The sequence below is a fragment of the Bubalus bubalis genome, chromosome 24 (genome assembly GCF_019923935.1).
Source record: "Bubalus bubalis isolate 160015118507 breed Murrah chromosome 24, NDDB_SH_1, whole genome shotgun sequence".
Classification (NCBI taxonomy): domain Eukaryota; kingdom Metazoa; phylum Chordata; class Mammalia; order Artiodactyla; family Bovidae; genus Bubalus; species Bubalus bubalis.
In genome coordinates this window covers 33,121,397-33,193,485 of record NC_059180.1, presented here as the reverse complement: position 1 = coordinate 33,193,485, position 72,089 = coordinate 33,121,397, and the positions used below count along the sequence as shown (strand labels likewise).

The 72,089-nt window shown below is 43.6% G+C and overlaps 1 non-coding gene across 1 annotated transcript; it reads right to left on the bottom strand.

The window, feature by feature from the left end:
• Positions 1–50,320: 50,320 nt before the first annotated feature.
• On the bottom strand, positions 50,321–50,427 carry LOC123465356. The gene has a single exon (XR_006640587.1). It is a non-coding gene; the product is annotated as a U6 spliceosomal RNA (small nuclear RNA).
• Positions 50,428–72,089: the final 21,662 nt, after the last annotated feature.

Below are 72,089 nucleotides of genomic sequence, written 5' to 3'. Positions count from 1 at the left end.
AGGTTCATCATTTCTTCATCTGACAAGTATGTGTTCAGTGTCCGTCTTTGTGCTGGGGGAACAAAACAGGCTTATTCCTGACCTCACCGAGCTTACAGTCTGGTGCTGGGGATGAGGAGGTGACCCCAATTTGGGGTCAGAGACCACTTGGAGAATCTAATGAACTCCTCAAAAAAATTAAATTAAATCATTGTATATGCACATGTGTGCTCACTCACTCAGTCATGTCTGACTGCGACCCCATGGACTGCAGCCCACCAGGTTCCTCTGTCTGTGGAACTTTTCAGGCAAGAATACTAGAGTGGGTTGTCATTTCCTACTCCAGGGGATCTTCCTGATCCAGGGGTCAGACCCATGTCTCTTATGTCTCCTGCATTGGCAGACAGACTGGTTACCACTAGTGCCACCTGGGAAGCCCCTGTAATTTACAGGCTGAATTGTGTTTATAGACTATGTGCGGCTATGTGCTATGTGTGGCTATGTGAATATGAACACAATCCACCCTATAATTCTGGCAGATTCGCTGACTCCTAGCAGCCCATGTATGGATCTCCGAATTTAAAAATTGTTCATTAATACAAAGCATACTGTTATTGCATTAATCCATTGTAATTTTGAATCCTTATACCAGAGCATGAAACAGAAATTAACGGTCTCATTTTATGGAGGAAGAAACCAATATGCCAGAGGTAACAAACATGCTCAGATCACACTGCACACCTGTTACATTAGATGGGTTCCTTGGGTACAAGTAAAAGAAACTTCCTCTGGCAAATTCATAAAGAAAAGGAGTAAGTGGAGAGCATATCAAGTAACTTGAAGAATCAAAAAGAAGGCTATAAAATTGGGCTTAAAACAGTGGGAATCTGGGCAGCTCTGCAGCTTTACTTCCCCCCAATCCATCTCTGTATTACTGTTGTTTAAAAAACAAGACAACAGAGAATTCCCTGGCAGTCCAGTCATTAGGACTTGGCTCTTCCACTGCCGGGACCTGGGTTCAATCCCTGGTCAAGGAACTGAGATCCCACAAGAAGTCACACGGTGCAGTTCTCCGAAAAGAAAGACAACAGGCCAAAATGGAGTCACTTATACTAAGCCCCACATCACCAAGACAGAACTTAATCACAGTTTCTGCTCTCCCAGAAATGCAGCCTTAAACCGGTCACTCAGGAATCGCCTGGTCAGCACTAGTTCTGTCAGCGGCAGAGCCCATTAACAGTTTCTGGTAAATAAAAGTAGAATCGGGTAATAAAAAAAAGTCTAAACTGCAGATGGTGACTGCAGCCATGAAATTAAAAGACACTTACTCCTTGGAAGGAAAGTTATGACCAACCTAAATAGCATATTCAAAAGCAGAGACATTACTTTGCCAACAAAGTTTCGTCTAGTCAAGGCTATGATTTTTCCTGTGGTCATGTATGGATGTGAGAGTTGGACTGTGAAGAAGGCTGAGTGCCGAAGAATTGATGCTTTTGAACTGTGGTGTTGGAGAAGTCTCTTGAGAGTCCCTTGGACTGCAAGGAGATCTAACCAGTCCATTCTGAAGGAGATCAGCCCTGGGATTTCTTTGGAAGGAATGATGCTAAAACTGAAACTCCAGTACTTTGGCCACCTCATGCGAAGAGTTGACTCATTGGAAAAGACTCTGATGCTGGGAGGGATTGGGGGCAGGAGGAGAAGGGGACGACAGAGGATGAGATGTCTGGATGGCATCACCGACTCGATGGACATGAGTCTGGGTGAACTCCGGGAGTTGGTGATGGACAGGGAGGCCTGGCATGCTGCGATTCATGGGGTCGCAAAGAGTCGGACACGACCGAGCGACTGAACTGAACTGAACTTACTAAAACTTAAAAAAAAAAAATTCCTTTGTGCTTAGTCTAGGGTCACTTGCTTCCAGGGCGCTGCATGCAGAGGCCTCACAACCAGGCACCTCAGACCAGAGTTCCTCACGGAAAATGGCTGCCCCGCCCCTCAGTCCAGTGGGGCGTGTGAAGCAGCACTGCATGGGGCACCGTGGTTCACAGTGGCCCCCAGGAGGGTGTGCACACAGCACTGGTACCTGGAGCCGTGCGCCTGCGCCAACCCAGGAGCGCCCACCCCCAACCCCGCCCCCTCCCAGGGAACAGAACCCTGGAAAGCAGCCCCGCCCACAGCCTTAGGGGAGAGTTTGGACTCTAGAATTCCTGTCTCTCCATTATTTGCTCCAAAACTTTCCTCTGCTTCTGAACTGAACTTGGTCTCATTCTATTGGCTGGAGGGACACTGGACAGAAGAACACTTGAGGGGGACCAATTTAGGAGGGTTGGTAATAGTTACGTCATCCGCCTGAACTGAACTTGGTCTCATTCTATTGGCTGGAGGGACACTGGACAGAACACTTGTGGGGGATCAATTCAGGAGGGTTGGTAACAGTCAGGTCATCAGTCTGACAGATCCTTGCCCTCCCCTAAAGGAAAGTGACTTTGTGAGAATCAACCATTCTAAAACCATTATATTTTTGCCTCGTATAACTTCCTTGTTCCTGCTCCCTTCTGTCTATAATAGTATCTCATTTTCTACAGCTCTTGGGAGCTCCTTAAGTAAGTGTTAGTCGCTCAGTCGTGCCCAACTTTTTGCGACCCCAGGGACTGCAGCCCACCAGGTTCCTCTGTCCATGAGATTTTCCAGGCAAGGATACTGGAGTGGGTTGCCATTTCCTTCTCCAAGGGATCTTCCCAATCCAGGGATCGAACCTGGGTCTCCTGCATTGCAGGCAGATTCTTTACTGACTGAGCTACAAGGGGAGTGCCTTTCTACCTGCTAAACTGGATGCTACCTGATTCTAACTGGGTTTTGTTCAAATTAACTCTTTAAAATTTTAATATGCCCTGGATTATCTTTCAACATTGTCCTCAAAATTTAGAGCCCTGAACAACTGATAAAGACTCTTAAAAAAAAAAAAATTATTGACATAGACCTGATTTACAATGTTGTGTCAATTTCTCCTGTACAACAAAGTGATTAAGTTATACGTATATATATGGAAATCAATCCTGAATATTCATTGGAAGGACTGATGCTGAAGCTGAAGCTCCAATACTTCGGCCACCTGATGCGAAGAGCTGACTCACTGGAAAAGACCCTGATGCTGGAAAAGATTGAGAGCAAAAGGAGAAGAGAGTGGCAGAGGATGAGATGGTTGGATAGCATCACCAACTCAATGTATGTGAATTTGAGCAAACTCCAGGAGATAGTTGGAGAAGGCAATGGCACCCCACTCCAGTACTCCTGCCTGGAAAATCCCCTGGATGGAGGAGCCTGGAAGGCTGCAGTCCATGGGGTCGCTGAGGGTCGGACATGACTGAGCGACTTCACTTTCACTTTTCACTTTCATGCATTGGAGAAGGAAATGGCAACCCACTCCGGTGTTCTTGCCTGGAGAATCCCAGGGATGGGGGAGCCTGGTGGGCTGCCATCTATGGGGTCACACAGAGTCGGACATGACTGAAGTGACTTAGCAGTAGCAGCAGCCAGGAGATAGAGGAGGACAGAGGAGCCTGGCATGCTGCAGTCCATGGCATCGCAAAGAGTCAGACACGACTTAGTGACTGAACACAGTACACATGTTCTTTTTCATAGTCTTTTCCATTATGGATTATCATGGGACATTGAATACAGTTCCCTGTGCTATACAGTAGGTTCTTAATGTTTATCAAAGACTCTCTTCTTGACCAAACTTTTTCAAACTTCTTCTTGACCAAACTTGACCAAACTCAGGCTCCTCTGAGTCCTCTTCTCAATGAGGCCTCAATCTTTGCACTTTCATGTTCATTGTATTGCCTGGTTTTAGCAAAAATTCTGTCAAGTAGATTTAGCCAGAATCTCCATCCTCAACATCTGATGAAATTCCTCATCTGCCACCAGCCCCCAGGTACTATCTGATCACCTGGCGCCACCGGCAGCAAGATTCCTGTTACGTCAGTTGAGCAAGAATTATCCTACCCTCTTAGTAATTTTCCATCCACTGACCACCCTCCTCCTTAGCTCCTTGGCTATAAATTCCCACTTTTTTGTGAGGTATTTGGAGTTGATCCCTGTCTCTCTCCTTTACTGCAAATTCCATTGCAGTAGTCCCTTGAATAAAGTCTTTGTTATTCTTCCTCAGTAAGTGTCAAAACAATTTTTTTCTTTGATACCATAGAGCAGATTCCCCTGGGGTGATTTATGTGACCACATGTGGCCAAGTGACAGTCCTTTGCAAGGCGGTGTACTGTGGGAGAGCAGATCTCTGAAAGGACTGGGATGTACCTACTCAAACCAAAGTAGGGAGGCCAAAAATGCCAACAAGCTTATAATGGCAGGTGTAAAACTATGGTTTGCGAGCAAATCTGAAGAGGGTATCTTCCTCGTCTTTTCCATTTTCTGATTTGAACAAGGTCAGGCTCATTGGAGGTTTCCCCAGTGGCTTAGTGGTAAAGAATCAGCCCGCAATGCAGGAGGTGCAGGAGATGCAGGTTCAGTCCCTAGGTCGGAAGATCCCCTGGAGGAGGGCATGACAACCCACTTCATATTCTTGCCTGGAGAATTCCATGGACAGAGGAGCCTGGCAGGCTACAGTCCATGGGGTCACAAAGAGTTGGACATGACTGAAGCAACTTAGCACAGACACATGCATGCAAACTCATGAGTAATTAGTCATCATATCTAATAAATACCTCTCTCTGCCTGGAATTTGTAATTCAATTATCCTATCGATGTGCAGACATGTTGAGCCATCTCTGACCTGTTAGCGCTCAGAAAGTAAATATAAAGCCAAGTGGATTGTCAGGCTGTGTCCCCAGCCTTGGATGAGTCTAATGAGTATGAAGATGTCATGGAAGAATCAATCAATCTTTCCCAATCAATCTCTCCTTCTTCTGATAGGAACAACCTGATTTTCCCCTTCTGTGTTCCCAAGATGGGGTATAAGACCCAGCATTAGTCCCAGGACTGGAAATATTTGGGAAATTATTCGGAAATATGTAGTGTTCCCTGGGTTTGTTAGCCTGGAAGGGAAAGATTTTGGCTAATAGTTCTTTATTTCACACTTAAGCACCTAGATCCAGCCACGCCTGAACCTCTCTAAACCTTTCAGTTAGGTCATTCAATGCTATTTCTGTATGTGTGTTTTTGTTTATCACTTGGACAAAAACAAAAACAAAGTCTAATATAAAGGTGTTCTACCATGTCTAATCATATACTGATACCAATGATTTTTGGTTTGACAGTGAAGGTGTTTTGTTTTGTTTTGTTTTGTTAACTAACCACATAATGTAACATATATACAGAATAAGAAGAAAACCACGAGACACCAAAATGATAAAGACAGCCACATTTGTATTCCAGTACACACTTTCTCTGTTCCATCTCTCTCTACTTCCCAGCTCCACTTTTATAGTCACCCAACATTATCAGGCTGCTGGGTTATGTGCCATTCACAACTCTGAAGCATGGGACTACACCACCTATCTTGAACAAATTAACAAAACTAAATAACTAAGGATGCAGGATTTGAATGTATTTTTGTCACTGACGTGGTCTGTATTTTAAGAGGCACCTTGGGGCTTCCCTTGTGGCTCAGTGGGAAAGAGTCTGCCTGCCAATGCAGGAGACACGGGTTTGACCCGTGACCCGGGAAGATCCCACATGCCTTGGAGCAACTAAGCCCGTGCGCCACAACTATTGAGCCTGTGCTCTAGAGTCTTTGAGCCACAACTACTGAGCCCACGTGCTACAGCTCCTCAAGGCTGAGCACTCTAGAGCCTGTGCTCTGCAATGAGAGAAGCCACCACAATGAGAAGCCCACCCACTGCACCTAGAGAGTAGCCCCCACTTGCTGCAACTAGAGAAAAGCCTGTGTGCCAACACAGGCCCAGCATGTGCTTGCGGGGGCTACTCTCTAGGTGCACTGAGAGGGCTTCTCATTGGGGTGGCTTCTCTCGTTGTGGGGCATGGGCTCTTAAGTGCTCAAAGAAAAGCCTGTGCACCAATGAAGAGCCAGCACAGCCAAAAGATAAACAAACAAATAAAAATCCCTAAAATAAAAAAGAGGAACCTTGAAGAAGGTAATGCAAAACCCAAGAGAATGAACTAACAGTGATGCAATTTCAGGGATTCACCTAATGCAACGGACTAAACGTTTATGTCCCCCCAAAATTCGTATGTTGAGAACCTAACCCCCAGTGTGATAGTATCAGGAGATGAGACCTTTGGGAGGTGATTAGGTCATGAGGGTGGGGCCCTCATTAGTGGAATTTGCGTCCTCATAACAGACATCCCACAAAGCTCCCTTTCCCTTTTGCATCTTGTGAGGACATAGCAAGTATTCACCATCTATGAGCCAGGAAGCAGGCTATCCCTCACCAGACACCAAATCTGCTGGTGGCACCTTAATTTTGGACTCCCCAGCCTCCAAAACTGTGAGAAAGAAACGTTTGTTGTTTAAGCCACCCAGGCTATGGTATTTTTGTTACAGCAGCCCAAACAGACTAAGACATCTAATATAGAATCATGGAGCATCTACCATGTGCCAGACAAGATGCTAGGAATACAAAAATACACACGTGTTCTCTTCTCTCAAAGAATTTACAACTTCAGGAACAGATAAGGAAGGAAGCTGTTGCAGAGCAGAAAGGTAAGTATTTAAGATGATGCTGTGAAACACTGCTTGGACACCTAACCTCTGGGGAGGGAGAAAGTCGCCAGGAGGGGCTTCCTCTGGGCCCAGAACATTGTTACCAGCCCAAGCACAGTGTCTATCATACAGCGATTCCCTGGAAATATTTCCTCTGCAGTGAGCAAGCTGAGATGAGACCTGGGCTTTTTTTTCCTTTTTTAACTTTTTGTCCACGCCATATAGCATCTGAGATCTTTGTTCCATGACCAGGGATTGAACCCATTCCCCCTGCATTGGAGGCATGGAGTCTTAGTCACTGGACTGCCAAGGAAGTCCCTGTCTGTCTGTCTCTCTCTGTGTGCATATGTGTTCACCGTTCATGGCCCAGTCAGGGCAGAATTCCCCATTAGGCACAGTAGGCACAGTACCTAGGGCCCATGACACTTCATCTTTTCTTTTTGGCTGCGTTGTGTGACTTGTGGAATTTTAGTTCCCCAACCAGGGATCAGGGATTGAACCACATCAGTGAAAAAGCCCAATCCTAACCACTGGAATGCCAGGGAATTCCTAAGTATTAGTTTTTAATTTTACTTTATAATCAGAAGAAACAGAAGAATATGATAATAATGACTCCATCCCAGGTTTTATTCACCTTTATACCAATACGGCTACAAAATTTGATTTTTCAATATGTATTTTTAAAATTTTATTTGGCTGTACCAGGTCTTAGTTACATCATGCAAACTCTTAGTTGTGGCATGTGGGATCTAGTTCTTGGAGATCAGGGATGGAACCCAGGCTCCCTGCATTGGGGGTATGGAATCTTAGCCACCAGACCACAAGAGAAGTCCCCAAAACACGATTTATATATATATATTTTTTCTTTTTTTGAGGAAGAGGTCCATGATGGCAAAAGTGCCTAGAACCTATAAAGTCATAAGGTGACCATGGCCCCAGACTCTAGAACAGCACACAAGGTGGTAAAACTCAGTAAACTGCTGAATGAAGGAGTGACCTGTAAGTGGTACTGTTTGGAAAGCAGGCCAAGTGTTGGATGGACAAGAACTAGTGGGTGGCCTTGACTGCTGGTTAAAGAGCTTGGACACGATCCTAAGGGAAATAGGGAGTCCTGAGAGGGGAGTGCCAGTCAGGCAGGAGCTTGGAAAGCCTCCTCTGGCTGTCCTGGGGAGAGGTAGAGACTGGAGGCAGGGCCAGCACTTCATTGGAAGCAAGGAGGACACTCAAGGAGCAGGGGGCTCTTCTAGCTGAGGATCACATCACTCCTGGCCAGCATCTCCCAATTTGGACAATCTGGGGTAACAAGTTCCCATGGCATTAGGTAACTTCCTCTTTACTCATCTCCCAGTGATGCTCATTACATCATGAGGAAAGCCTGTTTGGTGAAAGTCTATCTTCAAATCCTCTCTAACCCTGGCTCACATCCCTTTGTAACAGTAGGAACAGGACCAGGGGCAACTGCATCTGGTTGCTGTTTGACAATGCTATTTCTGTTTTCATTATAATTACTTGCCAAGTTGTCTTCCATGTATAGCAAGCAATCCTGGATTTTCCATTTATCATAGTGAAATCAAGTTTCTTGCTAAAAGAATTATCTGAGTAAATAAAAGGGCAAGTCAATTAAAAATAACATTATGAAAGCAATTATGGAGGCTGCAGACAGATATGACTAAAATAAACATCAAAGTGGTACTCAGATGTCTGTAGTTTGGAGAACATTTTTCTATGCAGAAGGTGAAACCTGACATATTGTCCCACATTGTCTCCTGTTCTCTGCCTCACCAGTTGTTCCAGAAATGCTTCTTCTGCAGACAGAAACTTGCAGGCCTCGGAGCATAAATCAGGCACCCCCAGGGAAGTGCCTGGGCACTGACTAAAGATTCCAAGAAGAGAAGATTTGCTCACTTATTTCCACCTCTTCTCTCCTCTCTCAAGAGTCCCCAGCCTTTCTGGAACCAGGACTGGTTTCATGGAAGACAACTTTTCCATGGATCAGGGCTGGAGGAGGAATGGTTTCGGGATGATTCAAACACATTTCATTTATTGTGCACTTTATTTCTATTATTATTATATCAGCTCTGCTCAGATCATCAAGCATTAGATCCTGGAGGTTGGGGACCCCTGCTCTAGATGACAGCAGGCATCCGAGACAAGACCAGTGTCGAGAACTGCAAAGTGCTGGAGATTTTAGCCCTCCTGCATGCTAACAAGTTAGCCAACCACTGTTTTATGAACATCAGTAAAAGACATGAGACTCCTGCTTTGGGGGAAAAAAACGAGGGGGGCAGTTTATTCCTCACAGCAGTAGCCAGAGTATTAACATTTTTGGTGCTGGTTCCCCCAACCCAAATTCTAACAGGGTATCATAAAGAGGGTCAAATAATAGTTGTACACACAGTGGGTTACAATAGGTGAGGACCCCTGACCTTAGAGAACCTGGACTTTTATAACAGGCCATAAGCAAAGCAACCTTTTGCTCCAGAGAGAGGCATTATCTTAATTATGCCAGACAGTAAGCATGCCTGGCCTTTGATCTGAGGGGACACACCATCTCTATCTTTATTACACAAACATGTTTGAAAAGTCCAGAGCAAGAGATAATTAGTGCCTGTTCAAAAGGAGAATAGTCTCCCAACAAGAGTACAGCCTCCCAATAGCCAGCAGCCCATACTTCCATCAGAGCCTTAACTATCCTCCAAGGCCAACCCCATGTAGGCATATTGGAGTTTGTTGACAGACACTCATTGTTAACATTTATCAAAAACTTCTCAGGCCCTTCAGGTATGTTGTCTTATTGCAACAGCTCCTTGAGTTGGCTATTATTCCCATATTATAGCCAAAGAAGCTAAGGCAAATAAGGTGTCCAAGATCACTCAGTTAGAAGTGGTAGGGTGAGATTTGAACCCAGGCTGGTCTGACTTTACCTGATGGCCCAGAAAGTAAAGAAGCTGCCTGCAATGCAGGAGACCCAGGTTCAGGAAGATACCCTAGAGAAAGAAATGACAATCCATTTAGTATTCTTGCCTGGGAAATCTCATGGACAGAGGAGCCTGGTGGGCTACTATCCATGGGGGTCACAAAGACTCAGATGCAACTAACACTTTCACTTTTCTTGGTCTGACTTTAGACTACTGGTATCTCTCCTATGCAAACCAAATAAAGTTGGATGGCCAAGAATATTTGTGCTTGCTTTTCACCCACCACACTCTCCTATACTGCATTTTTCAAAGGCAAAACTAGTACAGAGAAAGGCTTTACTGCATTCCAGATGAACCCTGGTTCAGCCCCAGTGGTGGTCCAGTGGTCTATCTTATCTCGTGGATTCTGGATCCTTGAAAGTCAAGATTCCAGCAGAGTTGTGGCCTCTGTTACCACCCCTGGAGCCAGAGATGGTTTTTCTTTGGCTCAAGATGAAGGAAAAGACCTGGGAGAGAGCTGGGCATGAGGGTCTAAACTGGGGGCAGGCAGAGAAACCGGGATGCACAGTTACCTGGCGTTGGAATGAATAAACGAGGCTGAGTCAATGAGTCATAAACAAAAATGCTTAAATGAAGGAAGAAGGAATAAGATTAATGATGACAGACTGTCACTCAATCACTGTAACACTAATTATGATCCTTTGTTAACCTAATATTCATTTTCTTTCCTGGCAATATCAGCTCTACTTCACAGATGAAGAAATTGCTGCCCTGAAATAGAGCCTGAGATGACACAGAAGGCTGGCAATGAAACAACTAGTAGAATCTAGGTCTCCCATCCCTACTTCAAGCTGTTTCCAACAGGCTGCACTGCCTGCCAGAGCCTGAATACAAACCACTGACGGCAAGAAGCATGACTACAAATTAACGGCAACAGGTTATGTGGGATTCACCTCCATCATTTCACCTCTCAAGTGTCTGGGTCTGGCTCAGCCCTGTGCTGGCATCTCCAGTCAGTGGTTGTTTATCCCCAGGACTTGCCAGCACCTTAAATACCATCTTCCACTAAAGACAAGAAAGGATGTTGAGCGTGGGGAGAGTCAACTCCGGAGCTGACCAGGAAAAGCCCAGCAAAAAAAGGTAAGGCTGTAATGATATTTAAGTCATTGCCTTCTCCTTGATAAGAGGTTCCGGAGATGTGGTCATCCTCCTCTCCCTGGTACCAGGGGGAGACACCCTTACAAAAGGAGCTTTTTCCTTTGCAAATGTAAACATTTGTTGTTCTTCTTCTTTAGTCGCTAGTGAAGTCGCTCAGTTGTGTCCGACTCTTTGCAACCCTATGGACTGTAGCCTACCAGGCTCTGAGGAGCCTCTTGGTCCATGGAATTTCCCAGGCAAGAGTACTGGAGTGGGTTGCCATTTCCTTCTCCAGGGGATCTACCCAACCCAGGGATCAAACCCGGGCCTCCTGCACTGGGAGTGCACAATCTTAGCCTCTGGGCCACCAGGAAAGTCCTAAGTTATTGTTTTCTACTTTACCTAAAGCTCCATCTCTGAGATTCCATTCACTACTGGTGCACAGAGGCTGAGCCTTTGGCATCAGAATCCCCAGTTATCCCTATCCTGGGACTTTCCACGGATCTTTTTTCCCTGATGATCCCAAGTGTGATCAGGACCAAGATGTTGAGGTATTTCACCAGTGATGATGAAAAATGAATTATTAATCAATCAAGAAAGAAACAGCAATTTTTATTAGAGCCAATCTGAGGGTTATATCTTGAGAGACAGTCTTTCAGAAAGTTCTGAGGACTGTTCTGCCCGTTAGCAGTCAAATAACAACTATATACATCTTTGAAATAAAGGGTTGTTGGAAATCAGATTGTGGCTCAGATTATGAACTCCTTATTGCCAAATTCAGACTTAAATTGAAGAAAGTGGGGAAAACCACTAGACCATTCAGGTATGACCTAAATCAAATCCATTATGATTATACAGTGGAAGTGAGGAATAAATTTAAGGGACTAGATCTGATAGACAGAGTGCCTGATGAACTATGGACGGAGGTTCGTGCACTGTACAGGAAACAGGGATCAAGACCATTCCCATGGAAAAGAAAGGCCAAAAAGCAAAATGGCTGTCTGGGGAGGCCTTACAAATAGCTGTGAAAAGAAGGGAAGCGAAAAGCAAAGGAGAAAAAGAAAGATATAAGCATCTGAATGCAGAGTTCCAAAGAATAGCAAGAAGAGATAAGAAAGCCTTCCTCAGCAATCAATGCAAAAAAATAGAGGAAAACAACAGAATGGGAAAGACTAGAGATCTCTTCAAGAAAATTAGAGATACCAAGGGAACATTTCATGTAAAGATGGGCTCAATAAAGTACAGAAATGGTATGGACCTAACAGAAGCAGAAGATATTAAGAAGAGGTGGCAAGAATACACAGAAGAACTGTACAAAAAAGAGCTTCACGAGACCCAGATAATCACGATGGTGTGATCACTCACCTAGAGCCAGACATCCTGGAATGTGAAGTCAAGTGGGCCTTAGAAAGCATCTCTACGAACAAAGCTAGTGGAGGTGATAGAATTCCAGTGGAGCTATTCCAAATCCTGAAAGATGATGCTGTGAAAGTGCTGCACTCAATATGCCAGCACATTTGGAAAAGTCAGCAGTGGCCACAGGACTGGAAAAGGTCAGTTTTCATTCCAATCCCAAAGAAAGGCAATGCCAAAGAATGCTCAAACTACCGCACAATTGCACTCATCTCACATGCTAGTAAAGTAATGCTCAAAATTCTCCAAGCCAGGCTTCAGCAATACGTGAACCATGAACTTCCAGATGTTCAACCTGGTTTTCAAAAAGGCAGAGGAACCAGAGATCAAATTGCCAACATCCGCTGGATCATCAAAAAAGCAAGAGTTCCCAAAAAACATCTATTTCTGCTTAATGACTATGCCAAAGCCTTTGACTGTGTGGATCACAACAAACTGTGGAAAATTCTGAAAGAGATGGGAATACCAGACCACCAGACCTGCCTCTAGAGAAACCTATATGCAGGTCAGGAAGCAACAGTTAGAACTGGACATGGAACAACAGACTGTTTCCAAATTGGGAAAGGAGTACATCAAGGCTGTATATTGTCACCCTGCTTATTTAACTTATATGCAGAGTACATCATGAGAAACCCTGGGCTGGAAGAAGCACAAGCTGGAATCAAGATTGCCGGGAGAAATATCAATAACCTCAGATATGTAGATGACACCACCCTTATGGCAGAAAGTAAAGAGGAACTAAAAAGCCTCTTGATGAAAGTGAAAGAGGAGAGTGAAAAAGTTGGCTTAAAGCTCAACATTCAGAAAACTAAGATCATGGCATCTGGTCCCATCACTTCATGGCAAATAGATAGGGACACAGTGGAAACAGTGTCAGACTTTATTTTTGGGGGTTCCAGAATCACTGCAGATGGTGATTGCAGCCATGAAATTAAAAGATGCTTACTCCTTGGAAGGAAAGTTATGACCAACCTAGATAGCATATTAAAAAGCAGAGACATTACTTTGCCAACAAATGTCCATCTAGTCAAGGCCATGGTTTTTCCAGTGGTCATGTATGGATGTGAGAGTTGGACTGTGAAGAAACCTGCTGCTGCTGCTGCTGCTGCTAAGTCGCTTCAGTTGTGAGAGCCAAAGAATTGATGCTTTTGAACTGTGGTGTTGGAGAAGACTCTTGCGGGTTCCTTGGACTACAAGGAGATCCAACCAGTCCACCCTAAAGGAGATCATTCCTGGGTGTTAATTGGAAGGACTGATGCTAAAGCTGAAACTCCAGTACTTTGGCCACCTCATGCGAAGAGTTGACTCATTGGAAAAGACTCTGATGCTGGGAGGGATTGGGGGCAGGAGGCGAAGGGGATGAAAGAGGATGAGATGGCTGGATGGCATCACTGACTCGATGGACATGAGTTTGGGTGAACTCCAGGAGTTGGTGATGGACAGAGAGGCCTGGCGTGCTGTGATTCATTGGGTCACAAAGAGTTGGACACGACTGAATGACTGAACTTAACTGAACTGTATGTCAAATGACTTATTGATGATTTACACAATCCAGATTCACATGTGCAATGCAAATAATGTCACCTCAACTCCTTAAAAAATTAAGAAAGACTGTTATCAATAGGGATAGAGTATAGGGATAAAGTCGGTAATTTAAAAGTTAATCTCACTAGGGGTTTGTAAGTAAAGAAGAAAACTGTAGGAAACCCCTGTAAGTTAATGATCACTCAAGGAAGCAGGTTTGTTTAACCCCAAAATCAAGCAGGCTTTCTCAGCAACAAAACCATGCATCAGAAGTGGGAAACATGTACCCAAACAATAAAACAATGGTGGCAGGACCCACATCCTGCCCAGTGAGCTCTGTAAGTTAATGACCCTTAGGACATGCTCTGTGCACACACAAACAATAATTTATGGAAAGGTGATGTTACAAAGTGAAATCCTCATTGTACCAAGATCTGAAATAATTTTTCCATAGTGCCATGACTGTCCCAGCATGACCATGTAGGGACAAGAAAACTCTCCCACCTGACATGGAGGAGGAACTAATAATGGAAACGTGCTATCTGCTCAAGAATGAGGAAAAAGTTAGTCTTTCCCCCCTACCCACTTTTCCTTTGATTATAAAACTGTAGCCCACTAAGACCTGGGGTGTGGCACCCTCTCACTTGCATATTTGTAAACCTCACAAGCGTCCTATTCTAATAAATCACTTCTTACCTATCACTTTGCCTCCCACTGAATTCTTTCTGGGCTGAGACATAAAGAACTGAAGCTCCTTGGAATCCCCTGAAATGCCACCTAATGATTTCATTCTCTCTCTTAGGGAGGTCTGGTAAATGCACATGCATGACAGGGAGGCCTGGCGTGCTGCGATTCATGGGGTTGCAAAGAGTCGGACACCACTGAGCGACTGAACTGAACTGAATACATGCTAAAAGGAAGAAAGGAGGCCCAAATGGGCAGAGAAAAAAAATTATGTTTAAATTCTTCTTGCCTTGCCATAACAAGTGACTTTTATTTCATCCCCAAGTGGTAAGTCTGATCATTAACTCAATGGACATAAATTTGAGCAAATTCTGGGAGATAGTGGAGGACAGAGGAGCCTGGCGTGCTGCAGTCCAAGGAATCACAAAAAGTTGGACATGACTTAGCGACTGAACAACAACAAAATAAGTCTGATGCTAGGTCAGGAGCAGGGAACGTGAGAATTTCTTCTCAGCTTTCAAGGATGTGACTCCTGATGCAAACAGACAACAGGATACTTAGGTTCCAGGTAACTTCATTCTCCCTTCTTTGCCACTCTTGTATTTAAAATGTCTTCTTCTCACTGCCTTTCTTTAGTAACCTTAGTTTCTGTTGGAACGTCAAATCCCTCCAAGGAAAGTCATCGTGTTCAGAGACAAATGAGCAGAAAATCTGCTCCTGGCTAATTGGGAAATGTACCATGAGCACAAAAGTCTTCCATTCGAAGGGGCCCCTGTGGTCCTGCCCTTGTTTTCTGGGGAGGAAACTAAAGATCAAAGTGGGGGCAGAAAATTGGTTATGTGTTGATGCTCCCATTTTTTTCCCTTGTCATTAATTTCCCCAGAATAATTTTAATCATCATGGTAAAACATTCATAGCTTAATGCTGATCCTTTGATTTTGAAAAATGGGCCTTTGGACAAGGAGATAATAACTTTCAATAATGTCCTTAAAATATCTTGAAATAATATCATATAATGAGGACAGACACTTGGCAGTGTATAGAAGAAACTTCAAATAACAGTCTTATAAGAGCAGTGGAGTAGAAAATGGCAACCCACTCCAGTGTTCTTGCCTGGAAAATTCCATGGACAGAGAAGTCCAGTGGGCTACACTCCATGGAGTTGCAAAGAGCTGGATACGACTGAGCACACATGCATGCATAAGAGAAAAGAAATACTGTATATTTCTCGTTCTCCCCCCAAAATGGAAGTGGTTTTGGTGGTTTTGCTTTGCAGAGTTGTCAGGAGCCCAAGGAGCCTTTTACTTCATTGTGTTTTCATCTCTAAGATGTCATTCTTGTTCCCATGGTCCAGGGTCCACATTCCAATAAGTAGGAAGGGGTAAATGAATGACAAAAGGGAAGACCACACATATGTTACTAGCCATGAATTAGAGGCTGTCCCCAGCACTTCCTCTCACAGCCCATTGGACAAAATGCAGTCACACGGACGGACCTTATTGCAGTGGAGGTTGAGAGATGTAGTTTCCATATGGGAACCCTGTCCAGCAAAAAAGACGAAGAAAAAACTCATGAGTATCTTAAAAGAAAAAAAGGAGAATGGCTTTTAGAGAATGGAAAGCCATTTGGAGTGTGGCTAGGTAGCTGAGTATTTGACAATTGACAGACCTGACTGATGATTTTACTGATTTTTTGTTTTGTTTTGGCTAAATTTTTCTTTAAGATACATTTATCCAAGACAAAGTTATTAAATACTTGGAATTCTTTCCATTGAATTATATAACAAGTGAAAAAGGTGAGTTCCTTTTGTGAATATAAATGTGTGTGGGTACATGTCAGGGAATATTTAACAGTAGGAATTCTGTGTGCTGTTTTCTGTCTCTCATGAGCCCACTGTTCCTTATCAGTTCTTGGTAACAGGAACGAGTGGAGCAGCATGCTGCTCCCAGGACTGAGGTCATGGGATGGAATGCATGCATGGATTTCCTTCATTAACTTCTCCATACAGTAAAAATGATTAATCATGACCCTCTTTCTTAAGATATGGATTGTCTTCTGGCCTTATGACCCCTATTACTCCTTGTTTTCTTGGTAACTTGTAAGTCTGGTCTTTTGATCTTAATCTTTGCTGAAAAAGCTACCTTGTAAAACAGTATATATACTCACACAAAGTTCAATAAAGCACCCTTGTTCCACTAGAGACTTGGGTCCCCATGTCTTTCTTTCTCTTTCCCTCTCTCTCTCTGACTAAGTTCTCTGGAGCATGGAAACCTGCAGAGCTCACTTTCCTGCCTGGGCTTTCAAGACCTCCTTGAGAGGATGCCCTGTGCCTTCTTGAGTGGTGCAAGCCCTGTTCTAGGGCTTTATTGGTTTTCCACGTAACCCAGGGAATATTAATCTCTTTCCCTCTTTCACTTTCTTATCGTTGACTCTGGACCACCAGGTTCCGGTCCATGAAAGGACTGCAACAGGTATATATATATATATATATATATATATATATATATATATTTGCCCTGGAAATTTCTGAATGGATACTCAGAAGACTGTTATAAATAATTGACAGTCTTGAAGAGTGGAATAGGCTGTGAAGAGGAGGGAGGCTTTACACTTCATTTTAGTCCTTTTTATATTGCTAAATACACTTACCATGTACATTTATAATAATGAGGTCTATTTAATAAAAATAAGTGAGATTTTGGCTTTGATTCAAAAGCATACAATTTAAAGTTGGAAAGGAACTTAGAGGAAATTCAAGTCAAGATATACTATCAAATAAGGGGGGGAAAGGTAATTGAAGACTCCTTTGACTACCACCATCCTGTTTCAGTTTTTAAATTATATATAGTGATGAAATAAAAATTCATATTTTAAAACAAGATGAGAAATTTTAACACGAAACTTTTTCTCTGTCTTTTGGCCTCTTTCCTCCCCTCTGGTGTGTACTGTACCATTATGCATTAACTAAGCCTCCCTAATGGCAAAAATACCTGATCAACCATAAAGATCAACTTTTCTTCTTCTGGCACCAATTATCCCTAGCAAGTAACATTCATTTCTCAATCCTGTAAATGGTCACGATGACCCACCACACACCTTCTATGTGCAGACATCTTTGGTAAACTTTGTGTATTTTTACAATGCTAATATTATTTCCCTTAAGGACTGGTGCAGAACAGACTGGTCAGACAACCTGGGGAGATACTGGCCCACACAAAATGGAAGTTCCTAGCTTAAATATTTACTTTGTTATTGTTGTTATTTTAGTCACTAAGTCATGTCCCACTCTTTTGCAACCCCACGGACTGTAGCCCACCAGGCTCCTCTTTCCATGAGATTTCCCAGGCAAGAATATTGGAGTGGATTGGCATTTCCTTCTCCAGGGCATCTTCCTGATCCAGGGACTGAACCCAAGTCTCCGGCATTAGCAGATGGATTCTTCACTACTGAGCCACCAGGGAAGCCAACTACTTACTTATGACCATACTAATGTTGCTGCTGCTGCTGCTGCTGCTAAGTCGCCTCATTCATGTCTGACTCTGTGCAACCCCATAGATGGCAGCCCACCAGGCTCCCCGCTCCCTGGGATTCTCCAGGCAAGAATACTGGAGTGGGTTGCCATTTCCCTCTCCAATGCATGAAAGTGAAAAGTGAAAGTGAAGTTGCTCAGTTGTGTCCGACTCTTAGCAACCCCATGGACTGCAGTCTACCAGGCTCCTCTGTCCATGGGATTTTCCAGGCAAGAGTACTGGAGTGGGTTGCCATTGCCTTCTCTGATATTAATGTTACCAGGTATATTACTTGTATTCTGACTATTTTACAAGGTTATTGTTTCTTGCATTACCAAACATGTAATTGAGCCTCAGATAAAATTAGTGATGATTAGGCAATTTGAAAGGTTAATAGTGTAACATTAAATATGGGAAGAAGTAACAAGAGGAAAAGATTTCCTGGACCACATCAGACTAGTAAGACAAGCAAGGTGGTCCAGAGGCTGTTAAGAGGGTGTAGCCCAGAAATAGTCCATTGAGTGGTCTATCAATGGAATCTTCCCCTGACCTAGAATGAGCATTCCTAGCATCATGGGACAAACCAGTCACCAAATACCTCCAAACCTTGGTCAAAATTAAAAGGAGGGGTTTGACAAATAAAGAATGTTACCCACTATGCAGTTCAACAGGAGTCAAGTCAGTAGCCACTGCAATCAGTGACCTACAATAAATCCTGAAAGTAATTCAGGGTGAAGGTCAGGATGAAGCACTTCATGTTCTATGAAAACTGGCAGAACTGGCCCTCAGATAATCAGATATTTTCAGGAGAAAAAAATTTTAATCCAGTTTCTCGCATCTTTTCAAACTTGGAAAAGCACTAAAGCCATTAAGTGAAAGTTGCTCAGTCGTGTCCAACTCTTTGCAACCCCATGGACTATATACAGTCCATGGAATTCTCCAGGCCAGAATACTGGAGTGGGTAGTCTTTCCCTTCTTCAGGGGATCTTCCCGACCCAGGGATTGAACCCAGGTCTCCTGTATTGCAGGCGGATTCTTTCCCAGCTGAGCCACAGGGGAAGCCCATAAAGCCATTAACTGAGCTATGTGTTCCTTGTGGATAGCAGTAACCTTTTACTGAGATGTGTGCTTAACTGCGGGCTTCCCTGGTGGCTCAGACAGTAAAGAATCTGCCTTCAATGCAGGAGACCCTGGGTTCAATCCCTGGGTCAGGAAGATACCCTGGAGAAGAGAATGGCAACTCACTCCAGCATTCTTGCCTGGAGAATCCCATGGACAGAGGAGTTGGCAGGCTACAGTCCATGGGGTTGCAAATAGTCAGGCAGGACTGAAGTGACTTAAGCACGCACTTGACTGAACGTACCCCTTCACCAAAATCACATATATACTGGCCTTTCTGTTTACCTCTTTGGAACAATCCTCAGAGCTTTCTAAAAGACTGTCTTCCAGGTTATAACCCTCAGGTTGGCTTCAATAAAATTTTCCGTTTCTTTCTTAGATCAATGATTGATTAATTTTTCATCAGCAATAGGATATAAATATACACATGGATATGTGTTTTGGATAGACAGAGCTACATAAAAAGAGAAACCAATTGGAAGAGTACACATCGAATTGTGAACTACATTTATCTCTAGAGGTTAGGGTTGTAAAGGAGTTTCACTTCCTATTTTATTTATTTCTGGAGTCATTTTATTATTATATTGACTCATTTGAGTCCTCTCTTTTTTAGCAGGAAAAAAGTAGATAAAAATGGAAAGATTCTGCTGGGGAGGAAGATGGTTTCCTCTACCCTCCAGGTTCTTCTGGCTGGCCTAAGAATTAAACTGATATGAGACAGATTAACGGGAGAAAATCAAACAAAAATTTAATAATGAGTATACATGGGCGCGACCCAGGAAAACTGAGTAACTCTCCCAAATGGCTGAAATCATTACCTTAAATAGCATGTATGTGTTCAGTCATTCAGTCATGTCTCCTGCTACCTGCTAAGTCGCTTCAGTCGTGTCCGACTCGGTGCGACCCCATAGACGGCAGCCCACTAGGCTCCTCTGTCCCTGGGATTCTCCAGGCAAGAACACTGGAGTGGGTTGCCATTTCCTTCTCCAATGCACGAAAGTGAAAAGTGAAAGTGAAGTCGCTCAGTCGTATCCGACTCTTAGCGACCCCATGGACTGCAGCCCACCAGGCTCCTCTGTCCATGGAATTTCCCAGGCAAGAATACTGGAGTGGGTTGCCATTTCCTTCTCCAGGGGATCTTGCAGACCCAGGAATTAAACCCGAGTCCCCTGGATTAGCAGGCAGATTCTTTACCACTGAGCCACTTGGGACGCCCATCAGCAACCAATAGAAGAAAACCACACACCCTGCAGCCTTCACTCCAAATTTTGCCTATAAAAACGTTTCCCTTGAAACCATCTGGGAGTTCATGACCTTTGAGCATGCGCTACACGTTTTCCATGTGTGACGCTGTAATAAATCTCTCTCTACTCCAAACTCCGACCGTTCAATTTGTTTGGCCTCGCTGTGCAGTGGGCACATGAACTTGCATTTGGCAACAAGGAGAGATGAAAACATTGTTAGGATGGATCATACCTGTCTTGTTCATGGTTGTATCCCCAGCTCCTAGACTAATGATGATGCCAAACCTGGCCTCTGTACACTGACACCTTATTAAATGTCCAAAGCAGAGTTCTGGGTGAAGCAGAAAAGAACAGCTTTATTGCTCTGCCAGGCAAAGGGGGCCACAGTGGGCTAATACCTTCAAAATTGTGTGTCCAAACCTGGAGGAGGTAGTGAGGGGTTTTATAGTAATGGTTCAAAGAGGAGGGTGTGATCAGCTTGTGGACTTTCTTTTGATTGGTTGATGGTGAGATAAGTAGGAGTCAGTATCATCAACCTTCTGGTTCCAACCAGTCTGGGGTCTCCTTGCTTGTGGGCAGCATACAGTTAACTTCTACCTGCTGGGGGTTTCAGTATCTGCAAAACAACTCCTGGATATTCTTAGATGTATCCCTTGAGAGGGAACCAGGACCCTGCCCCCAAACTGTGCAACTGTTTCTTGACTGCTCCTCCCTTGTCTCCGCATCCCCTCCCTTCCCTGCTTAGCCACTGTTTGAACCTGCCCACTAGAACTCATGGAAGGTCAAGAGGCTGAATGAAGCCTATTTTCTGTAATCGAGAAATGGGGGGCCCAGAAGGGCTTTTGTGCCCAGGAGCCCCACAGGGTCCTGTTTGGTTTCAGCGGCTGGCACATAAAAGGTGCTCAGTAAACACGTGTGGAGCAAATGAGCAGCAGACAAGGAAGAAATGGTAAATAACCTGATCTGTCAGATGGAACAGTCATACTATCAGCAGTGTAATTAAGATTCAGAGTTGTGGTCGGTAGTAAGGTGTGGGGAATGCAGAACTGGATTTCTGAGAAAGGGAAATAAAAGAGAAGGGGGAACCTCTCATTCTTAGCTACTCTTTCTTCTGTGACATCTTCCTCTTTGTATCTTCCACTCATTGGCATTTTGCAATATAAATGGAGGTGTTGTGCTGGTATGGTGATTAGAAAGTTAATGATATTATAATCACTTCCTTTGGTTCTCTTGTAATTAGTCTAGATATGATATTTCATTTGGTATACATCTTATTCAATTATCCTGAGCTTTGATGATGGAAAAATACAAAAGAGTTCACTGTTAATTATAACAGGATATTTACATAATTCCCAAGCAGTCCCAAATTTACTTCATCCTTTCAGTGTGAACCTCAAAGGGTGATTTTGAGTTTCCTTTTAATGTTCTTTACTTTTGCAATTTCTTTACAGTGAAATTATGTTACTTTTTATAATAATAATTTTGGGGGAAAAAATAGACCCTCCCCAAAAGTAAAAGAACCATAAATTTTATTCCTTCTATTCTAATCACTCCAAACGTTTTAGGGGTATTGGAAATCACCTAGAAGGGGTCAGGTGGAGTGGCAGGGGGAGAATCTTCCAGGCTGTTAAAGTGAAAAGAGACGGTTTCTCCCCTTCCCTTGCCAGAAAATTTCCAGGATAAACTCAGTGGTTGTAAATCTCTGCTCTAACTTTTAGTTGTGTCTATAAAGTCTCTAGAGGTAAGCCTCTGTCCAGTTTTACAAGCCATAAATATTTTTCAAAGGTCTGGGGATTTTGTTTCCCCTTTTGAAATGTAAACTTCTGAGAAGATACTGTCCCAGCTCCCTGTCACTGAGGGCATCGTATCCTAAGAGCTAGCAAGAGGGGATGGAGAAGTTTGACTTTAGCTTTTCATTGCACGTAGAAACCAGTGCCTTTGCACTTAAGCCAAATGAAAGGCGAGCTTCTCAGCCCCTCAATACACTATCAGAATCCCGTACCCTCAGTGCCACCTGGATACAGATGGGATTCTCTACTTTGCATGTGGGGGTTGCATCTTTCATGCAAAGCTAGGGGAGCCTAGCTTGGAGATTTTTGGAAACCTGAACTGGAAGCCTTAAGGTGTGGCAGTCTCGGCTCAAGCACCGAGGAGCAGTTGGAAAACAACCTTAGGGACTGGTTAATCCTTTCCATTTAAATTACCATGAGATTCATTCAGCCTTTGCCGGGCAGCCAGTCTGCTATCTTTTCCTCCTACTTCAAGGAGACAATGGAGCAAACCCTCCACCCACATTAATATTCCTACAAACCTCTGCCAAGAATTTGATTAATGTCTGCCCCGAAGTGCCACAGACGACTGATGCAGAAAGTATGCCTTGGAGTGTGTGAGCAACTCTACCGAATCCTCCTACTCTAGAAAACGGTTTTTTGAATACACTGAGTAAATGAGGGCTTTAAGCCAAATAAGATGGCAATTTCTCTTTCGTGTCCAAAACCCTAGATGGTAATTATCGGCCAAATGACTCAAAATTAAAGAGTAAAGTGGAGCATCATCCAGGCCATGCCTGCAAAGCTGGCACTTGGTGTTAAGTGAGCTGGTTAACGGTGTTATATATTGTGCTTCTGGAAAATTCGATCTAGGAGAAATACAAATACAAAAAAAAAAAAAAAAAAGTTTCTTAATTTTTCTGTCTCTTATCTCAGTTTAAAGGTCTTTGTAAATAGAGTATAAGCTGGCTAAAGGAATAAACTCCAATGAAGAATGAGATAAGATGCATCTTAACCAGGGACTTCCCTGGTGATCCAGTGGCTAAGACTCCAGGCTCCCAGTGAAGGGGACCCAGGTTTGATCCCTGGTCAGAGAGGTAGATCCCATGCAGCAACTAAAGAGTTTGCATGCCACCACTAAAGATCTAGCAGGCCACGACAAAGATCTAAGATCCCATGTGCTGCAACTAAGACACAGTACAGCCAAATAAAAATAAATAAATACTTTTAAAAACAAAATTAATGAAGTGGCTGTAGCATTAAAAAAGGCATCTTAACTAAAGAGGAAGACCCAGAGGTGTTCTGAGATGGGAACCTCAGACCAGGCTTTGCATGTCACCGGATAGTAATATCTGGAACAACAACAAAGAAATAACAAGTCTACAAGATTCAGAGTTAATAAGCTTTGGCCAGCATGTATGCACTCAACAAATATTTATTAAGCATGTATTATGTGCCAGATCGGAGAAGGCAATGGCACCCAACTCCAGTACTCTTGCCTGGAAAATCCCATGGACGGAGGAGCCTGGTAGGCTGCAGTCCATGGGGTCACTAAGAGTCGGACACAACTGAGTGACTTCACTTTCACTTTTCACTTTCATGCATTGGAGAAGGAAATGGCAACCCACTCCAGTGTTTTTGCCTGGAGAATCCAAGAGATGGGGGAGCCTGATGGGCTGCCGTCTATGGGGTCGCACAGAGTCGGACACGACTGAAGCAATTTGCACCATGTGCCAGATACCATACTTGGTACTGGAGCAGAACCAGACATAATCCCTTTCCTCAAGGAAAAGTGTGAAAGTGTTAGTCACTCAGTCGTGTTTGGCTCTTTGTGATCCCATGGACTATCGCCCACCAGGCTCCTCTGTCCATGGGATTTCCCAGGCAAGAATATTAGAGTGATTTCCAGTTCCTCCTCCAGGGAATCTTTCCGACCCAGGGATCAAACCCATGTTTCCTGCTTGGCAGGCAGGTTCTTTACCACTGACCCACCTGGGAAGCCACATATCATCACATATTTGTCCAAACCCATGGACATGTACAACGCCAGGAGTGAACCCCAATATAAACTAAGGACTTTGAGCAATGATACTATGTCAACATAAATGATGCTATGTCAACTGTAACAAATGTTCTACTCTGGTGGGGGGATGGTGATGTTGATCATGGAGGAGGCTGTACATGTGTGAAAACACGAAACCTCTGTACCTTCTGCTCAATTTTGCTGCAAACCTAAAACTTCGGGGAGGGGGGGGAAGGTCTACTTCTAAAAAAATAATAAAAAGATTACTCTAACTTCACAAGAAAGACAAGGTGGTGGGAGGCACATGTGCAAAATCAAAGTTAGAAGGGGTTCTAAAGCAATCCAGGCAGGAGATGGCTATGTCTTGAAACTGAGCAGGACTCTGCAGAACCTTTCCAGGTATAAGCTCCTCCAAGTCTCCCACTTCTTATTTGTAGAAAAAGCTTTAGTCTCTGAGGCCATCCCTGAGTTGCAAAGAGTAAATTCAAGCAGTTAATAATTAGAGAAATGAGAAAATGTACAACAAAGGACAAGCAGTTAAGCAAGGAAAGTAATAATAGCCTGAACAGCAATTCAGCCATAAATCACTTACAAGACACTTAGTTCCTCCTCAAGAGCTATAGCTAATATCTTGACCTATATCCTTGGGTTGTTTTGCAGAACCTAAGACACTCCCCTCCACCAGGTGGAAGGTGTGGATTACATGCTGACTACAAGCACTCAGACTCCAAACTGGTTGAAGCCAGAAAACCGATGATTGAAATTCCTGGAATATCACCTTGTCACCAACCAATCAGAAGAATGGTCATAAGCCAATCACATACCCAGCAACTCTTAGCTCTAATGTTGTCTTTAAAAACCCTTGCATGTAAGCCAACAGGGAGTTTGGGTCCTTTGAGCATGAGCTGCGTGTTCTCCTTGCTTGGTGCCCTGCAAATAAACACTGTATTTTCCCTCACCAGAATCCTGTGACAGTAGACTGGTTTTGCTGAATGTCAGGCAAGCAAACCAGAGTCCGGTAACAGTCAAGGTGGCCATGAAGATGGAGAGAAGACAGTCGACTGGAGGAAATATTTAGGAGGTAAAATCAATAGATTGGTTGATGGATTGGATATTGGGGGGGAGGCAGAGGGAGGTGTCATAAGCAATCACATGCCAGAGCTGATTCAAATTGGTTCACAAGAGCTGATTGTGAAATTTTCAGAAATTTTGCAAGCTGATGGTTAAACACAGTCACTATTAGAAATCAAAAAATTATAAAAAGTATATGTCATATTTCTGCAATGCAGGAGACCTGGGTTCAAACCCTGGGTTGGGAAGATGCCCTGGAGAAGGAAAAGGCTACCCACTCCAATATTCTGGCCTGGAGAATTCCATGGACTGTATCTGGAGTAACAGGAAAATTTGGTCTTGGGATACGGAATGAAGCAGGGCAAAGACTAATAGAGTTTTGCCAAGAAAATACACTGGTCATAGCAAACACCCTCTTCCAACAACACAAGAGAAGACTCTACACATGGACATCACCAGATGGTCAACACCGAAATCAGATTGATTATATTCTTTGCAGCCAAAGATGGACAAGCTCTATACAGTCAACAAAAACAAGACCAGGAGCTGACTGTAGCTCAGATCATGAACTCCTTATTACCAAATTCAGATTTAAATTGAAGAAAGTAGGGAAAACCACTGGACGAATGACGTATGACCTAAATCAAATCCCTTATGATTATACAGTGGAAGTGAGAAATAGATTTAAGGTACTAGATCTGATAGATAGAGTGCCTGATGAACTATGGATGGAGGTTCGTGACATTGTACAGGAGACAGGGATCAAGACCATCCCCAGGGAAATGAAATGCAAAAAAGCAAAATGGCTGTCTAGGGAGGCCTTACAAATAGCTTTGAAAAGAAGAGAAGTGAAAAGCAAAGGAGAAAAAGAAAGATATAAGCATCTGAATGCAGAGTTCCAAAGAAGAGCAAGAAGAGATAAGAAAGCCTTCCTCAGCAATTAATGCAAAGAAACAGAGGAAAACAACAGAATGGGAAAGACTAGAGATCTCTTCAAGAAAATTAGAGATACCAAAGGAATCATGCAAAGATGGGCTCGATAAAGGACAGAAATGGCATGGACCTAACAGAAGCAGAAGATATTAAGAAGAGGTGGCAAGAATACACAGAAGAACTGTACAAAAAAGATCTTCATGACCCAGATAATCACAATGGTGTGATCACTTACTTACAGCCAGATATCCTGGGATGTGAAGTCAAGTGGGCCTTAGAAAGCATCACTACGAACAAAGCTAGTGGAGGTGATGGAATTCCAGTGGAGCTATTCCAAATCCTGAAAGATGATGCTGTGAAAGTGCTACACTCAATATGCCAGCACATTTGGAAAAGTCAGCAGTGGCCACAGGACTGGAAAAGGTCAGTTTTCATTCCAATCCCAAAGAAAGGCAATGTCAAAGAATGCTCAAACTACTGCACAATTGCACTCATCTCACACGCTAGTAAAGTAATGCTCAAAATTCTCCAAGCCAGGCTTCAGCAATACGTGAACTATGAACTTCCAGATGTTCAAACTGGGTTTAGAAAAGGCAGAGGAACCAGAGACCAAATTGCCAACATCTGCTGGATCATCGAAAAAGCAAGAGAGTTCCAAAAAAATATCTATTTCTGCTTTATTGACTATGCCAAAGCCTTTGACTGTGTGGATCACAATAAACTGTGGAAAATTCTGAAAGAGATGGGAATACCAGACCACCTGACCTGCCTCTTGAGAAACCTATATGCAGGTCAGGAAGCAACAGTTAGAACTGGACATGGAACAACAGACTGGTTCCAAATAGGAAAAAGTATGTCAAGGCTATATATTGTCACCCTGCTTATTTAACTTCTATGCAGAGTACATAATGAGAAACGCTGGGCTGGAAGAAGCACAAGCTGGAATCAAGATTGCCAGGAGAAATATCAAGAACCTCAGATATGCAGATGACACCACCCTTATGGCAGAAAGTGAAGAGGAACTCAAAAGCCTCTTGATGAAGGTAAAAGTGCAGAGTGAAAAAGTTGGCTTAAAACTCAACATTCAGAAAACGAAGATCATGGCATCTGGTCCCATCACTTCATGGCAGATAGATGGGGAAACAGTGGAAGCAGTGTCAGACTTTATTTTTTGGGGCTCCAAAATCACTGCAGATGGTGATGGCAGCCATGAAATGAAAAGACGCTTACTCCTTGGAAGGAAAGTTATGACCAACCTAGATAGCATATTCAAAAGCAGAGACATTCTTTTGCCAACAAAGGTCCGTCTAGTCAAGGCTATGGTTTTTCCAGTGGTCATGTATGGATGTGAGAGTTGGACTCTGAAGAAAGCTGAGTGTGGAAGAATTGATGCTTTTGAACTGTGGTGTTGGAGAAGACTCTTGAGAGGCCCTTGGACTGCAAGGAGATCCAACCAGTCCATTCTGAAGGAGATCAGCCCTGGGATTTCTTTGGAAGGAATGATGCTAAAGCTGAAACTCCAGTACTTTAGCCACCTCATGTGAAGAGTTGACTCATTGGAAAAGACTCTGATGCTGGGAGGGATTGGGGGCAGGAGGAGAAGGGGACGTCAGAGGATGAGATGTCTGGATGGCATCACCGACTCGATGGACGTTAAGTCTGAGTGAACTCCGGGAGTTGGTGACGGACAGGGAGGGCTGGCGTGCTGCGATTCATGGGGTCGCAAGGAGTCGGACATGACTGAGCGACTGAACTGAACTGAACTGAACTGAACTGATAGTCCATGGGGCTGCAAAGAGCCAGACACAACTGAGCAACTTTCACGTTCATAATAGAGTATTTCATATGTCATAATTTAAAACAATGACAGTATCAAATTTTATCAGTTTCTAATTACTTCACCACATTATATTAATCTTACATAATAATAATTATCTAGTCTTTTGAGATTATTTATGCCTGTAATGGCAAAACTCAGCTTCTTTCCTTCCTAAGTAGGGAAAAACCTAGTTCTTTCCTACTATGTCTCTCTTTCCTGTGAATCTTCTTTACTACTCACACAAAATGCTTCATATCTGGTCACCAAATGTGTGGAGGTTTTCCCCTACACCATCAAGCAATTCTCAGACACCAGCAGGATGTCCAAGAATTCGATTCAGTCCGGACACTGTCCACATGGAGACAGCATCAGATTCCACAGGTTAAGGGCTTAGTCCTAGAAGACTGCTCCCATCTAGGCTTCAGATGCCAGGAGCAAGCCCAGATTATCGCCTGCATTTCCAACCAAACAGCTATGGGTTTGGGGTTCCAATGACTCTCTCCTTGGGTTCAGTTAGTTTCCTAGAGCACCTCACAGAACTCAGAGAAACATTTTACTTACTTAGATCACTGTTTCATTAGAAAAGGCATAGCACAGGAATAACAAGATGGAAAAGATCCATAGAGCAAGGCACGGGGAAAGAATACAGAGTTTCCATGCCCCTTCCAGATGTACCACTCTCCCCAAGTCTCCACGTGTTCATCAACCTGAAGCTCACTGAGCCCTGTACTTTGGGGATTTTATGGAGGTGTCATTATGTAGGCATGACTGGTCATTAATTCCATTTTCAGCCCTTCTCCATTTTCGAGAGAATGGAATGTGGAACCGAAAATTCCAGGCATCTAATCATAAGTTGGTCTTCTTCATGTCTAGCCCCCATCCAGGAGCCACCCAGGAGCCTATCCAGAGTTGCCTCCCTAGAACAAAAGACACTCCTGTAACCCAGGAAATTACAAGTGTTTCAGGAGCTCTGGGTCAGTAACAGAGGTCAAAGGTCAATATTAGAACAAGAGATGCTCCCACTGTTCCTATCACTTAGGAAATTACAAGTTTTAGGAGTTTGGACAAATGTATAATGATATTAAGCTTCCCAGGTGGCTCAGTGGTAGAGACCAATATGTATTTTTTTCAATTATTGCACAAAGCCGATAGCATTAATATCTACTTGGTGTAAATACTATATACTGGGTCTCTACTATTCATTTCTTCCCAAGTCCATTTTGGATAACAGCACATAGGTAGCTTGAACTTGGCTGTGGTGAAATATTTACACCACAGAAATAGGCAGACGATAGAAACCAAGCCTTATTTTCCCTAGCACATTGGTCGTAAGTTTGCTGCAAGAAGAAAACAGCAACTAGGGTTTCTCGACAAGACAGATGATCATTTTAGGGGTCTAGTCACTGGAAACACCTGATTGTTATTATGATTTATGATCCATTCTTGCTTATTTGTTGTTCAGTCTCTAAGTCATGCCCAACTCTTTGCAACCGCATGAACTGCAGCACGCGAGGCTTCCCTGTCCTTCACTATCTCCCAGAGCTTACTCAAATTCATGTCCATTGAGTCAGTGATGCCTCCAACCATCTCATCCTTTGTCTCCTCTCCTCCTGCCCTCAATCTTTCCCAGCATCAGGGTCTTTTCCAATGAGTCGGATCTTCACATCAGGTGGCCAAAGTATTGGAGCTTCAGCTTCAGCATCATTCTTCCGATGGATATTCATGATCCATTCTACCACCAAACATTTACCAAGCTTTTGCCATGTGTCAATGTTGTGTTCACTGCTCAACATGGAGGCTCTGTTTTCATCCTCACAGCAATCCTGTGAGACTGGGACTGTCAATATCTCCACTTCACAGATGAGAAAACAGAGGTTCACACAGGTTAGGTGACTTGACAAAGACAGTAAGCAGCAAAGCCAGGATTGAAGTTCAAGTCATCTGAGTTCTCTGCTATTTTCCTTCTTAAGAGTATTAGAACCACCAAGGCTTACTTGATCCTGAGACACCTTGAAAGCTGGTGACAAATCAGAGACCAGGGGAGTTCTGGGGTCTCTACTCACTCTCTCCACCTCTCCCTACTCTGTCTTTCCTTCTCTTCATTCCCCTCTCCCCACTGCTTCCTCATCTCCCCCCATTTTTATCACTCTGCCTTACAAAACAGCTTACAACTTCCTCGTGGAGTAAGGAAGAAATAAACTATCCTTTCATTCAGCTAATAATGAATATTACAGCTATAATTATCAATGCAAATAATGCTGAGAACAAGTAAACATCACAGAGGGTCAACTTTACTTCTAGTGAAAAACTGACAAAAGGATCCAATTTTTCTCCACAAAATGTGTATCTTTGCTAAATTTATTCCAGTAAAATAAGACTTGGCAGAGATGATGGTGGCAAAATGGAATCAATAGCAAGTTATATTCAGTATATGCAATATGAGAAAAATAGTAGATTAAATAAAATTTGTTACAAAATTTAAGTGGAAAACAATTGGTTCCTGTGCCACTAATTTTATCAAAATTTAAAAACTGAAGAGTTTCAGGATTAATTAGAAGAGTTTAATTGACTCATGTAAATAATGAGTCACGGAATTAACTGGCTTAATAGGATTCATTTTGGGTGATGCTTTCTCATTCACAATTCATGCATATTGATATAATTCTGATCCAAACATTTTTATTCAAACATTTGCATCAAACTGGTATGTGAGAGGGGGTAAAAACATTTTCCAATCCCTGAGGCCAGCTCTACCCTCAACAATCCTTCCTTTTTCTCAGTCTTTCCCAAAGTGTCCTGACTAACCCAGAAATTAATAAGGACCTTAGGGTTTCCTGTAAAGGGATGTTTTCCAAGTCAAACACAAAGTAGGAAGGTCAGACCATCCCAAAGTCTTGGAAATCAACTCTGAAGCAGTGGATTTTTGAAAGTTGAAGACTGAATAAAGATTCTGCTCTTATACATGTGTGCTAAGTCATGTCCAACTGTTTGCAACCCCATGGACTGTAGCCCACCAGGCCCCTCTGTCCGTGGGATTCTCCAGGCAAGAATACTGGAGTGGGTTGCCATGACCTCCTCTAAGGGATCTTCCCAACCCAGGGATCAAACCCTCATTTCTTATGTCTCCTGCATTGACAGATGGGTTCTTTACCTCTAGCACCACCTGGAAAGCACTTATACCTAGTACCTGGTATATAGAAGCTGTTCAAAATATTTACTGCATGAATGGATAGATGGTTGGATAAATGGATGGATGACTGGATAGATGAATGGACAAATGGATAAACACATAAATGGATTTACTGGGAAAAATAAGCCCTTATATATTCGATTTTTATCTTCCATCCTTGGCTTACAGTATGGTTATAGGGTTCAAGTATGAAGGTACTCAGATTATCCAATCAGTCTATAATATAGAGCTTCTGAAGATACTATATTATCTTGGATGTCTAGGCTACTGACCCTCCACAAACCAAGAGAGTTTGCGGGCAAGTTTATTATTCACATAAAGAACTGCTAGGGAGAGTAGGGTGGGCACAGACAGGTCTAGACTGCCTAGAGGGAGGCAGAGAGAGTAGGGAGAGCGTTGTAGCACCTAAGGGGCAAGGGAGGAGTTTCCTGACCTTTGACCTTTTAATTTCCCACCAGCACAAAGAAGGAAGGACACATGGGCTTTCTTACTTGTCCTGACGTGGGACCAAAGGGCAAAGATGAAAGTAAATGTGTTAATTGCTCAGTCATGTCTGACTCTTTGCAACCCCATAGACTGTAGCCAGCCAGGCTCCTCTGTCCATGGGATTCTCCAGGCAAGAATACCGGAGTGGGTAGCCATTCCCTTTCTCAGGGGATCTTCCCCACCCAGGGACCAAACCCAGGTCTCCTGAATCACAAGCAGATTCTTTACTGTCTGAGCCACTAGGGAAGCCCAAAAAGGAGAAAGGGAAGATGAGACCAAAAGAGATCAGCAGTCAAACATCAAAAACTGCAGTCAGACTTCACACATGCTATCATAAGGATGAAATGGGAGAATGTAGATAGCTTTGAATTTTTTATGAAAACTGTTTCTATTTCATATTTCTGTGTGACGTCATCATCATCCATAGTGTGATAGAACAAGGGTCACCAAACTTTTTCTGTAAAGATGGTGACTATATCAGGATTTGCAATCCATGCCGTCTCTGTCACAACTACTCAGCTCCACTCTTGTGACCCAAAACTGATCCTGAGTGGCCTCGGCCTGCAGCAGCTTGAGCAGGGTTTCCGTTCCCAGCCAGAGATTGAAGTCATGGCAATGAGAGAGCTGAATCCTGGCCACCAGGACAGTCTTCATGGACAAGGCCCTGGCCCTTCAGCTTTGCGGGAAAAAATTACCAGAGATGGAAAGTAGTGAAACAAAGTGTTTATTCAGAGGAAAAAGAGCACAGTATGTGTGGATAAACACAGGTGGGCTCAGAGACAAAACGGTGGAAAATTCTGAAAGAGATGAGAATACCAGACCACCTGATCTGCCTCTTGAGAAATTTGTATGCAGGTCAGGAAGCAACAGTTAGAACTGGACATGGAACAACAGACTGGTTCCAAATAGGAAAAAGTACGTCAAGGCTGTATACTGTCACCCTGCTTATTTAACTTCTATGCAGAGTACATCATGAGAAACGCTGGGCTGGAAGAAGCACAAGCTGGAATCAAGATTGCCAGGAGAAATATCAAGAACCTCAGATATGCAGATGACACCACCCTTATGGCAGAAAGTGAAGAGGAACTCAAAAGCCTCTTGATGAAGGTGAAAGAGGAGAGTGAAAAAGTTGGCTTAAAACTCAACATTCAGAAAACAAAGATCATGGCATCTGGTCCCATCACTTCATGGGAAATAGATGGGGAACAGCGGAAACAGCGTCAGACTTTATTTTTTTGGGCTCCAAAATCACTGCAGATGGTGATTGCAGCCATGAATTTAAAAGACGTTTACTCCTTGGAAGAAAAGTTATGACCAACCTAGATAGCATATTCAAAAGCAGAGACATTATTTTGCCAACAAAGTTCCATCTAGTCAAGGCTATGGTTTTTCCAGTGGTCATGTATGGATATGAGAGTTGGACTTCAAAGAAAGCTGAGTGCAGAAGAATTGATGCTTTTGAACTGCGGTGTTGGAGAAGACTCTTGAGAGTCCCTTGGACTGGAAGGAGATCCAACCAGTCCATTCTGAAGGAGATCAGCCCTGGGATTTCTTTGGATAAAGCTGAAACTCCAGTACTTTGGCCACCTCATCTTAAGGGTTGACTCATTGGAAAAGACTCTGATGCTGGGAGGGATTGGGGGCAGGAGGCGAAGGGGACGTCAGAGGATGAGATGGCTGGATGGCATCACTGACTCAATGGACATGAGTCTGAATGAACTCCGGGAGTTGGTGATGGACAGGGAGGCCTGGCGTGCAGATTCTTGGGGTCACAAAGAGTCGGACACAACTGAGTGACTGAACTGAACTGAACTGAACTGAGTCTGTATTTGGTACATCTCAGGATCCTCCCATGTGTGCATACGCATCTCTTAGCCAAGATGGATTCCAGTAGAGGCCTCTGGGTAGCTTGACATCACTTCCTTTTTGACCTCCAAGGAGCCTTTCTGCCTATGTGTAGTCAGAAAGGTCTCCTTGACTTCAGGAATGTGAAATTATATGGCCTCTTATCTCTTATCCTGGCAGGGATCAGCCTGTCCTGTTATTCTCCTGCTATCTTCGTCTTGGGGTCCACAGGGAATGAACTCCAGCTGCTCAGCCAGGGTCCCTGCTGTCTTCTGCCTCAAAACCTCCAAAGACAATATGTCTACAAAATGGGCATGGCTGTGTCCTACAAAATTTCATTGATGGACACTGGAATTTGAACATCATGTAATTTTCACATGTCATGAAATATTCTTCTTCTTTTCAACCCCTCCCCTGCAAAAAAGTAAAACCACTGTCAACTACAAATTGGCATTTACCAAGAGCAATGCCAATGACTGAACAATAAAGGCATTTGCCATCTGCCTCTATGGAGACTGAACCCCAATCTGCTATAGCTGTTGACCTTCAACAACCCCTGAGGGAGTTCAGGGTGGAGTGAGGCACTCTGTGCTCCAGGGAATCTGGTAGGACAGGTCTTTAGATAGTTGGATGTTTTTAGGAACAGATTTTATTATCTCAATCCTTGCATCTCCTCATATCTAGAGAAGCACTAAATCCCTTCATGGTGATATCAGATCCTTATGACTAACAAAAAACCTTTTGCAAAATGAGTGCTTCATGGTATTGAACTCCCCCTTTACCAAAACCTTATAAACTGACCTTCCCCCACTGCTGCTTTGGAGCAGTCTCTCAGGGCTGAGATGCTGCCTCCCAGGCTGCAGTCCTCATTGTGCCCCAAATAAAACTTAACTCGCAACTCTCAAGTTGTACATCTTTTCTAGTCGACACCATTCTTAGTTCATAGGCCATACAAAGAAAAGTGGCAGGTCAGACTGGTCCACAGGCCATAGTATATCAACCTATGAGATCAGTTATTATTATATTATTGTTCAAAAATATTCTCTCCCCCTCCACCATTTCCATTGGTGGAGTATCTTTCCCACCTCCACTGATGCTTGGCCAGATGGCTTGCTTTGGATCATGAGATGTTAGCAAATATGATGGATGTAAACCAAAGTGTGACATTGTGATTTATAATAAGAAAAGTATATTTGGTCATCAGTCCTCATTTTGGCACAGAGCTCTAAAACCCTGGAATTCCCTAAATGATAAAAGCAACAAAACAGTCTTTTGCTATTCATAACAGGCCCCTTTCAACCACACATGACTTTATGTTTCTGAGGTTACTTTTGGAAAGCCCTTAAGGATAGGGGCTGGTGTGACTCTTTGCAACCCCATGGACTGTCTCCTGCCAGGCTCCTCTGTCCATGAGATTTCCCAGGCAAGAATGCTGGAATGGGTTGCCGTTTCTTCCTCCAGGGGATCTTCCCAACCCAGGGATCGAACCTGGGTCTCCTGCATTGCAGGCAGATTTTTTTACCATCTGAGCCATCAGAGCCCAAAGGATAGGGGTTGGTTGCCAGGGGAACCAACCTGGATTACAAAGTTAGAACTTTCAGCCCCACCCCCCGACACACATCTGGGGAGGAGAGAGGGATGGGTGGTGAATCAATCACTAATGGCCAACAGTTTAATCCCTTGTGCCTATATAATGAAACTTGAATAAAAATCCCCGAACGGTGGTTTTGCAGAGCTTCTGGGTTGGTGAATACATGGAGATGTGGCAGGGTCATGTGGTCAAAACAGTGGGTCAGCACAGATGACAACCTGGACTTGTAATTAGAGTCATGAGGGAGCAGGAGGGTAAGTTTTGTGGCACTGAATCCCTAACCTGTGGAACCAGAGGCTGTTTCCAGGTAGATATATCAGAACTGAGTTAAATTGTAGGACATCGAATCGGTGCCTACTAAGAAATGGGGACTTGCTTGGTGGTACTGAAAAAAACATGTCATGGAAATTCCCTGGCAGTCCAGTGGTTAGGACTCTGCATTTTCACTGACGAGTACACTGGTTCAATCCCTGGTCAGGGAACTAAGATTGCACAAGCCAGGAAATGCAGTTAAAAAAAAAAAAAAGTCAGAAAATGTCTCAGAGGTACCTGCACCACTGGGCTCACCTTCTTGCAGTTCTGCCAACACCTGAGAGGACTGCTCATGGGTAGTTGCTGCCACTTCTGCCTGGGCCCTAGAATGAACATACAAGAAGCAGACCTAAGACCCAGTCTCAGCGAAGAGCCTGGCCCACCTAGGGCAGCTGTGAAGCCTGAATCAGAACCACCCAGTCAAGTTCACCCATTCAGTTCAGTCGCTCAGTCGTGTCCGACTCCTTGTGACCCCACGGACTGCAGCACACCAGGCTTCCCTGTCCATCACCAACTCCCAGAGCCTACTCAAACTCACATCCATCGCATCGATGATGCCATCCAACCATCTCATCCTCTGTCATCCCCTTCTCTTCCTGCCTTCAATCTTTCCCAGCATCAGGGTCATTTCCAGTGAGTCAGTTCTTTGCATCTGGTGGCCAAAGTATTGGAGTTTCAGCTTCAGCATCAGTCCTTCCAATGAAAATTCAGCACTGATTTCCTTTAGGATTGACTGGCTGGATTTCCTTGCTGTCCGAGAGACTCTAAAGAGTCTTCTCCAACACCACAGTTCAGAAGCATCAATTCTTTGGCACTCAGCTTTCTTTACAGACCAACTCTCACATCCCTACAAGACTACTGGAAAAACCATACCCCCAGCCAAATCTGCAGATGCCTGAGAGATAAATGCTTACCATTATATGCCACTGAGATGTTATAGCTGTTTGTTACTTGGCATTTGCTGACTGATACAAACAACATCATCATTTTTTTAATATTATCTCTGCTGTGCATTGATGTTATTATCAGGCACCATACAGATTGCTTTATCTTATTTAATCCTCATTTTAGGAGAGGAGTATTATTATTTTCCTCTTTTATAAATCATGAAACTAAAGCTCAGAAGTTCCCAAGAGGCCTGAAGACCTAGGAAAGAAATCCAAGTTTATCTGACTTCAAAGCTATTGCCCTTTTCATTATGGCTTCAAACAACAGTAGCACCCACTTACTAACACAACCAGTCTGAGTGTCAACTTTTGCATTTGAAAAACCCAGGTAAAAAACACAAACTTCATAGGGTTCCTTTGGGAAGTAAATGAGATAGTGGCTATAAGCCATTGATTTCAATATCTGACATATAGTCAGTGACAAACAGAGTCTATTATGTTATTAATGATTAGAAAATTATTAAATAATACTAATTAACTGATATTAATTAAGCATTACTATAACTTCCTCAATGGCTCAACAAGTAAAGAATCTGTCTGCAATGCAGAAGACACAGGAGATGAGGGTTTGATCTCTGGGTCAAGAGATCCCCTGGAGGAAGAAACAGCAACCCATTCCAGCATTCTTGCCTGGAAAATTCCATGGACAGAGGAGCCTGGCAGTCTACAGTCCACAGAGTCTCAAAGAGTCAGATACGACTGAGCACACAAGCCTTCTTGTTGTTCAGTCACTAAGTCATGTCTGACTATTGTTGATCAGTCACTAAGTATTACTGACCCCATGGACTGCAGCATGCCAGCTTTCCCTGTCCTTCACTGTCTCTCGGAGTTTGCTCAAACTCATGTCCACTGAGTCAGTGATGCCATCAAACCAATTCATCCTCTGTCACCCCCTTCTCTTCCTGCCCTCAATCTTTCCCAGCATCAGGGTCTTTTCTAATGAGTCGGCTCTTTGCATCAGGTGGCCAAAGGATTGAAGTGTCAGTCCAGCAACAGTCTTTCCAGTGAATATTCAGGGTTGATTTCCTTTAGGATTGACTGGTTTGATCTTGCAGTCCAAGGGACCTCAAGAATCTTCTCCAGCACCACAGTCTGAAAGCATTAATTCTTCAATGCTCAGCCTTTTTATGGTTCAACTCTCACCATCCCGCAATTCCACCCTTGGTTATATATCCAAAGAAATGAAAATACTAATTCAGAAAGATACACACACATCAACATTAATAGCAGCATTATTTAAAATAGCCATGATACGGAAGCAACCTAAGCATCCATCAAGAGATGAATGGAAAAAGAAAATGTGATGTGTATATATACAAGTGAAAGTGAAAGTCGCTCAGTTGTGTCCGACACTTTGCGACCCCGTGGACTGTAGCCCGTCAGGCTTCTCTGTCCATGGAATTCTCCAGGCCAGAATACTGGAGTGCGTAGCTGTTCCCTTCTCTAGGGTATCTTACTAATCCAGGGATCAAACCCAGGTCTCCCTCATTGATTCTTTACCATCCAAGCCACCAGGGCAGCCCAAGAATATTGGAGTGGGTAGCCTTTGCCTTTTCTAGAGGATCTTCCCAACCCAGGAATCCAACTGGGGTTTCCTGCATTGCAGGTGGATTATTTACAACCTGAGCTACCGGGAAGCCCATATATATACAATGGAACCCTAAAAAAGAATGAAATTCTGCCATTTGCAACAATGTGGATAGACCTATAGAGTATTGCGCTTGGTGAAATAAGTCAGAGAAAGACAAACACTCTGTTATCACTCTGTTATCTTATATGTGGAATCTAAAAAATAAAACAAATTAATACATATAGCAAAACAGAAACAGACTCACAGATATAGAGAACAAACTAGCAGTTACCAACCGAGAGCGAGAAGCAGGGCGGGGTACAGGGGTATGGCATTAAGAGATACAAACTATTATGTTTAAAATAGATAAGCAACAAGAATTGTACAGGCTCAGTACTTGTAGCACATGGGCTTAGTTGCTCTGTGGCATGTGGGATCTTCCCAGACCAAGGATGGAACCTGTGTCCTCTGCATGGTCTGGTGTATTCGTAACCACTGGACTACCAGGGAAGTCCCTACATGTCTTATTATAGACACAGCTTGTCTATTTGTTTCTCTTCCCCGACTCTGTAGATTCTGAATGCCCAGAGGGGATTGGCCTAATTCACTGAATTCCCATCAACTGGCATATGCTGCTGCTGCTGCTAAGTCGCTTCAGTCGTGTCCGACTCTGTGCGACCCCATAGACGGCAGCCCACCAGGCTCCCCCGTCCCTGGGATTCTCCAGGCAAGAACACTGGAGTGGGTTGCCATTTCCTTCTCCAATGCATGAAAGTGAAAAGTGAAAGTGAAGTCGCTCAGTCATGCCCAACTCTTAGCGACCCCATGGACTGCAGCCTACCAGACTTCTCCGTCCATGGTCCTTCTCCTCAACTGGCATATAGTAAGAGTCAATACCCAACAGCTGATTTTATTAATCTTGCCATTAAGGTTGTTGTTTTATTAGAGTGCAATGGCTACCTCATAGAGTCACCTAGCCTCCTCAGTGACAGGAGCTATGTAAAGCCACCGAGTGGATGATTTAATGAATATTTTTCAGTCTTCCCTCCCCTTGAGTCCAAAGAAGGCTACCGTCTTGTTCAAAGCACCTTAACTCTTTAGAACAGAATTCAAGTGTCCTGCTTTTCCATCCTCAAAGAGGCCTTTAACATATTAGGGATTGAGACAAAAGAATTTCCAAGCCTAGAGACAGATTCGCAACTCTGGCTTCCTGACTCCCTTTTCATATCTTTTCATATCGTGTTCCCAGGTCATCCTTTCCCCACAGCTGCATAAAATAGATTGAATCAAACAAACCCCATCATCCCCCCTGCTTCTCTCTGCTGGGGCCAGGAGGAGCCGGGCTATGCGGCACCAATGACGACAGATAGCAAAGCTCTGTGCTCTTCCTTCCCCCCCAGACAGCCACCCAAGGTCACAGAGAGCCTTGACGGTGGGGGACTCTAAAGGTACCTGAGCAACTTCACAGTGAGAGACCTGACAAACACTGCTTAAGGGTCAGCATCCACAGTGATAAGCCATGATGTGGTAAAAATGACACTTTGCCTCTATGATCTTCTTCCCCCAAGCCCCGTAACCCTAATCATGAGAGAAACACAAGGCAAATACCAATAGAGGGACATTCTACGAAATACCTGACTAGTACTTCTCAAAACTGTCATCCAAACAAAGAAAATCTGAGAAAGTGTCAGTCAAGAGGAGCCGAAGGCGACATGACAGTTACATGTACAATGGGGGACTTTCCTGGTTGTTGAGTGGCTAAGACTCATCGTGCCCAATGCAGGGAGCCCAGGTTCCATCCTTGGTCAGAGAACTATATCCCACACGAATAATTATCCCACATGCCTCAACTAAGACCTGGCACAGCCAAATAAATAAATATATATCTTTAAACGTAATACAGGATCCTGGAACAGAAAAAAGACACTGTAAAAACTAAGAAAATCTGAATAATGTGTGGACTTTAATAAATAATAAAGCATCAGTACTGGTTCATTAGCTGTAATAAATATACCATCTAATTTAAGATATTAATAGGAGAAACTAAATGCAGGGTTTATGGGCTATCCTCACAGTTTTTCTTTAAATCTAAAACTATACTTAAAAAATTTTTTTTAATTTTATTTTTAAACTTTACAATATTGTATTGGTTCTGCCATATATCGAAATGAATCCGCCACAGGCATACACGTGTTCCCCATCCTGAACTATACTTAAAAAGTAATATTATTTGAAAACAAAAAATCGGGGCTTCCCTGATGGTCAAGAAGAATCCACCTGCCAATGCAGGGGGCACAGGTTCGATCCCTGGTCCGGGAAGATCCCACATGCCACAGGGCAATCAAGCCAGTGCGCTGCCACTACTGAGCCAGCCCTCCAGAGCCTGCAAGCTGCAAATACTGAGCTTGTGTGCGGAAACTAAGACATATTCTGCAACAAGAGAAGCCACAGCAATGAGGAGCCCTCGTGCTGGAATAAAGAGTAACCCTCACTCACCACAACTAGAGAAAGTAGCAACGAAGACCCAATGCAACCGAGACCCAGCACAACCAAAAACAGAGGTAAGTAAATCAATCTTTTTAAAAAATTGACTAGCTTTCAATCTCTCAAAAATATGATGTTAATGTATAATACTTCCTAAAATATTTGCATTCAAGGAGTTTCAGAAGACACCCCGTGAATAAAATACAGGAAAAGCTGCAGAGAAATTGATTTCTCCAGAGAGTAAGAAAATAACACCCGGTGCTGATTCAATGATATGAGGGATCAAAGGAAGAACAAGCCCAGGGAAGGAGAATTATTCCAATCAGTCTCCCACTGCAGAAACCATAAATAGAAAGATGAAACCAAGCCATGAATCTCTCTTTGAGAAAAGGGAGGTGATCAACAGCATGCATCTTGTTTCACTGCCCCACCAAGATGATACTCTTTCCAAAGAGGGAAAAATGAGCTGCCAATGAGAAATCATTTGGATGACGAAGAAAGACATCTTCTCAGAAACTTCCAAATCAAGTTTGACTGTTAGTCAATGTGCCAAGCTGTGGTTATATGTCATTTCTTCTCCAGAAGATGGAGCTTTAGTCTAAAACATGGATGCAAAGAGAAGTTGGCAAACTGGGTTCAGAATGATAGCATTCAAAGAAAATGCCTAAGATTGGGTCTGTATCAAGGAGAGTTACAAAAGCATTTTTAAATCGCCTTGGAGATTTCATTTGACCTGATTCTCCCTTTATAAACAGCCATTGCTTCAACTGTTTTTAGCCAGGCAAAAAGGAAAATTTCAGTGGGAGTCATAAAAAATGATTATGTATCATCTTGTTTTAATGTGGCATTTGTCTTTCCAGAAGTCTAAATGCTGACTATTAACTTATGGTGCAGTTTGTATGTTGAAGGAGGTGACATTTAAATTCACTGTTCTGGTAAATTTATTACACAGAAATGAATTTTCCCTAAAATATTCAAACGTAAAAGTCATCTCTCATGCTTTATTCTAAAACAGATCAGTCGGACTTAGCCCCCAGGACACTCTTGTGGACTGAATATTTGTGTTCCCCCAAACATTGAGATCTTAACCTCAACCTAAAGGTGTTAAGAGGTGGGAACTTTGGGGTGGGGCTAGTGCCCTTATAAAAAAGGACCCTGAAAGCACTCTTCTGCCATATGGGAACACAACTATCTATGAATGAGAAAGCTGACTCATAGATATTGAATCAGCCTTGAATTTGGACTTTCCAGCCTCCAAAACCATGAGAAATAAATAAATGTTTAAGCCACCTGGTTTATGATATTCCATTTCAGCAACCCAAACAGGTGATGATGTGACAGTTTAGTTGCTAAGTCGTGTCTGACTTTTGTGACCTCACCAGGCTCCTCTGTACATGAGATTTCCAAGGCATGAATACTGGAGTGGGTTCCCATTTCCTTCTCCAGGAGGTTGTCCGGACCCAGGGATGGAACACAAGCCTCCTGCATTGCATGCGACTTCTTTACTGCTGAGCCACCAAGGAAGTCCCAACCCAAACAGGCTAAGACACATATCTTGTCTTAGAGGCTCATCTCTGAGTCATCATAATGACCATAACAATGTCTCATGAGAAGCCAGGATGGCTCACGTGCCATTCCTGTTTGTAGCCAGCAATGTGGCATAATGTGACTGGCCACGGTCTACCTTTCCCCAGGTCAGGGAATCTGAACAAGATTTACACTCTGTTAGCTGGGAAGAAGAGAGGAAGATATATGTTTTTAGGCAATAAACAATGTCTGCCACACTAGAGGAATCTGTTGAATGGTAGGGATATTTAATAATATCCTAAAAACTGAGAAGGAAATTTGAGACCAAAAAACCAAGCAGGCAACTCCATAAAGTGAAATTATGACGTTTATTGTGGGTAACTTTCATACTGGCAGGACAGGGCAGATGACACTCCAGAAGCATTCACAGCTGGACTCTGAGCCTTTAAAAGGGATACAGTGGTATTTAAAGGAGCCAAAGTTGAAGATATAATCTGAACACTAAGGGAAAAGCATGTCCACAATGATGGGAATTGAGGGTTTTTTTCCTCCCCCGGGGGGGGTCTCATGATCATTCACCATCTCTGTGAGCAAAGACGTTCTTCCAGTTTCCACATCAGAAAAAGCCAAGGGTAAAAGTTGATAGGAAACTTATCTGGCTTGGGCACATTCCTTATAAGTAAGCTAAAGTTCAGTCATACAGAAAGGGACAGGGGTAGGACTGAGGGCCAAAGATGAAACGGACAGAATGGAATCAGTATGCTTCAGCCACAGCACCAGTTAGCTACTGCTGCATAACAAACAAGCTCAAAACTCAATGACTTAAAACAATAGGTATCTGGAATCCATAGGTCAGCTGGGTGGTTCTGCTGGTCTTAGTAGGCTCACACATCATCACTGATAGGTGTGGGGTGGGTAGGTGGCTCTGCTCATCTGGGTTGGGCTTTTTCACATGACAAGAGGCAGGGTGGGTGTAGGCTGAGGTGCCTCAAATTTCCCAACAGGGTTTTTCACTCTCCAGCAGTCTAACGGGTTTGTTCATATGACAGACTTGGGATTCCAGAAGAAAGAGCAAAAGCTGAAAGATCCTCTTAAGGTCCAGGCTCAAAACTGACACACTTTCAATTCTGCTGCATTCCATTGGCCTGAACAACTCATCAGACCAACCCAGACTGAAAGGCTGGGGAAATGGCTCTAACTCTTGGTGGGAGGAGCCACAGAGTCACATTATAAAAGGTGTTGTTAAAGGAAGAGATAAAAGAGTTAGGATATTTTTTGCAATCACGCTGCCATACGTTTTTAGTACTGAGAAACACTGACCATGCTTGTAAGGTGAGGTCATGTTTGTAAGTGGAAATGGATCACAACCGAGATGGAAAAATTGACCATGCAAAAGGGAATTCATTATACTTGCAATCACACAGCCCCACAATTCACACAATTGGGTCATTTGGACCATAGTGTTTTGGTGGGAATTTTATTGCATTATATACACACAGTGTATATACACTAGCGATCCACTCTCAAAGGACTGATAAAGCCTGTCAATCAAGCAAAGCTATTGATTGGGTGTACTGCAGTAGAGGAGAGCACCATTTACAAGAGTCTTGGTAGTATCTCAAAATGGGGAAATTAGTGTTGGAAAGGAAAAGCTTTTCCCCTGTCTTCTTAGGCTCTGTATCAAGACGCCTGTGAATTGCACTTTGCTGCTGTTTTTGTTTAATCACTAAGTCATGTCTGACTCTTTGCAACCCCATAGACTGTATAGCCCACCAGGCTCCTCTGTCCATGGGATTTCCCAGGCAAGAATACTGGAATGGGTTACCATTTCCTTCTCTAGGGGATCTTCCCGACCCAGGGATCGAACCTGAGTCTCCTGTACTGACAGGCACATTATTTACCACTGAGCCACCTGGGAAGCCCTGTGAATTGCACTAGCAAAAGACAAATTAACAGGGGGGGAAAAAATCACACAATTTTTAGTAATATTTAAGTGCATGGGCGTTCACAGAAAAGAAGTGAAAACTTGGACAAGTTGTTCAAGGACTTGTGTATCCTTTAGGGGGGGCTGCGATGGGTCTTTGTTGCTGCCCTCAGGCTTTCTCTAGGTGCAGTGAGCAGGTGATACTCGAGCTGTGGTGCGCAGGTTTCTCACTTCAGTGGGTTCTCTTGTTGAGGAGCATGCGCTCTACTGCTCGTGCTTCAGCAGCTGCAGCTCAAAAATTCTGGAACATGGACTTCAGTACTTGCGGCGCACACGCTTAGTGGTTGCAGCGCACACACTTAGTTGCCCCCCGCGGCATATGGAATCTTCCCCGACCAGGGATGCGGATTTTTAACCACTGGACTACCAGGGAAGTCCTAGATACACTTTCAAAAAAGGAAAGAGAGTTTGGGCTTCAAGAGACAATAAATTACGGGACAATTACTAGAAAATATACAGAGAGAACTAATAGGAGAACAGGAGTTACTTTCGTGAGGTCTAGGTATGCAAACTCACTTTGGTACAGACTCCCCATATCCAACGGTAAGAGTCGCTTTTCTCTTGCAAGTAGTGGAGGGAAAGAGGTGGGTGCCATCCTCAAAGGGAAACGTATGCCCTGCTTTATAGTGCTTCCGAGGTGGCGCAGTGGTCAAGAATCTGCCTGTCAATTCAGGAGACACACATTCGATCCCTGCGTCAGGAAGATCCCCCAGAGAAGGAAATGGCAACCCACTCCAGTAGTCTTACCTGGAAAATCCCACGGACAGAGGAGCCTGGAGGGATACAGTCCATGGGGTCACGAAGAGGCGGACACAACTGAGCACACACCCAGGTGCACTTCAGTCAGAGAAGGGGAGGGCAGAGACCTCTTCCTCCATCTGTTGACTCAACTGCCTTCACGGAAAAATAAACACCAAAATGGCGTATTTTGAGGTGTCATATTCTGATCTCCTTTTTTAGCAGAGGGTATTTTCCGGACTTTAGGGCCTGGGCTGAGTGATTTTAATGTGGGTTTTGCAAGGTAGGAGACCATCTAGCCTTGGATATAGCTTATGACATAATAGCTTTGGGTAGGTGGGCCCGGTGATTCTAAGATCTTAAAAGCAAACCGTGACAAACAGTCTATTTTAGCTGGTTCGCGGTCTTATCTTCTAAGAGCAAGCATTTCCTGGAATCAACAGCTAACTGTTTTATGCCTGGTTTCTGTGTTATTTCATGTATGCATGGACACACATTCCTGGTCCCAGTATGGTTTAATTCAGGCACAGGAAATTATGTCAGTTTCTGTTCTCATATATAGTCGATGTGTTTTATTTATCTCCTCCTTTTCTCCAACTCCACCTGTCTCCAGGTGAAATATTCCATGACCTTACTTCTCAAAAGTATGAAACAATTTTTGAACTGCACACAAAGTGTGTGTAAATCCAAGCAAAACAGGCAACACAACGCTGAAAAAGTTCTAGGCAGGGAATTAATTGAAAGGCCTGATTTCACTATTTTTGCAACAGGACACAGACTCCCACACAACCTCTTTTAAAAATCACTTCATCTTCAGAAAAGCTAGATTTCTCAACCAACGTTTGGTACATTTTTACAATAACACTCTAAAAAGCTCTGACATTGACGGATTCCAAAGAAAACGAGGCAGTATCTAAAACTTAGAATACTACTCATGGAGCATATGGCTAGACACTTTATTTAAAGGAAAGGACAAGGAATCCAGAAAGACTATAATTAGAAAAACTTCATGCACTGCTCACAAGAACAAGTAGCTTTCCTGGTACCTGAATGTTTAAAATAATGGCCTCTGACATTTTGAAAAATGGCTATATTGTACCAAGTCAATACAAGTGAAGAGGCACGGTCTGTGAGCAGAAAACTGTGTGATGTGATGTGTTTCTGGTTGTTTCTAGATGGGGTAAGATGATGGGCTATAAGTGCCTTTTTTGTTGCCATGACAACATTTCCTTTCAGTTCAGTTCCGTTCAGTCACTCAGTCATGTCTGACTCTTTGCGACCCCATGAACCACAGGTGCGTTCCTGAACTGGCGTGCTGTGGTTCATGGGGTCCTAAAGAGTCAGACACAACTGAGCGACTGAACGGAATTGAACTGAACTGAACCACAGCATGCCAGGCCTCCCTGTCCATCACCAACTCCCAGAGTCCACCCAAACCCATGAACATTGTGTTGGTGATGCCATCCAACCACCTCATCCTCTGTTGTCCCCTTCTCCTCCTGCCCTTAATCTTTCCCAGCATCAGGGTCTTTTCAATGAGTCAGCACTCCACATCAGGTGGCCAAAGAATTGGAGTTTTAACGTCCTTCAACATCAGTCCTTCCAATGAACACCCAGGACTAATCTCCTTTAGGATGGACTGGTTGGATCTCCTTGTACTCCAAGGGATTCTCAAGAGTCTTCTCCAACACCACAGTTCAAAAGCATCAATTCTTTGGTGCTCAGCTTTCTTTATAGTCCAACTCTCACATCCATACATGACCACTGGAAAAACCATAGCCTTGACTAGACAGACCTTCGTTGGCAAAGTAATGTCTCTGCTTTTGAATATGCTGTCTAGGTTGGTCATAACTTTACTTCCAAGGAGCAAGCATCTTTTAATTTCATGGCTACAACCACCATCCGCAGTGATTTTGGAGCCCAGAAAAATAAAGTCAGCCATGGTTTCCACTGTTCCCCATCTATTTGCCATGAGGTGATGGGACCAGATGGGATGATCTTAGTTTTCTAAATGTTGAGCTTTAAGCCAACTTCTTCACTCTCTTCTTTCACTTTCATCAAAAGGCTCTTTAGTTCTCCACTTTCTGCCATAAGGGTGGTGTCCTCTACATACCTGAGGTCATTTCCTTTAGTAATATGGGTAACTGCACCATGAGCTGAGGCGTTCAGCCAGTGCTGTAATAAGCTGAGATGAGTGGAAATCAGCCTCCTTTAGTGGATACTGTCAGGCAGGCCTTTGACTCCCACACTGCTCCATTCCATTCTTCACAGGGCAACAAGCACCCCCACAGCCCGGTATACAAAACCCATCAATGCCATCTTCCTGTGTCAGACTTACCACCATTATCTGTCCCTGGCTCTCTCAACTTCTCAATTATGTGAACAAAAAATTCTATATTTATTGCTTACTCTAGTCTGGTTTGTGTTTCTATCCTTTTACATTGAAAAATCATTTTAAATATGTTTGGTGGTGGTTTTGGTGATGGTGTATACCCTTCTATTTTGATATCTTGCTATAGGCATTGTTTTTGAAATGGCCACTACTGAATTCCTATGTGCAACCAAGTTTTTTTGTCTGGCAATAGAGTTTTTCCACAGAGACTCTCCAGAACTGGTGATTGACAATGGTCATAACTACAGATTTTTGTTAATTCTGATGTTCTCTGTATAAACCCATCTATAGTCAAAAACTGTGGTTGGGGAGGGAGGTAGGATTGGGGTGGTGCTCCAGTGAGGGAAGAGAAATCAGTGACCTTGTCAGCCATAAGAACTCAAAAAGGAATACAGAATTGTTATAAAGTCCCTGGCTTTCCACATGACCCTGGACTTTGAAGACATATTAGAAGGGGTCCCCAATTTCATATTTTCTCAGTCCTCCCGTCTTTTAAGCCTCTCTCCTTAAAGCTGCATGAGAATATATTTTATTTAGGGGCCAGCTGCTCTGCCCAAGGAAAATGGAAAACAAGCATGTCTCTGAGGATAACAAATGTGGTTGACCTTGGGTGGAAGGGAGTGGTGCAGATAAAAGTCCTTGAAAGAGGAACAAGGAGCTGAAAAATATCACATGTCTTTGGGAAAAAGAGAATCATTGTAGAACAAGATAAGTGAGTGCTCTAGCCTGTGTTGGGATGGAAAACAGGACCCCTCGGCCCTTGGGCAGGAAGAGGAGGATAGTGGGTCTGAATGGTCCAGGGAAAAGCAGCTCAGAGAGAAGGGACCAGGGATCAGGGATCTTTAGTAATCCATGTCTGCAGCGGCTTCTTGGACCTCAGTAACAGGGATGTGTCTTTACTCTCATCGGTAGGGAAACTGATGTGAGAGGCTGAAAAATTCCTAACAGAGCTAAGACTGTGTGCCAGGTACCATTCTAAGTGTGTTTCATCTGGTAACCCATGTAATGCTGTCAAAGAAAATGCAGTAAGGTAAAGTGGCAAAAACAAGATTGACTCAGAACTATGGCAACAGAGGAAAAGAGACCCCTGTGTGGAACTGGGCTCAACTCTGAAATCAACAAGGACCAGTGGGGACTCCTAGCCAGGGAGAAAGGTGGTGGTTGGGGGCTGGAAAATCACTAAGAGGAAACACTGGGGATTCCACCTAAAACAACCTAACGGGATTCTCGCTGAAAGTGGAGCAAAGTAATCAGACATCACCTAGTGGTCAGACATTGGGGGATGGGGGTAGATGAGGAATTTGGTCAGACATCCATGGTGATCAGATACTGAGGGTGGGGGATGCTGGGGATGCTGGCTAAGCTGACTTAGCCATTTTTGCTAAGACTGGGGCATGCCAAGAAAAGCACAGGAGCCCCAAAACTGAGTTCTCCTTGGGAAGAGAGTTTGGAGGAGCTGATTAGAGTTTGATCAAGGAGAGAGACTTTGTCAACCCTTAAAACAGCTCTACGAAATAGATAATGTTATTCCCTTTTACAGATGAGAATACTTGGTGTAGAGGCTCTGGCCAGCTGTAGATCCAGTTCTCTGTGCTTAGGCAGCATACTTCACTGAGGGCACAGTGTGAGTACATTAACCTGCTGTAGATCTGACTCAGTTTCAGTTTCAGTTTAGTCGCTCAGTCGTGTCCGACTCTTTGCGACCCCATGAATCACAGCACGCCAGGCCTCCCTGTCCATCACCAACTCCCAGAGTTCACCCAGACTCAACGTCCATTGAGTCAGACTTTTTGCCAATCAGCAGTCACAAGATTTTTAACTTGTACCTCAATTTCAGCTCCTTGGAGAATGACTACCTCCCTCTTCGAGGTAATGCTCTAAGGCCTCCCAAAATGAAATTCACATCTTTTCAAGTGAAGGAGATGCAGACAGGCCACCCTGAAACATTCCACTTTGGCTTAAGAATCATTTTGAACTGAAGATGTTCAAAATGGCTCCTGAAATCCCTCATCTACTGAAAGGTAGAACCTTCTGAAAGAATTCAGCTGTCCTAAGTCCCCTCTCCAGGAGCCACTCGAGTTTTGTCCTGAGGAGAGAAGTCAGTACCCCACCCAGACAGACATTGTCACAAGACTGTCCTGCCTCCCATCTAACCTTTTAAGGACTCATCGAGCTTTCCAAAGCATCGTTTTCTTCTCTATAGATACTCATTATCCCACTTCTGTTTCCCCTACTAAGGAACATAGACCTCAAATTCTAACTACTCCCCTGTGCTAGTTGTTATTGTTTAATTGCTCAGTTGGGTCCAACTCTTTTAAGACCCTATGGACTGTAGCCCACCGGCCTCCTCTGTTCATGGGATACTCCAGGCAATAATACTGGAGTGGGTTGACATGCCTCATCCAGGGCTCCCCAACCCAGGAATCGAACTCTCATCTCTTTCATCTCCTGCATTGGCAGGTGGGTTCTTTACCTACTGAGCCACCAGGGAAGCCCCCTGAGCTACTTACCTTTCTCCCACATATATGGGCAGTGTGCATGCTAGCACACTTCTATTTGATTAATCCTAGGGTTTTTTTTAATTGATTTATTTTCTATTCAAGGATAATTGCTTTACAGAATTTTGCTGTTTTCTGTCAAACCTCAACATGAATCAGCCATAGGTATACATATGTCCCCTCCCTTTCAAACTTCCCTCCCATCTCCCTCTCCATCCCACCCCTCTAGGCTGATACAGAGCCCCTGTCTGAATTTCTTAGCCATACAGCAAATTCCCGTTGGCTATCTATTTTACATATGGCAATAGTTCCCACATTACTCTTTCCATACATCTCATCCTCTCCTCCCCTCTCCCCATGTCCATAAATCTATTCTCTATGTCTGTTTCTCCACTGCTGCCCTGGAAGTAAATTCTTCAGTACCATTTTTCTAGATTCCATATATATGTGTTAGAATACGGTGTTTGTCTTTCTCTTTCTGACTCATTTCACTCTATATAATAGCTTCTAGGTTCATCCACTTCATTAGAACAGACTCAAACGTGTTCCTTTTTATGACTGAGTAATATTGCATTGTGAATATATACCACAGCTTCTTTATCCATTCATCTGTTGATGGACATCTAGATTGCTTCCATGTTCTAGCTGTTGTAAATAGTGCTGCAACGAACAATGGGATACATGTGTCTCTTTCAATTTTGGTTTCCTCAGGGTATATGCCTAGGAGTGGGATTGCTGGGTCATATGGGTGTTTTATTCCTAGTTTTTTGAGGAATCTCCATATTGTCTTCCATAGTGGCTATATCAATTTACATTCCCACCAACAGTGCAAGAGAGATCCCTTTTCTCCACACCCTTTCCAGCATTTATTGTTTGTAGACTTTTTGATGAGGGCCATTCTGATCAGTGTGAGGTGATATCTCATTGTAGTTTTGATTAAAAATACGGAACGCTTCACGAATATGCATGTCGTCCTTGCACAGGGGCCATGATAATATTCTCTGTATCGTTCCAATTTTAGTATATGTGCTGCCTAGGCGAGCACTGACTGATCCTTGTTAATCGGTCTTTTGTTGGTCTTGTTTACAGGGCCCCAGTTGAAAATGCCTAAGATAGGCAGAGGGAAAAGATTTTTTTATTCCCCTACACAATTCAGACCATCTTAAACACATCCTCCCTGTTTGGTGAAAGTCCATCCAGTCTTTTTTGCACAGTGAAGCAACAAGTAATTAAAAAATGGTTCTATTTATCCAGAAGGCAAACTTCATAATATGGTCACATTTTCTGATGTCTCTACTCAGAGGTCTGGAGCCTAAAGGGTTGGAAGGAAGGGTTATACTGGATAGCATGAAGTTTCTTTGTGGGTTTTTTGTTTTGTTTTGTTTTGCTTTTTTTTTTTTAAATCTAGAGAGTTCACTAAGAGAAAGAAATGGCAACCCTCTCCAGTATTCTTGCCTCAGAAATCCATGGACAGAGGAACCCAGAAGGCTACAGTCCATGGGGTTGCCAAAAGTAGGACACGACTTAGCAACTAAGTAACAGAGAGCTTACAAAAACAGGGGGAGGAGCAAGATCAGGTTCTAGAAACAAATGCCTGCTTAAAGATTTTGAGGCTAAGTTACAAAGATGGTTAAAGATTGTTCAGTTCAGTTCAGTTCAGTCGCTCAGTCGTGTCCGACTCTTTGCAACCCCATGAATTGCAGCACGCCAGGCCTCCCTGTCCATCACCAACTCCCGGAGTTCACTCAAACTCACGTCCATTGAGTCAGTGATGCCATCCAGCCATCATCATCCTCTGTCGCCCCCTTCGCCTCCTGCCCCCAATCCCTCCCAGCGTCAGAGTCTTTTCCAATGAGTCAACTCTTCGCATGAGGTGGCCAAAGTACTGGAGTTTCAGCTTTAGCATCATTCCTTCCAAAGAAATCCCAGGACCGATCTCCTTTAGAATGGACTGGTTGGATCTCCTTGCAGTCCAAGGGATTCTCAAGAGTCTTCTCCAACACCACAATTCAAAAGCATCAATTCTTCAGTGCTAAGCTTTCTTCACAGTCCAAATCTCACATCCATACATGACCACTGGAAAAACCATAGCCTTGACTAGACGGACCTTTGTTGGCAAAGTAATGTCTCTGCTTTTCAATATGCTATCTAGGTTGGTCATAACTTTCATTCCAAGGAGCAAGTGTCTTTTAATTTCATGGCTGCAATCACCACCTGCAGTGATTTGGGAGCCCAAAAAAAAAAAGTCTGACACTGTTTCCACTGTTTCCCCATCTATTTCCCATGAAGTGATGGGACCAGATGCCATGATTTTCATTTTCTGAATGTTGAGCTTTAAGCCAACTTTTTCACTCTCCTCTTTCACTTTCATCAAGAGGCTTTTGAGTTCCTCTTCACTTTCTGCCATAATGGTGGTGTCATCTGTATATCTGAGGTTATTGATATTTCTCCCAGCAATCTTGATTCCAGCTTGTTCTTCTTCCAGCCCAGCGTTTCTCATGATATACATGCATCTAACTCTGCATATAACTTAAATAAGCAGGGTGACAATATGCAGCCTTGACATACTCCTTTTCCTATTTGGAACCAGTCTGTTGTTCCATGTCCAGTTCTAACTGTTGCTTCCTGACCTGCATATAGGTTTCTCAAGAGGCAGGTCAGGTGGCCTGGTATTCCCATCTCTTTCAGAATTTTCCACAGTTTATTGTGATCCACACAGTCAAAGGCTTTGGCATAGTCAATAAAACAGAAATAGATGTTTTTCTGGAACTCTCTTGCTTTTCCAATGATCCAGCAGATGTTGGCAATTTGGTCTCTGGTTTCTCTGCCTTTTCTAACACCAGCTTGAACATCTGGAAGTTCACAGTTCACGTATTGCTGAAGCCTGGCTTGGAGAATTTTGAGCATTACTTTACTAGCTTGTGAGATGAGTGCAATTGTGCGGTAGTTTGAGCATTCCTTGGCATTGCCTTTCTTTGGGATTGGAATGAAAACTGACCTTTTCCAGTCCTGTGGTCACAGCTGAGTTTTCCAGATTTGCTGACATATTGAGTGTAGTACTTTCACAGCATCATCTTTCAGGATTTGAAATAGCTCCACTGGAATTCCATCACCTCCACTAGCTTTGTTTGTAGTGATGCTTTCTAAGGCCCACTTGACTTCACATTCCAGGATGTCTGGCTCTAGGTGAGTGATCACACCATCGTAGTTGTCCAGGTCATTGGGAGCTTTTTTGTACAGTTCTTCTGTGTATTCCTACCATACCACCTCTTCTTAATACCTTCTGCTTCTGTGAGGTCCATACCATTTCTGTCCTTTATCGAGCCCATCTTTGCATGAAATGTTCCCTTGGTATCTCTAATTTTCTTGAAGAGATCTCTAGTCTTTCCCACTCTGTTGTTTTCCTCTGTTTCTTTGCATTGATCGCTGAGGAAGGCTTTAGGCAACAAAATTCATGACTAAGTTATTTGGGGTAAATGTTAACTTCACTGGGCCATTAATCAGATAAAACCACTAATTAACAAAGACATCAAACAACAAAATTCCACTTCTGTAGACAAGTTGGTTAAGTCTGTTGCCTGTTATCTGCACAGTGGAACTTGGCCTTGTCTCAATTTTAGGACAACTTTTATCTTCTCAACAAATAACCCTCTTTACATCCCCAGCCACTTCTCACACCCTAATTTCTTGGGTAAAGATATCCATTGTGAAAATTAAGGCCCATTGAACACGTAAAACATAAAATCTTTCCTATCACACAACTCAATTTACAGTATTTCTTGACTTTTATTGCAACACAGATATAAACAGCACTGTCAAAATTTGTATCATAATATCCTTGCCCTTCTGGCCTCTTTCTTGGTCTGTTTTGAATGGTTTTCTTGTTATTGCATCAGACGTAATGGCGGTATCTGTTAAGATTCTCTGAGTAGCAAGCAGTGGACGTCCATGTTCACTGTCTTGAACAGTAAGAAAGATACTCGTGCTAAACGCCATCATTCATTACCGACTCTTTGTGACCCTATGGGCTATTGTCTGTCAAGGCTCCTCTGTCCTGGGATTCTTCCAGGCAACAGTACCGGAGTGGGCTGCCATAACCTTCTCCTTAGGATCTTCCCGACCCAGGGATCGAACCTGCAGCTCCTATGTCTCCTGCATTGGCAGCTGGGTTCTTTACCACTAATGCCACCTGGGAAGCCCCTAATAAGGATATATCACCCCACAAAATTAATAAGCCCAGCAACAGAGAGCATTTAGCTGAGACTGATACAGCAGCTCAGCCATGTCACCAATGACCTGGCTTCTCTTGATTTTTCTTCAATTTCCCTAAAACTTGTTTCAAAGTAAGACTAAGAAGGGGTTCAGAACATGGCACCCCCAAACACATCACTTTGACATATTGATCAACTTAAGCTGCTGACACGTGAGAAACAGCAGATGCAGGAAGGTCTCTCTGACCACTGCTTTCTCTTTTTTTTAATATGTATTATTTATTTATTTGTCTATGCTGGGTCTTAGCTGTGATCTAGTTCCCTGACCAGGGAACCAACCCAGGCCCCCTCCATTCGGACGAGGAGTCTTAGCCACTGTACTACCAGGACAATCCCTACAAACCTTCTTAAGACAGTCATGACTCCTGAGAAATAAAACAGCTTTTGCTGGTAGCCTGAGGTTGATCAGGTACCACCTCGAAGTCTGTAGGTGTGGTCTCAATCCTACCTCAACTGTTTGGCAAATTTTGTTTAAGAAAATTCAGTGGACTGATGCCAATAGGAAGGAAATGGGTGATAGGTAACAAGCAATAAGATTCAATTACAGTAGGTTAACTTTTAATTATGAACACTGTACTTCTACCTTCTAAAACATATTGAGGCAAAAGAGTTAAATATTGGTGGGAAGGTTTCTGGGCTTCCCAGATGGTGCTAGTGGTAAAGAACCTGCCTGCCCATGTAGGAGGCATAAGAGAGTGGGCTTGATCCCTGGGTCAGGAAGATTCCCTGGAGGGAGGGCCTGGAAACCCACTACAGTTTTCTTGCCTGGAGAATCCCATAGACAGAGTAGTCTGGCAGGCTACAGTCAACAGGGTTGCAAAGAGCCAGACACTACTAAAGTAACTTACCATGCATGCACAGAAAACTTTGTAAAAGTGCTTCTGTTCAAAAACAGTATGGAAGTCCTTCAAAAAAACTAAAGATAGAACTACCATACAATCCAGCAATTCCACTCTTGGGTATATATCCAAAGAAGATGAAAAATACTATTTCAAAAAGATACATATACTCCAAAGTTAATAGCAGCATTATTTACAATAGCCATGACATGGAAGCAACCATTAAGAGATGAATGGATAAAGAAAATATGATGTGTGTATATACCCTAAAAAACAATGGAACCCTAAAAAAGAAAGAAATTCTGCCATTTGCAACAATGCGGATAGACCTATAGAGTATTATGCTTAATGAAATAAGTCAGAGAAAGACAAATACTCTATGTTATCACTTATATGCAGAATCTAAAAAATAAAACACACTAACATATATAACAAAATAAAAACAGATTAAGATATAGAAAACTAACTAACGGTTATCAGTGGGGAGCAGGAAGAGGAAGGGGCAATACAGGGAGTGGTATGGGATTAAGAGATACAAACTATTATGTTAAAAATAGATAAGCAACAAGGATATATTGCACAGAACAGGGAAATATAACCATTATTTTACAATAACTTTAAATAGAGTTTAATCTAAAAATATTGAATCACTATACTATACACCTGTAACTAATAAAATATTGTAAATCAACTATACTTCAATAAAGTATATGGAACCTGGCCTGGAACAGTGTTTATTGGAGGAAATAATAGAGAAGGGGCAATGGAGTTGTGTGACCCCACTCCCCTCCAAATGCCCATTTTCATAAGGGGCAGAAAATAGACTTTGCAGAGTCAGATAAGGGTCCAGGAGATGAATCCTAACCTCCTGGTTTACCAGCTCTGTGGCTAAGGATGCACCAGCCTCCCTTTGTGTGACCTTGGTCTGTGGTCCAAGTCTTGAAGATACAGTCATTTAGTATGACAGATCACCTTGGCCTTGTTCTACCCCATCAGGACGCTTCCAGAAAGGTTATTCTTTTCACTCTCGGCTTTAACCAGTTTCTGTAACCCAAACAGACTCTTGCCATAGGAAGCTAACTTCATCTTTAGGAGGCCAGTGTGCAGGGAAGCAGCATCTGGACAAGTTAATCCTTGCCTCTCCGTCCACCCCTTGATTTCAAAAGATAGTTTCTGCGTGTCCTATTCCTCTTCACTACCTGACTTGCACCTGTACCCATTGAACCCATAGGGCTGTAAAGCAAGTCTCTGGCTTTGCTGTAGTAGATATTGAAGGATGGTTAAAACAGTGGGCAGCCAAAGAATTAACACCTGAGGGACCTCCCTGCCTGTCCAATGGCTAAGACTCTGTGCTTCTGAAATCCATCTGGACGAAATGAGATCAGGGTGTGTGTATCGCACCCAAGCTCACGGCCCCTACAAGGAAGAGGAATTTCCTCACTGAGCTGGGCAGTTAGCAGTGACCACTCGAGGCTTGTGACAAGGAAGGAGTTTTACTGAAAACAAAACAGAAAGACTTCTGACATAAACATCAAAAGGGGGTAACAGAGAATACCCCCATCGTTATCTTGAGCAGAGCATTATATACTTTTCAAAAGAATATCTCAAGGTCGTAAAAGTTTTACCAGACCCTTTCCCAAGGCATACATCCTGAGGTAACATCAGTACAAGATTAGCCAGCAGGAACATATTCCTGCTAAGAAGGAAAAACATGCTTTCAAACAAGATATACTGTTGCTACATAATCATTAACACAGGGCCTACCTGTGACTGCTAACACCAAGAAAGTGAATACCTCCCTAAGAGCCTTGGATTACTTAGCAACCTGTCTTATGTTAACTATATCACTTCTAATTCAAGAGGGCCCCTGTTCAATCACTGGTCACAGAACTAGATTCCACATGCCACAACTAAAGATCTCACATGCCACAACAAAGAACCAGCACAGCCAAATAAATAAGTATTAAAAAGAAGAAGAAGAAGAACACCTAAAGTCCTCCCAAATACCAGGGACTAAGGGATCCCAGAGCAGATAAGACAAGAGGTTCCAGGCTGCTGGTCAGAGCACTTTACTCAGTCATTCTACCTGTTTCTATATATAGGAGTCTGATTGTTCTACCTTGCCACCAGTGTGATTCTAAGCACAACAGTTTGGTCAGGGTACAATCCACCCCTTATCTAGTTTGCTAAGATGCTGAAACTTGAGCCACTTCACTTGCTTATCTGGTCTAGCGCAACAGATCCCATATGGATGTCACCAGTACATGAACCCCTCAAACTCAGAAATGAAACCTCATGTGAAGCTGAAGTTTCATGTATTGGACTGGCCAAAAAGTCCATTCAGCTTTTTCTGTAAGATGGAATACCCTACAGTATTTGGCCAACCCAATACTTTGTACAACAACCACTTCTATGCCCAAGGTTGGTTGTGGATCCTAGGAGGGAGTCCTGGAAAATGTGGATGGCTACCACAGAGTGAAGACCATATTCACTAAAGGCAGACTGGAGATGACTATCTGTCTAGACAGTTAGAAAAGTCCAAGGTCACATAGTTCATTCCAGAAAGTCATAGTCATTCATGGTCATTGTCAGAGGTGTTTCTACTGGAGGGCATAAACTTTGAGTAGTTAAATAAGACTGAATCTGTAGCTATGACTGAGGAGTGTGCATGGCCTGGTGAGGAGACGAGGTGCTCTGTAAGCCCAGAAACCCGGGTCCTTTCTTAGTGCTTTCACGGGCAGGCATTAGGTCGGGTAACACAACAGAGGATGCCAAGAGACAAAGAGGGCTGGGAGCAGACCCGGCATGTGATACTCTCCCCTCCACATCTGAGTCTAGACTAATCCTCCTAATCTCCAGCCCCACCTTAGAGACTATCAGGGAGGAAGAAGTTTTCCTCTACCCTTCTTGATTCTTCCAGCTGGTCTAAGACTTAAAATGACATGAGACACGGGACTCACCTGGAAGTCCAGTGGTTAATACCCCAAGCTCTCAGATATTAGTGTATGTAAAATAATAGCCAAGGGGAATTTGCTGTACGACTCAGGGAACTCAAATAGGGGCTCTGTGACAACCTAGGGGTGTGCGATGGGGAGGAGGTGGGAGGGAGGTCTAAGAGGGAGGGGACATATGTATACCTATGACTGATTCATGTTGATATTTGGCAGAAAACAACAACATTCTGTAAAGCAATTACCCTTCAATAAAAAAATTAATTAATTTTTAAAAAAAGACCCCAAGCTCTCAGTGCAGCAGGCCCAGATTCAATCCCTGGTCAGGGAAATAAGATCCCACATGTCGCATGGAATGGCCAAAAAAAAAGTGTGTGTGAGTTGCTTATTTGCGTCTGACTCTTTGCGACCCCACGGACTGTAGCAGGCTAGTCTCCTGTGTCCATGGAATTCTCCTGGCAAGAATATTGGAGTGGGTTGCCATTCCCTTCTCCAGGGGGATCTTCCTAACCCAGGGATGGAACTCATATCTCCTGCATTGCAGGCAGATTCTTCACCATCTGAGCCACCAGGGAAGTTTCCCCCCAAAAGTGAATAAATAAAAATAGACATCAATTTTTTAAAGTATCAAATTTATATTTAAAAATGACATGAGATAGATTAACAGAAGAAAAACAAATAAAAGTTCAATAACATGCATACATGGGAAAGACCCAGGAAAACTGGGTCTTTGGTGAGCAACTCACCAAATGGTTAAAAACCTTAAATGCAAAAGAGAGTGAAGATAAAAGAGAATTTTAAAAGTAGTGGTTTGGGACTTCCAAGAGTGAGGAAGGCAATTGACATTGAGATGGAAAAGCAAATGTTTGCTAAACAAATGTCTGCGGGGCCTTGCAGTCCATGAGACAGAGAATGGACTCTGCTCTCTAAGAGTTTTGCCCACCATTCCTACTCCATATTCTTCTCAGTTATCTCTGGTGAGAGCTCCACTCTGGGAGTAGGCTTTCTACCTAAATTCTTTCAAGCAGTTAGGGAAAAGGTCAAAGTTTCTTCTTGAGTCTTTGCGTGGGCCTTGAATGTTTTCAGTTATAAATAATCCATAGGGACTTCTCTGGTGGTCCCATGGTTAAGAATGCGCCTGCTGATGCAGGGGACACAGATTTAATCCCTGGTCCAGGAAGATTCCGCCATGCCTCGGAGCAACCAAGTCTGTGTGCCACGCTACTGAGCCTGAGCTCTAGAGCCCATGCTCCGCAACAAGAGAAACCACGCGGTGGGGAGCCCACGCACCACAATTAGAGATAGCCCACTGCACAACGGAGACCCAGCGCGGCCAAAGATGAAGAAAATTTAGAAACAAAACAAAAACATATAATCGCATGTCAAAGAGACATTTTGGGGTGCTGAGTCGTGCTCGCCTACAGGTTTTGCTCTGCTCTCAAAACAATCAACCTAGGGAGCCTTTTCTCCAGCTTTAGATTAGGTTGTATTTTCACAAACACCAGAGGAAGTGCTCGGCTTGTGTTTGAAAGAATGTCAAACAGAAATAACTGCTCTTACATACTAAGAATCACATTCAGGCCAATAAGATAGATATTCATCCGATGATAAGCATCACTTCCAAAGTGAGGCCTGGGGATTACAGCAGATTTCTGTCCCCCATTCAAGCTCAGGAGGAACACAAAGGCCATGGAGTGCAAAATTGTGGGCAACAGGGACAGTGCCTTTTTTCTGGCAGCCATCGCACTCGCTCTCCTAAGCGTTATTCATTTAAATTGAATATCTACCATGTGACTTCACCCAACAGTCTGTTTTTTGTGTGTAATTAGCTGATGTTGCACTTTGTCTATAAATTCAAGGAGAAATAAAGCAATTCCTGCCAACCAAATGCCCTTCTACACCAATATGAAAATACAGTTTAATACGAAGGAAGCAGGATAGTATTTACGCAAAAGCCAGGCAGCACGAACGTGACTGCACAGTCTGAACAGAGTCTGACATCAATGTATATAGAAAATTATAGGCAAGAATAATTAAAACCACCTTCATCTCTGAGATAGATTGTCTCTATATACCTTCAAAGTTAGCCCGGAGGGTAAATGTGTTTACAGCTTAAAGGATCAGAAAGCCCGCCGATTTGTATTGCAAAATCAAAAGGTTGGCCCTCCTATGGGGCCTATTCTGTTTCCCAGAAACATCCCAAGCTGAGGGAGAGGAGGTGTCAGGGTGGGAAAAGTTTTCCTGGACCTTCTTAGAGACTCTTGGTCTAAAAATTGAACCCACAGAGACAGGAGAAGAGCATATAAACTTATTTAATGTAAGTTTTATGTGACACTGAGGCTTCATAAGGAAATGAAGACCTAAAGAGACAGAGTACGGTACTTTTATACTAGGTTTGATGAAGGTGTGAAGGAGGAAACAGACAGAACAGGCTCTGTCTTGAAAACAGGACTCCATCTTGGGCTGGACTGTGGACTTTGAGCTATATGCCCAGTATCTATGGAAACGACATACCAACTGGAAAACCAGGCCCCCGGGAGGAAGAGCCCCAGGGCTCGTACCTAGACTCTCCTTCACCTAAAAGAATACCCTAATTATCTGTGTAACCGAATAGAATCATACACTCTTATGCTTATTGGGGTATGACCACAGCCGTCAACTACCTAGGCTTAAGGCATACGAATCACAGGTTAACTTTGATTGTATCTTTCTTTTCCTTTGTTCAGACTAGTTTCAGGGAATTTAGGGAGGTGAGTTTGGGCTCGTACATTTAGGGTATATAAGGTTTTCACAAAAACTGGTCGGGGTCCTTGGCTAAGAGGAGACTCTGCCTTGGGCCCGCCGGTGTAATAAACTGCACTACTGCACTCCACTATCTGCATTGTCCTTCTGAGTGAGTTTGTTTCCTTGAATGCGCGGCTACAACAGGTGGACAGTCGTGGAGGACAAGTTAAGGAGTTGTTTAGTCGCTAAGTCATGTTTGACTCTTTTGTGACCCCATGGACTGTAGCACCCAAGTCTTCTCTGTCCATGGGATTTCCCAGGCAAGGATTGTAGGGTAAGGGAATTAGAGAAAGCGAGGTCGGAGAAAGAATGAGACTGGCACTTCACAAGAACAGATCACCTTTAATGAGGTGAGAAGGGGCAGCAGTCAGAATAGTGAGCTGCTGCACTAACTCAAGAAAAGAGTAAGGATATATAGGCATATAAGTGGAAATCTACTGTCTTAAGGGGGCTTGTTCTTCTCCAAGGTTGTTCGGATTAATTATCTCTTAAATGGCTGGGGCAAGGAATTCTGGAGATGGGCCAGAGGCTGGGACCGGTTGGGAGCTGGGCATAATCAACCTTAATGTCCATTTTTTTTCTTCGGGTGAGAGAGTTCTTTGTTTTGCATAGAATGGTAGGGAGGACCCGGAGGGGAGTTTTAACTCCAGGCTATTTTGAGCAGTGTAACTTTCCTTCAAGGATACTGGAGTGTGTTGCCCTTTCCTTCTCTGGGGGAATCTTCCTGACTAATGGGCTGAACCCAAGGCTCCTGTGTGGCAGGTGGATTCTTTACTTCTAGTCACCTGGGAAGCCCTAGTCATGGAGTGTGAGGTCTAATTGAAGTAAATTGGGGGAAACTTAGCAAGACTGGTTGGTTAGGATTCTTCTTGGTGTCCCTCTGTCTTCAGAGACAAGAATGCTCCTTTCCCAGGTTTAGGGAGGGCACTTCTCACCTGAGGGTTTTATGGCCTATTTCTGGAAAAGAAAGTGGGGGAGGGGAGGAGAAGGTCTGAGCAATTTCACTTCTTCTACTGTTTACTCAAACTCTTTCAGCCTAAAATATTCAGTATGTCAAGGTACAATGTTTTAGGCTAGTTGTGTCCTGAGCCCATCAGAGGCAATCACCTTCCTTTTATTTTTTAAACAAAGAAAGCTTGCTCATCTTACCCTGACTTGGCTTGCTCCTGTCTTTCCTGCAACTGCTACTAATCACCTAGGAGAACAAATCATACAAAAACTGCCAGAATCTATTTTATATACATCTTTATATATTTATAGACAAACATATTCTGGTAAAATTTTTTTGAAAAACACAGAAGTGTATAGAATGGAAAGGTAAAATTTTCTTTCTCCCCCACCCTCCACCACAGCCTACCTTGCCCCTACTCCTCCCCTTTCTCTAGAAGGGACTCTGACCTATTTTTATGTATATCAAGAAACAAAGACAGAAGTGGTCTGAATGGTTAGGGAGATTCTCTGGCTTCCTGGGTCTTTTGCATCTCAAAGACATCAAGGCCATCAAATCAGAGTCTGTGGCATTGAAGGCCATTTATTGCATGAGGTTTTTCATTTATTTATAATGAATTTTATCTGAAAGTCAAAACTTGCCAGACATTAACCTTGACAACTTGATCAACGAATCGAGAAGATCTGTGATGGAGTCCTGGTCTAATTAAGATTTCTGGGCTTGTACTGATGAATTTTGACAAATTAAAAGATCCTGGGAATTTTCCCTGGTGGTTCAGTGGTTAGGACACAGTGCTTTCACTGCAGTGGCCTGGGTTCAATCCCTAGTCTGGGAACTAAGATCTTGTAAGCTGTGCAGCACAGCCAAAAAAAGAAAAAAATAAATAAAAGATATTAAAGGTGCCTCTTCTCTCCCTTCTTTCCTTTCTCCCTCTGTTGCAGAAACCGATAAACCAAGCACCACATTCAGAGAGTCAGAGAACTCAGGTTTATTACCCTGGTGGGCCCAGAGGAGTTAACACTCCAATCTCTGAGCCCCGAACAAAGGGATTACAGAGTTTTTATATACAGATTATAGGGGGCAAAACTAGCTGCTAATAGGCTACTTTAAGGGGTTTCGCATGGGCAGGAACAGCAGTCAAGACGGGATGCCTGACCTTTACACAGATAGGCGTGATTAAGCAGGTTTGCAGGGGCTGGGCAACTGCAAAGAGCAGGACAAGGATGAGTGAGATAAGCTCCAGTTCCTAGTATTGTTAAGTCCCCACTTTCTGAGAGTAGATGACCTACGTGATCCAGACTTTGTAAGGAGCAAGCTGAGTTACAGAGGCAGAAGGAGCAGGAGGTTATGTAAAATTTTAACTTTTCCTCTTCACCTCCTCTTCCCTTTCTCCACGCTGGGAACATTCTTCCGGACCAGTTTCACACCTGCCAAAGACTTCAGTTACTGCCTTCATTAGTGTAAGGTAAGGGAACTACAGAGGGTGAGGTTCAGACAAAGAACGAGACTCTACAGGAACAGATCACCTTTAATGAGGCAAGAAGGGGCAGCATTCGGACCAGTGAGCTGCTGCACTAAGTCAAGAAAAGGCTAGGTGTATATATAGAAAACATATATATGCAGAGATATATTGTTTTGAGGGGGTCTGTTTTTCCTCAAGATTATTTTGATTTGCTGTCTTCTAACAATTGGGGCAAGGAATTCCTGAGACCTGCCGGAGACTGGGACCAGCTGGGAGCTGAACGTAATCAATCTTAATGTTTTCCTTTCTTCGGGGGAGAAAGTTCTTTATTCTGTATAGAATGGGGGAAAGATCCAGAGGGGAGTTTTAACTTCAGGGTATTTTGAGCTGTGTAGCTTTCCTTCAATTAGGATAACTCTGAAGCTCAATACACCCTACAGCCTAGCACATCCTGATATGTCTCAGCAGGACTGGCAGCCCAGAGTGGCTCCACCACCCAACTCAACGTCCACACAGAAACCGGAGTGTAACCCTGGAATTCACCCTCTTTTCAGTCCCCTACATCAAATTGATGTCCAAGTCCAGTGCCTTCTACTTCCTTGTTAGTTCTTAAATACAGAACTTAACAACGAGTGGGCCCTGCACACTGCTGTGCCCCAGACGTGGTGACGCTGGGCTGAATTATCAGTGCGGCAGCTGCAGGAGGTGAGGGGCAGATCCCCAGGCCTGGTGACCTTGATCTTGGGTGGCCTCAACCTGCAGCAGCTTGGAGCGGGGCTTGGGATCCCAGCAGGAGACTGGGCTGGGTCATGGTGGTGAGAGCACCAGGTACTAGCCACTAGATCAGAAAAGAATTCCCACAAGGGCAGAAAGTAGTAAAACAAAGTATTTATTAGGAAGAAAGAGAGTACGTGTGGATAGGCACACGTGCAGACTCAGAAGGATAGAGAGTCGCTGAATTGTACTCTCGTGGCAGTTTGAATTACTTTTATGAGGCATTTCTTCCGGGTTTCCTTTGACCAATCATTTTGGTTTGCCTGGTTCACCGTCCGTATTTGCTGTATCTCAGGATCCTCCCAGGTGCGTGCACACATCTCTTAGCCAAAATGGATTTTACTGAAAAGGCATATGGGTAGGGAACATCCCTTGAGCCTACTCCCCTTTGGCCTCCAAGGAGTCTTTTCTCTGCATGTGTGGTCAGGGAGGTCTCCTGACTTTGAGAATAATAAATAAGTGATCTGGACAGGGTCCAGTCTCCTCCCTTAATTGTTCTCCTATTCTCATCTTGGAGTTTCATCCCACAGGGAATGAATCTCTAATGCCTTTACGCCGGGAGGGGGGCGGGGGCATGGGGATAGAGTAAGTGGGCCTCAGCCCCAACTTGTGAGCACTGCCCTCCAAGCACCCTAGTGCACAAGATGTACAACATCACTTTTTTCCCCCAAAGAAGGCAGGATTTATTACTTGCAGCAAGTAAGGAGGACATATGCTTTCCCAAAGCAGCGTCTCAATAGCATCACTTTTCTGTGTGTTCTGTATCCTCTCCTCTCCATCTCCATGGCCATCGTGACTGGTCCCCACCTGGTGTCATCTCTCTGCTTCAGGCCTGCCCATCCACTCCACACCAGAGCCTGCCCCTGACCATACACCTTCCTGCTTCCCTGTCATCCACAGGATAAACTTCAGGCTCATACCCCAGACAACCAGGCTGTAGGACTCTTCTGTACTCATTTAACCTTTCCTGCCTTCTCTCTCCCTCCATTCCCTTCTTCCCCTACTTTCTAGTTATGCCAAACCACAGATTTATCCATTGTTCCTTCAGTGCCATTCCAAAAATCAAAATCCAAAATCATTTTAACAACCAAACATTTTCCTTTCTTTCACAACAAATTCATTTCGTAGCAAATGACTGACTGGTGGCTATTTATGGTCTTAATTTGCTACACTTAGTGTACATATTTGTAGATTTTCCCTATAGATGAATTAATAGTTTGCAATACTTACTGAGAAGTTATGAAAATATGTATAGGTAGCTGTAAGGTGAGTGCGGAGAAAAAGAGCAAGAGCCGGGCAAAGAAAAGGCAATTTATTAAAGGGAAACAAAAGGATGACTGGCCCCTGAGAAGAACCAGCAGCCCACCCTTCTGATGGATCCCTCTTTTTTTTTTTTTGTCTTGCATAACTGAAACTTTTTATTCGTTAAACAGAATTCCGATGGATCCCTCTTATACCCTGTAGAAGGGAAATCAGGTCTCCTGAAGTGGGGGTGTTAGTTTATCTTTAGCCTGCAACTGGAGTCTGACAGTCACGTAGTCTTGAGAGAGCCAGAGGTGTTTCACGGTAGGGTAGTCACATAGTCTTGGGAAACTAAGTGCCAGGGGCGAAAACAGGATGTCACTTGAGCAATGTAGTCAGTCTCATGGGTCACCTTGACGTCTTCTGTTTGCAAGGTCAGCACAATAATCCATTTTAACAATGAGCCCCCATGCAGACCATATCAGTATCAAATTGCCAACATCTGTTGGATCATAGAAAAAGTAAGAGAATTCTGGGAAAAGCATCTACTTCTGCTTCATTGACTACATTAAAGCCTTTGACTGTGTGGATCACAACAAACTGTGAAAAATTCTTAAAGAGATGGGAATACCAGATCACCTTACCTGCCTTCTGAGAAACCTGTATGCAGGTCAAGAAGCAACAGTTAGAACCAGACATGGAACAACGGACTGGTTCCAAATTAGGAAAGGAGTACATTAAGGCTGCATACTGTCACCCTGCTTATTTAACTTCTATGCAGAGTACATCATGCGAAATGCCGGGCTGGATGAAGCTCAAGCTGGAATCAAGACTGCAGGGAGAAATATCAATAACCTCAGATATGCAGATGACTTTACCACTAGCACCATTGGCTTACCAGGCGGCACTAGTGGTACAGAACTCCCTTGCCAATGTATGGGCCTCAAGAGACCAGGATTGGATCCCTGGGTCAGGAAGATCTCTTGGAGAAGGAAATGGCAACCCACTCCAGTATTCTTGCCTGGAGAATCCTATGGACTGAGGAGTCTGGCAAGCTACATTCCATGGAGTTGCAAAAGATCTAATATAACTGAGGTGACTTAGCACACATGCACACACATGCAGATGACACCACCCTTACCGCAGAAAGCGAAAAGGAACTAAAGAGCCTCTTGATGAAGGTGAAAGAGGAGAGTGAAAAAACTGGCTTAAAAGTCAACTCAACATTCAAAAACCTAAGATCATGGCATCCAGTCCCATCACTTCATGACAAATAGACGGGGAAACAATGGAAACAGTGACAGACTTTATTTTCCTGGGCTCCAAAAATCATTGCAGATGGTGACTGCAGCCATTAAATTAAAAGATGCTTACTCCTTGGAAGAAAAGCTATGACCAACCTCAGATCAGAATCAGTTGCTCAGTCCTGTCCAACTCTTTGCGACCCCATGAATCACAGCACGCCAGGCCTCCCTGTCCATCACCAACTCCCGGAGTTCACTCAGACTCACATCCATCGAGTCAGTGATGCCATCCAGCCATCTCATCCTCTGTCATTCCCTTCTCCTCTTGCCCCCAATCCCTCCCAGCATCAGAGTCTTTTCCAATGAGTCAACTCTTCGCATGAGGTGGCCAAAGCACTGGAGTTACAGCTTTAGCATCATTCCTTCCAAAGAAATCCCAGGGCTGATCTCCTTCAGAACGGACTGGTTGGATCTCCTTGCAGTCCAAGGGACTCTCAAGAGTCTTCAACACCACAGTTCAAAAGCATCAATTCTTCGGTGCTCAGCCTTCTTCACAGTCCAACTCTCACACCCATACATGACCACTGGAAAAACCATAGCCTTGACTAGACGGACCTTTGTTGGCAAAGTAATGTCTCTGCTTTTGAATATGCTATCTAGGTTGGTCATAACTTTCCTTCCAAGGAGTAAGCGTCTTTTAATTTCATGGCTGCAGTCACCATCTGTAGTGATTTTGGAGCCCAGAAAAATAAAGTCTGACACTGTTTCCACTGTTTCCCCATCTATTTCCCAACCTAGAGAGCATATTAAAAAGCAGAAACATTACTTTGCCAACAAAGGTCTGTCCAGTCAGAGCTATGGTTTTTCCAGTAGTCATGTATGGATGTGAGAATTGGACCATAAAGAAGGCTGAGCACTGAAGAACTGATGCTTTTGAACTGTGGTGTTGGAGAAGACTCTTGAGAGTCCCTTGGACTGCAAGGAGATAATACCAGTCAATCCTAAAGGAAAAAGAAAGAAAAGATAGCACTAAGTTGTGTCCAACTCTTGCAATCCCATGAACTGTAGCCTACCAGGCTCCTCTTTCCATGGGATTCTCCAGGCAAGAATACTTGGCTGGGTTGCCGTTTTCTTCTCCAAAAGTTGCTCAGTCGTGTCCTACTCTTTGCAACCCCATGGACTATACTGTCCATGGAATTCTCCAGGCCAGAATACTGGAGTGGGTAGCCTTTCCCTTCTCCAGGGGATCTTCCCAACCCAGGGATCGAAACCAGGTCTTCTGCATTGCAGGTGGATTCTTTATCAGCTGAGCCACAAGGGAAGCCCAAGAATATTGGAGTGGGTAGCCTATCCTTCTCCAGTGAATCTTCCTGACCCAGGAATTGACTTGGGGTCTCCTGCATTGCAGGTGGATTCTTTACCAACTGAACTATCAGGGAAACCCAATCCTAAAGGAAATCAATCCTAAATATTCATTGGAAGGATTGACACCAAAGCTGAAGTTCCAATACTTTGGGCCACCTGAGGTGAAGAGCTGACTCATGGTAAAAGACCTTGATGCTATTAAAGATTGAAGGCAGGAGGAGAAGGGGGCGAAAGAGGATGAGATGGTTGGACAGCATCACTGATTCAATGAAGATGAGTTTGAGCAAACTCCAGGAAATGGTGAAGGACAGGGAAGACTGGTGTGCTACAGTCCATGCAGTCGCAAAGAGTTGGACATGATTGAGTAACTGAACAACAGTTCTAAAATAAAAAGTTCTGATTTCTGAAATATAGTTCACCGTTAGGATTTTGAATAAGTGAGAGTGGACCTAGAGCAGATACTGGAATCCTTTGGGCAGGGGGCCTCAGTTCCTTTCCACCTGAGTTTCTCCTCCAGACCCTCTCCAAGGACTGAACAGCCTTGCTCACAGCATGGCAGCTGGGTTCCAAGAAGGGGACAGAGGGAAAGGAAGTGGAAGCTGTTCATTTCTTTCTTTACATTTATTTCTGTATGCATCTATTTATTTATTTATTGGCCATTGTATGCAGGATTTTAGTTCCCTGACCAAGAATCAAACTCATGCTGCCTACAGTAGAAGCATGGAGCCTTAACCACTGGACTGTTTGGGAATTGCCAGAGCTGTCCATTTCTAAAGCACAGCATCACTTCCACCTATTCTTCCACCTATCACTTTCCCCTACACATTACTAGTCACAGATCTTGATGGGAGGAGTGTCACAGAATTTTGCAACGTTTTAAACAACCAGAATACTACTACTCACTCTTCAAGTAGTAGTTCCAACACCGTCCCCTCTGAAAACCTTCCTGAACTTCTTATAAGAATGCAAAATACTCCTCCTTTGTATTTACCTACAGTGTATAGAGAAATTCCCTTTTTAAAATCAACTTTACTGAGACAGAAATATAATATACATACATATATACATACAATGAAACTCCCCTATTGTAAGGCTAAGGTTTGACGGGGTTTTGACGAATGTATACACGTGTGTAATCACCACCACAATCAAGATCTAGAAAATTACCATTACACTAAAAAGCTCCCCACACTCGAAAGAGCTGTGTTGAGGCTTTTGTTGCTCTTGTTTTTTCTGCTGCTGTTTTCTTGTTCATTTATTTGTTTGTGTGATTGGTTGGTTGGCTGGTTTGAGCTAGGAAAAGGGGAAGTGAGAGTGAAGAAAATCTATGATCACAGTCTACTCTTCTGAATTAAGGGACATAGATGGAACCATGCATTTGTCCAAAGGCAATGGCAACCCACTCCAGTACTCTTGCCTGGAAAGTCCCATGGACTGAGGAGCCTGGTAGGCTGCAGTCCATGGGGTCGCAAAGAGTCGGACACAACTGAGCAACTTCACTTTCACTTTTCACGTTCATGCATTGGAGAAGGAAATGGCAACCCACTCCAGTGTTCTTGCCTGGAGAATCCCAGGGACAGGGGAGCCTGGTGGGCTGCCTGCTATGGGGTCGCACAGAGTCGGACATGACTGAAGCAACTTAGCAGCAGCAGCAGCAGCTAACCATAAAGGGGCTTCCCCAGTGGCTCAGTGGTAAAGAATCTGCCTGCAATGCAGGAGCCACAGGAAACTCAGGTTCAATCCCTGGGTCTGGAAGATCTCCTGGAGGAGGACATTGCAGCCCACTCCAGTATTCTTGCCTGGACAATCCCATGGACAGAGAAGCCAGGCAGGTCACAGTCATAGGGTCACAAAGAGTCAGACACAACTGAAGCAACTGGGTACACACACAAGCCAACCATAAAAGTTCGGTAGTTCCAAGCATTGCTATGCTTTGTCTCACTGAGCAAGTTGAGTATGAAGAGGAAAATTTAAAACATACACCCAGGTAGAAATGACTTCATGCTCCTTCTGCTTCTGTAACTTGCTCCTTTGCAAAGTCACCTAAGATATAGTTTCAGCAGGGGTGGGGGGTGGGGGTGGAAACTTACAGTGCTAGAAGCTGAAACTTACCTCACCATTGTCCTACTTTTGAAATTTCCCAGCCCCTGAAATCCTGCTCAACCATGTTTGTTGTGTAAAGGTCAGGCATCCCCCCTTGCTGTGCCCTAACTACTGTTCCCCACTGCACAAAACCCCTAGTTTAAACGAACCTATTATCAGTCAGCACTGCCCACTGAAGTCTGATGTCATGCACTGCCTATAAAAACTGTGTAACCCCTTTGTTCCAGCCTCAGAGCTGGAAGTGTTAACTCCTCTGGGCCTGGGGGCATAATCAAGTTCTCCAGCTCTCCAAGTGTGGTGCTTGGTCTCTTGATGGTCTGGCTTCTGCAACACGTGGAGTAATGGTCAAGTCTCCAGCTCTGCCAGCACAAGGTACATTCGATCTCATTTCTGCTTAAAATGCTCCAATGGCTTCATGCTCTTTAGAATGAAATTTAACTCCCTTGCCCCAGATGATACCACTGTGACCTGGTCTCTGGGACTCACTCTGCTATGGTCACATGGCCATCCTTTAGTTCTCCAACTCAGTGTGTTCCTATCTCAGGGCCTTTGCACTAGCTGTTTCCCCTTTCAGTCAACCAAATAACTCTTTGCAATGTCACCTCCTCAGAAAAGCTGAACCTGAATTCCTGACCTAAATACATTCTCTTGAGTATCACAGTATCAGTATGAATCCAAAGACTCCACTCTTGAAGAGGGAATGTAGAAATACCTGGATCTCATGCTCCTTGTCTAGCATGTATTCTGGTAAAAAGCTGTATCTTACAGCTAAGGATCCCTGGGGGCACTCATTAGTGAAATCAGTTCAGCTCAGTTCAGTCGCTCAGTAGTGTCTGACTCTTTGTGACCCCATAAACCTCAGCATGCCAGGCCTCCCTGTCCATCACCAACTCCCAGAGTTCACTGAGACTCACGTCCATCGAGTCAGTGATGCCATCCAGCCATCTCATCCTCTGTCGTCCCCTTCTCCTCCTGCCCCCAATCCCTCCCAGCATCAGAGTCTTTTCCAATGAGTCAACTCTTCGCATGAGGTGGCCAAAGTACTGGAGTTTCAGCTTCAGCATCAGTCTCTCCAATGAACACCCAGGACTGGCCTCCTTTAGGATGGACTGGTTGGATCTCCTTGCAGTCCAAGGGACTCGAAAGAGTCTTCTTCAACAACACAGTTCAAAAGCATCAATTCCTCGGCGCTCAGCTTTCTTCACAGTCCAACTCTCACATCCATACATAACTACTGGAAAAACCATAGCCTTGACTAGACGGACCTTTGTTGGCAAAGTAATGTCTCAGCTTTTTAATATGCTATCTAGGTTGGTCACAACTTTCCTTGCAAGGAGTAAGCGTCTTTTCATTTCATGGCTGCAATCACCATCTGCAGTGACTTTGGAGCCCCAAAATAAAGTCTGACACTGTTTCCACTGTTTCTCCATCTATTTGCCATGAAGTGATGGGACCAGATGCCATGATCTTCATTTTCTGAATGTTGAGCTTTAAGCCAACTTTTTCACTCTCCTCTTTCACTTTCATCAAGAGGCTTTTGAGTTCCTCTTCACTTTCTGCCATAAGGGTGGTGTCATCTGCATATCTGAGGTTATTGATTTTTCTCCCAGCAATCTTGATTCTAGCTTGTGCTTCATCCAGCCCAGCGTTTCTCATGATGTACTCTGCATAGAAGTTAAATCAGCAGGTGACAATATGCAGCCTTGACGTACTCCTTTTCCTATTTGGAACCAGTCTGTTCCATGTCCAGTTCTAACTGTTGCTTCCTGACCTGCATATAGGTTTCTCAAGAGGCAGGTCAGGTGGTCTGGTATTCCCATCTCTTTCAGAATTTTCCACAGTTAAACATCATCCATAATCATAAGTATTTCACAGCTTGATGTATCCTTGCAGGTGCTATGCTTGTACACACAGAACTAAGCAAATATTTTTACCTGGTTGAGACTGTACAGTATGTATCATTCATTGTCACACATCATGATCATGCAAATGTGTCAAGTCGAACAGTCATAAGTATTTTGATAACCAAGAATACCCTACACCCGTATGTTCTCTTTGTCTGCTTCCTCATTGCTGCCCTGCAAATAGGTTCATCAGTACCATCTTTCTAGATTGCATGCCACTAAGTAACGTCAGTCGTGTCCGACTCTGTGCGAACCCACAGACGGGCGCCCACCAGGCTCCCCCATCCCTGGGATTCTCCAGGCAAGAACACTGGAGTGGGTTGCCACTGCCTTCTCCAATGCCTGAAAGTGAAAAATGAAAGTGAAGTCACTCAGTCGTGTCCGACTCTTAGCAACCCCATGGACTACAGCCCACCAGGCTCCTCCGTCCATGGGAGTTTCCAGGCAAGAGTACTGGAGTGGGTTGCCAGTGCCTTCTCCATTCTAGATTGCATATACGTGGGTTAATATACAGTATTTGTCTTTCTCTTTCTGACTTACTTCACTCCATATAATAGGCTCTAGGTTCATCCGCCTCATTAGGACTGACTCAAATGCATTCTTTTCATAGGAGAGAGTTCAGTCTGGTGCTCTGTGACAACTTAAAAGGGTAGGATGGGGTGGGAGACGGGTGAGTGGTTCAGGAGGAAGGGGACATATGCATATCTGTGACTGATTCATGGTGATGTATGGCAGAAGCCAACAATTATAGTAAAGCAACTGTAAAGCAACTATCCTCCAATTAGATAATTACCCAGTTAATTAAAATGAAGAGTACTC